This window comes from Mytilus edulis, chromosome 6, assembly GCF_963676685.1.
Source record: "Mytilus edulis chromosome 6, xbMytEdul2.2, whole genome shotgun sequence".
Classification (NCBI taxonomy): Eukaryota; Metazoa; Mollusca; class Bivalvia; order Mytilida; family Mytilidae; genus Mytilus; species Mytilus edulis.
Window position 1 is genome coordinate 32,773,833 of NC_092349.1, and position 72,089 is coordinate 32,845,921.

General features: G+C 32.1%; 2 protein-coding genes and 1 long non-coding RNA gene across 3 annotated transcripts; 1 reads left to right on the plus strand and 2 right to left on the minus strand.

Annotated features, from left to right (window-relative positions):
* Positions 1 to 15,610: 15,610 nt before the first annotated feature.
* LOC139527527 (uncharacterized) lies at positions 15,611 to 30,629 on the minus strand. Its single transcript, XM_071323032.1, has 7 exons — positions 28,800 to 30,629; positions 25,959 to 25,988; positions 25,322 to 25,390; positions 24,294 to 24,438; positions 23,284 to 23,383; positions 22,903 to 22,987; positions 15,611 to 16,755 (listed from the first exon to the last, which is right to left on the minus strand). The coding sequence occupies exons 1-7, from the start codon at positions 28,867 to 28,869 to the stop codon at positions 16,301 to 16,303; spliced, it is 954 nt and encodes a 317-aa protein (XP_071179133.1). The 5' UTR covers positions 28,870 to 30,629; the 3' UTR covers positions 15,611 to 16,300.
* A 510-nt stretch (positions 30,630 to 31,139) lies between these two features.
* Positions 31,140 to 53,626, minus strand: LOC139526065 (uncharacterized). Its single transcript, XR_011665113.1, has 3 exons — positions 53,550 to 53,626; positions 50,195 to 50,263; positions 31,140 to 31,532 (listed from the first exon to the last, which is right to left on the minus strand). It is a non-coding gene; the product is annotated as an uncharacterized lncRNA (long non-coding RNA).
* Positions 53,627 to 59,954: 6,328 nt separating this feature from the next.
* On the plus strand, positions 59,955 to 71,318 carry LOC139527541 (uncharacterized). Its single transcript, XM_071323047.1, has 12 exons — positions 59,955 to 60,049; positions 63,041 to 63,155; positions 63,362 to 63,460; positions 63,852 to 63,950; positions 64,835 to 65,034; positions 65,570 to 65,915; positions 67,083 to 67,274; positions 67,570 to 67,832; positions 68,523 to 68,772; positions 69,019 to 69,337; positions 69,937 to 69,978; positions 70,722 to 71,318. Exons 2-12 carry the CDS (start codon positions 63,066 to 63,068, stop codon positions 71,036 to 71,038), a joined length of 2,217 nt encoding a protein of 738 aa, XP_071179148.1. The 5' UTR covers positions 59,955 to 60,049; positions 63,041 to 63,065; the 3' UTR covers positions 71,039 to 71,318.
* Positions 71,319 to 72,089: the final 771 nt, after the last annotated feature.

Here is a 72,089-nt window from a genome sequence, read left to right on the forward strand (position 1 = left end):
TGAAGCACACCTCCAAGTGTTGGAATATATCGCTGATTTGAAGACCCATTGCTGATCGTTGGCTTTTGTCTGCTCTTTTGTCGGGTTGTGTCTCTTAGTCACATTCACCATTTCCATTTTCAATTTTAGCTTCAGGTCTATTGTAACATATCTCTTCAAATACCGTAGCGCATATGTGTAGGCTTTCAGTAGTCTTTACAAATGCTAAAGGTCTAGAACATATTCTTGGTAATAACTATATTGCTGTGTGTTTCTCTATTCAATGTTGGTTGAGGTATAGGGTGAGGGTTGAGGTCACACAAAATATGTTTAACACTGCCACATTTTGCACCTGTCCCAAGTAGGGAGATTGTAGCCTTTGATAGTCTTGCATTATTTTTTTAATTTTAGTATATATTTTGTAGTTGAGTAAAACGTAGACTTTTCTGAAATAAAACCCTCAATTAATGGACTAGCGGAGGGCGGGATTTTTTCGCTGTGTTGATGAATCATTTTACCATAAACCTGTTTTCTTCTCTTAGATAGAATTGTTTTTTCGTTGACTTATTCCCCATCTCTATTAACAATTTTATAAGAGATAAAATAAAAACTGAAGTAAAACGATGCCAAATTGAATATCTCCCGATTTTTAAAATTAATGGTACATTAGTCATGTTTGTTACAATTTGATTATGAAACAAAACACGAGAGAGTGGCCATTATTTTTATTTTGTAAAACGTAATGTTGAAATACATTTTGAAATGGCTGTGCATTATAGACACATTTGAAGCACCAAAACAATCAATAAAATTCATGTTATTATATTTTTTTCCGACAATTAATTCTTAAAAAAATACAGGGTTTACTATAACATTATATGTTGATATTGCGATGTGTACGAAGTAAGTCAAACAAATCATGCACCCTATATGCAAATTTGCACTTCAAGAGAAATGCAACGGTCTGCCCTTTGTGGAAGGTTATAAAAAAAACATCCCCATTGTATGCACTTCCTTTTATGTAGAAAGCACTCCTGTATTATAGAAAATTTAATAATGTTGGAAGAGTAAGTCACTTCTGTATCTATTTAGAAAACTGTCATTGTTTTAATTTGGATAAAAATCCCGCCATTGTTCTAACACCAGGTGTCTAGTTACATGATTTAAACCTGTAATCCTAAGGATAATCTGTATAAACGTAAGTACTTTCTACTTCAAATATAATGTAAACTCTGCTAATTATGCATTTTTATCCTGATAATGACATTTCTTAATTTCAAAATAAAAAGTTGTTTTAGTAGGTTTTTCTTTAACAATTCACGTATATCTTAACCATACACATTGTTTGGATCTATTTGGTGTTATTTTTTCATTATAACTGAAGGCACATTTAATGTCTAAATGTGCATCTGCTTTTGAAAATTGGTATACTTAGTCATGTAAGTGTTTATACTAGCACTGTGTCGATACTTTGTCTAGCGGACACTTGGCCCTCTCGAATTTAACCAGCCAAACTAGCTAACATTTTGGGAATGGCATAACATTTGAAATTTGATAATTGTTGTCGACAGTTACAGTTGTGCAAAGCAATTGATTCTGTGTGTGTTACATTTTAATGCTGTGTTTTTGTTCTCCTCTTATATCTAATGCGTTTCCCTCAGTTTTAGTTTTGTAACCCCGATTTTGTTTTTTGGTCATTGATTTATGAGTTTTGAACAACGGTATACTACTGTTGCCTTTATTTACATAAATGCCATTAAGGTACGAGTCAAAAATATGTGGGCACTTAACTTATTTCAAGTATTACAACAACGATCAGCGTTGACAAAAGGTAAAGAAACACATGCTTCTGCATGTTATAGATATTTCTATATTTTGATTAAATTCAATACATTGTAAGTCAACGGAAAAGTGCTATGAATAGACCACCTTCGAGTTGATTTATTCCGTATATCGTCTGTATTTAGTTTGTACCTAAGTTATGTGACACCGGGCATGTTCATTTCCGGTAAAACGAAAATGTGCTACAAAATTCAAAATGTCAACGATTTCAAAGGTTTTCTGGTAAAATGAAAATGTGCTTCAAATTTCAAAATGTCAACGATTGCAAAGGTTTTCTGTAACCTGTTACTTGAATAGAAAAGATCAACTAGTTGTGGGGCATTGGAACTTCAATTGCCTATTTTGATTGAGGAGAATGACTTAAAACCTGACAGCTCCATTTCAAGTTTGATAAGGCGTACACTGATTATTGGGGGGAAAGGAGGTCAAAGTTCCATAGATTTCTAATATTATGTGGTGCATTGAACTAAGATTTATTCCTTACATTGAAATTATTAACATATTGGTATATATGCTTTTTTTATGTTGTGATGTTATGCTATTGTTTCAGAAAAAGGGAGAAGGTTTGGATCCATTAAAACGTTTAGTCCCGCTGCAAATGTTTGCACATGTCCTAAATAATCTGATGTACAGTAGTTGTCGTTTGTTTATGTAATATATACGTGTTTCTTGTTTCTCGTTTCTCGTTTTGTTTATATAGATTGGACCGTTGGTTTTCCCGTTTGAATGGTTTTACACTAGTAATTTTGGGGCCTTGTATAGCTTGTTGTTCGGTGTGAGCCAAGACTCTGTGTTGAAGGCCGTACTTTAACCTATAATGGTTTACTTTTTAAATTGTTATTTGGATGGAGAGTTGTCTCATTGGCACTCACACCACATCTTCCTATATCTATATATTAGTGTGGTTGTTTCAGTGATAAACGTTAGAGTTATAAAAGGGACAAAGGGTTTCAACTATTCCAGGCCAACTATATGCATATTGATTCTGTGACGATTAATTCTTAATGTGATGTCAACTCTGTGTATGTTGGCGGTACATGTATACAGGAACAAGACAAAAAAAGAATCACCAAATGATGTATGGATTTTCGTAAGACCTTCTGGGGAAATTGTTTCTGGCGGTTTTTCTTGCGTTGCCGTTCAAATGCAGAGAAAAAAAGGACACAATACCTAAGTACACCAAGCTGTAGCGTTCAACTTGCAATTATATAAATGTTTTGATAAGTTACAATGTATGTTAAAAATGAAAATCACATTGCTGTACATCTTAGACTTAATAGCATTACTAGGACATTTCATACATGGTACACATATACATGTAATTTCTTTTTATGGTAACAGTATTTCGAATTGAAACTTTATTACAGCTTTAAGATAACTAGTCTTTGCTCTTTCCAAATCCTGGATGATGAGAAATTGTGCATACACAAATGATGTAAAATTATACATTTAATTAATAATATAAAAATTCAATCAGTGCCAAAAGTAATACCTTTGTCTCACCATTTACACTTTTCCTGGATTCAGGTCATTATGTGTTCATATAATTTTATTATAAGATGCTCTATTTTCCATTTTTCACAGACATTTATCTGATTAAACTTGTTTTGTTTGGTTGAATTCAAACTGTCTGCAAGTAACACTTTAAATTCCAGAGGCAATGGGGCATGCACGCATTGTATTGCTTCGCTTCGCTATTTTTCATTGAGAGTTAAATTGAAAAGCACAGAGACAGATTCACACAAGCATATACCGATGTAGTAAGCACATTGGATAAACCGAATTAAGGCGAGAGACTACCACTAAGCTGAGAAGAACACCCATGTTTATCATTTGAAAATCGTTGTATTCAAAAGGACATGTATTAATTGTTTTCAGACACAAACGCCCTTGTGTTACAAGTCCTCGATCTTCCAAAACTAGATTTTAAGAAAAGTATTAGGGCAGGAAAAAAGATATCATCATGTCCTTCAATTAACTTTGGTAAAATAGATGAACCTATGTCTAGACAACCTTACATTGAAATGTATAGGACAAAACACAAACACTGTACAAATTGACAATTGTGGTCTATATGTTTGTAAAGAATGTCCGCTCATAGGAGCCTCCCCTGATGGAGCAGTGTCATTCGGTTGGTGTGGAGAGGTGGTATTGGAAATTAAATATTGTTTTATGCATCATAAGGAAAAACCTATAAATGTATGCTTAGAAAGTCATTACCGTGTGTACAAAGATGAGAACAATTTTCGAAAGCCGAAGGAATCATCTTCATGGAAGAACCAAATACAAGGTCAGATGTTGAGTTGTAAAAGGTCATAGTGCATTTTTTTAATTGTACACCAAAAATGCTATTGCAGTTTTTTTTATAAATATTTTTAACAAGCTATACAATCTGACTAAATGACCATTCAATGACCATAATGTAAAAATTTAAAAAAAATCCAAGTAACTACTGCAGTCAATCTAAAAATATAATGTACTTTAAACATCTAAAAATAAATATTTTACAAAGTCCTACTTGACATTTGAAAAAAAAAAATCATGTTTTTTGTTTTACCTAACTCAATTTTTCAAAGCTTTAATCACAAGCAAAACTTTGCAAGTTGATAAAAATGAGGAAGAACATTAATATTTTACTCTTGATAGTACATCTAGACATACCAGAAACTCCTTCTTCGAGGGTATAATTAAATTTCCTTGAAACCATTTTCATGATTTGCAAAAAGTTTCAAGATTCTTTTTAGATTATTTGTTGAAAAAGTAAGAAATTTAACATCATTTAATGAAAAGGAACAGTACATTTAAGTGCAATACTAAATTGTTTTTTTTTTTTTTTTTCAATTTTAAACATGAAAATATAAACTATTCGTTTGTCCAACTGTAGCTGAATTCCCCCCCCCCCCCCCCCCCCCAAAAAAAAACAGTTTGAGATGTTTGTAGCTGAAAATGAGTTTTCAGTGCTGAACGAAAAGCTAGAAATTCATGTGTTACCAGTAAACACATGAATGTGATAAACCATATATCAACGAATGAAGATCTTTTATACATATGAAGAAGAAGAAACTGTAATAGAACAACTTGAATTGTAAATCTATGATGACTATTTTACTAAAAGTGTTTTTGAAGGTTACACAGAAAAACGGCAAACTTTTGTTATTTGATTTGACAATGACTTATGTATATATATATATATATAAAATGACTGAAAAAATAGTCAACGATCAATCTTACAGGGCGATGGATCATGTAATATGATTCTGTACACTACAAAATATAATATATAACAAGTCAGAAAGGGTACAACATCACCATAAAATAACTATAAAATATACAAATATTAGATATTTCGGATAACAGATATCCTTCTTCAATAATAGCACGATGTCAAATGAATCATGTCAATTCAAATTGAGACTCTATCAAAATCTTGATTTATACAATTTAAGCGAACGCTGGAACAATTTTAAAATTTCCAAACACACCGCAAAGACTACAGAAATATGCCAAAAATAAAAATAGTTATTTACGATGTGAAATGGCACAACTTAGGATTTCCCAAGGATGTTACAGTTGAGATGTAACAACTGCATTGAGGGCAGTCCTCAAACAAAAAAATCAAAATAATCAAAAATGTCCTTACCGATCCAGGATGGTATAAATTAGACAACGGTAGGGCAATTACAACGGAAACTACATATTAAAGCCTTCCAAACGAATAGCAGTCTAATAGTGATTGAAAAAAAAAAAAAATTTGTATATTGAGCTTAAATAATTGAACGTGGCAACGTACTTATACATCATCCCGAATCAATGAAAACCTGTAATTTAAACGGTAATTTTAAAAATAATTTCGAACTGTAAAGCCAGTACAAAATCCGGCGTTGTTTGAAACAGGTGGTCACAGGAAAATGAGGGACTCGTTCTATGTTTTTTCATTTATGCCCTCTGGGGAGACTGTCCGTAACTTTCTTATCCAAAATCTTTCCCGAGCGACTCTGTCGACCTTCGACCAACACTCGTTGTGGTCTATGATCGTGATGGTAAGGTTTTTGAGATCAGCTTGTGTGTGTCCAGGTGATCTCAAATGACGACTTACGGGTAAGTCGGGCTTGCAAGTGTAGTCACTTCGATGACCATTCATGCGTTTGTTAAATGGCTGCTCTGTCTCGCCAACATACTGCATGCCACATCGACACTGAAGGAGGTATACAACATTCTGGGTTTTGCAAGTTACATTGCAATATATAGTGTACACAGACCCAGTCGAGTGGCAAGTGAATGTTTGAGTATTCAGTATTTGTTGACAAGTCAGGCAACGTCTGTTACCACATGACTTGCACCATCCTGCAGTTGAACAGCTTTTTTTTGAGGAAACGTCAGCTCTAACAAATAAGTCTTTCAGACTTGCTGGTCTCCGAAAAGCTAAGACAGGAGGATTGGGAAAGATCTTGGATAATTTAGGGTGTTTGGCAATAGTTTGCCAATTGGCACGGATCAAACGTGAAAGGTTATTAAAGGCTGGGTTGTATGTAAGAACAAACGGGACTATTTTGCTGCGCCTCTTCTGTTTGTACTGTAAGAGGTCATTGCGGCTGTTATTGTTAGCGCGCGCAAACCCCTTATCTATGTCCAATTTCTTATAACCTCGTTTTGTCAAAAATCCGCGAAGTTCCTGTAACCGTTTCGTGACAGCCTCCTCAGAGGAGCAAATCCGCTTGACTCTGAGAGCTTGACTGTACGGGATACTTTTTGTACAGTGTTTTGGGTGACAGCTTTGGGGAGAAAGGTATTGATGTTTATCTGTGGGTTTACAGTAGAGGTCTGTTGATATGACACCGTCCTTTATAGATGTGGTTGTGTCTAAGAAAGATATCTTAGAGTCGGAAATTTCATACGTAAATTTAATTGAATGGTGGGCGTTGTTTGCATGTCTGATGAAATCATCCAGTTTTTGTTGAGATTCAATCCATTTCATGTCAACATCATCAATGAAACGGAACCAAGACAAAGGTTTGGATAAAGATGTTGCAATAATTTGTTTTTCTAATTTGCCCATGAAAATATTGGCGTAAGACGGTGCCATTTTCGTCCCCATCGCTGTCCCGTTAATTTGAAGGTAATGCTCACCATTAAAGGTGAAATTGTTGCATTTCAGGACCAGAGTAAGCAGCTGGACTAAACATTCAGTAGGTGGTTCTAAAATGTTGCGCGAGTCCCATATTTCCCTACAAGATTGTATGCCGTCATCATGAGGTATGTTGGTATACAATGAGGTGACATCTAAAGTGACAAGGAGGGTTTCCGGAGGAAGAGGGTTCATGGATTCCATTTTACGAAGATAATCTGTAGTGTCTTGAATGTGGGAAGGAAGATTTTCTACATGAGATCTTAAATGAAAATCGACGAATTCCGAGATTTTCTCAGTCGGATGGCCGTTTGCGGATACAATGGGTCTACCAGGGTTGTTAACCTTGTGTATTTTGGGAAGAAGATACAATCGACCAGGCTTGGCATTCTCTGGCTTTAAATAACCAATTGTATCCTCATCTATGTGACCGTCATTGTACATGGTTTGTAACGCAGTGATAATTTTGGAGCTAAACTCGGATATATATATATATATAAGTACGTCTGAGTCAGTGACAACTATACAACAGATGTATCCATCGGATCGCCATCAATGATGGTGATACATGGCTGTGTACATAACAATAACATCTTCATGCCTTATATATCATGTACTGTAGTACGCTGCCAGATTAAAACTGACGTGGAAAGGTAACACATGCCCACCGAAAGCTCTTTTTTTGAGATCCCAGGTGGTCGTGTGGTCTAGCGGGACGGCTGCAGTGCAGGCGATTTGGTGTCACGATATCACAGTAGCATGGGTTCGAATCCCAGCGAGGGAAGAACCAAAAATTTGCGCAAGCAAATTTACAGATCAAACATTGTTGGGTTGATGTTTAGACGAGTTGTATATATATATATATATACAACTCGTCTAAACATCAACCCAACAATATATACAACTCGTCTAAACATCAACCCAACAATGTTTGATCTGTAAATTTGCTTGCGCAAATTTTTGGTTCTTCCCTCGCTGGACCACACGACCACCTGGGCTCTCAAAAAAAGAGCTTTCGGTATATGTATGACGGCCGACTAACAAAATCCAGCCTTATGGCAAAAATTATGTATTCTCAGATTGTTTTTATTAATTAAACAGATAATACTTCTGCCATCTCAATTTAACAAAAAAATGACAACTACCTATGAAAAAAATAGTTGAGAAATTTTAATTTTGATTACACATGAAAATGTGTACTAACCTTATAAATTCAATATGAAGTTGGAATCATATTTTTTGACATCGATTCAAGGTGAGAGGTTCGTAAACGAACGCATCTAGCGGAAAACAAGAAGATTGACGTGTGTTGCTGTGGGAGTTATCTCCGGTACACCAGAAAAAATATTTTCAAGATCATAGAATATACAAATGTATTCCGCTTCGTCGGAATAATGGTCAATTAGGTGGAAGAGTATTGAATGTACCTTATCAAAATGTAGAAAGAATTGAAGAATGTAAAATAGATTATCTTGTACCAGTTAATCAGTGCCTCCCTTCCATGAAAATAAAAGAAACCTGGCATGTCGTGATGGCCGGAGAGCGATTGAGTTAGGTTTACTAGCTGACCAACTTAACGCTTGCAAACACTTCTATCCAACATAATGTTTCTACAAAACCCTTTTTAGAAAGTACAAAGAATAGGTCTCGGAAGTATTTTGTATATAGCTTGGGGTAACTGTCCATACATTAACTTACTATATACGTTGGTAATCGCCACAGATCAGAGATTAAACTTGAAAATCTGGACTGTTGATATGTGACGTGAAAATGAAATGTAGTATAAAAATATCATAAGCATATGCACGCATGCATTACATACATAAACTCCCACAATAGCAAATAAAAGCTTACACAATTATATATATTGTCATCTTATATCTTGAAATTCCATTGGAAATTTTGTCACAGACTACCATTCAGTCATTTGCTTCAAAGAAATAAGTTTTCCAAAAACACAGTGAAAACGGCTAGGACGTTATAGATCCTACAAAAAAGTGGTAAATACTAATATTTTTTTGTATTTGATATTCCTATTATGACTGTTATACATGTACTACCATTTTCTCATTTAAAATAAAACATAAACCTTTCTTTGCAGTGCTTTCTTTCACGTCCGCAATATGGTCTAAAAAAAGAACTTGAAAATGAAAGTACTAGTCCTAGTTTAAAACAAAACAATTATAGTAACAAAACATAGAAATGCAAAAGCAGTTAGGAGGTAAACGCCTGAATCTGACAGATAGAGGTCAATTTGTCGACAAAAAAGGAACCCGTATGTAAAGTGTTTACGCCCACAAACAGTGCCACCTATAATTTTTTCTACGGCATCTTTGAGAACGATGTCCCATTCTGTAGTAAATTAAAACGCTAAATAAACTAAAACATAGAAAAGTAAGTGTAAAACACAAATTGGAAGATAAATTTGCAGATGACTGTTTCTGCATGATACGCTGGCAATGTGCGCAATGTCCTTTAATCCAAGACTGAGAATTGTTTTTTTTTCCTACGTCAAGATGGCGGATTTCAATGTTTACATTTGTTCACCTATTTATAATCTGACACAAATTCGTATCCAATCATTTAGTAGCAATTTTATTATTGATCTTTGAAGATTATTCAATTACATTTGCCGTTAAAACAATGTAGAAAGTGGCTACACGTTACCAGCCGTCGTTACAAAGTAGCAATGTGTTTTGTGCATGGGGATACCTTGGAAATGTTGTGCATTCAAAAGTTACGGTAAAAATCAATGTTATCTTCCTTGTATGTCCATGCATACACAATTTATAACAGCAAATCCATTCTTAACAGACCCCATTAGGTAAACGGACATATGTAATTGTCTGCTTGAGCAAAAATTCGTGTAAATAAGCCTGATGGGTCGTTTGAATTCAAGCACAGCAGACAAACACGTGGTAGATTATTTATGTTTGGAAGTTTGTCTACCTGAATTGCACGTTGATGTTACTTAATTTTCCGTGTTATATAATAACCTTACCCAAGAAATACTTCTTGGTAGGTGCAGGGACTTCCTTTACTTAAATCCTTAACTAATGAGGGTGTAATGATACATTACAGCATTTTTTGCATTTGATATATTTCATGTACATGTAAATGTTATGTACACAAAGAACAATAAAGTAAACGAATGTACATGTGTTCAATTCCCACCCTAGATATACATTTTGACTCTCATAACAGGTTGGAACAAATAGAGCAGATAACAATTGACAATAATGTAATGCTAAAATGGCGATTGGTGGGCCGGGTCAAATCATCAACATCATATTTTCTAGTTTCAGCAGCTGCTCTAAGGATTAGTAAGGGCATACTTCACTAAAATTCCAGTGGCCAAGTCCTGTCTTTTTTGCCTCCGATATTTACTTATATATTATAATTTCTAATATTCTCTTGTGCATGTAGTAACTTGTAAGGCAAAAGCAATTGTTACTCTTATTTTCCTCATTTGCCTTAAAACAATGGAATGTATTGCTTGTTGATGTATGTAAAAACACTTGTAAATACTGTCACTGCTAACAGAGACTTGGACTCTGGTGATAAGTTTCTAGACTGTTATCTCACTGGCACTATACCATAAATGTCAGTTTCCCCTTTATAAATTTTTAGAAAAGAATTTAATGATAATATAATAATAAGTTGTCAAAATTTTGAAAAGTTAAGCACAAGAAAACTTAGAGGCATTTAAAAGTGTTGCAATTTAGAATAAATGTTTTGAACTCAGAAAACTATCAATATATGAACGTCGTTATGGGGAACACATTATGTGTTCCCCATAACGACGTTCATAACGACGTGCATAGTCTTGAAAAATCCCAAGATGGATGAAAGCGCTAGACAATGCTGCTTTTAAAACTCTTTTCGTGTATTTAATTTTTAATATATAATTCTGTACACCGCTTGAAAAGAATTTTTGTTTGTATATATATATGTGACTGTATCTTACATTAATTTGTAGGATCCTTTACTATAGATAATTTAGCTGATATGTAACAATAACATCTTCATGCCTTATATATCATGTACTGTAGTACGCCGCTAGATTAAAACTGACGTGGAAAGGTAACATATGGCCACCGAAAGCTCTTTTTTTGAGAGCCCAGGTGGTCATGTGGTCTAGCGGGACGGCTGCAGTGCAGGCGATTTGGTGTCACGATATCACAGTAGCATGGGTTCGAATCCCGGCGAGGGAAGAACCAAAAATTTGCGAATGTATGTGTTATGTTTATGTGCCATTATGCTAATTTTATATATTTTAAATGCATGACCTCCTGCAACTATCGGGGAAATGAAAGCGGTTTACTGTTGTGTTTTGTATACAACCGCTGTATCGGAGGTGGTATTGAGTTTAACACATGTCCGTCTGTCCGTCCGTCGTACCGTTCAAATTGATTTCCGTTCTCTAACTTTAGTTTGCTTCAACCAAATTTTAGAAGACAAAACGGCTGATTACAACAACAAAAAAACACACAGTTCTTGTTTTAATTTACGTAATTTTTACCGTTCTGGGGGTAATAAGCTCTATAACAAATTAAAAAAGTTGAACCATTTTTAGTTTCCGTTCACTAAGTTTAATTCATATCGTATAATCACCTAAAAAGCAATAAGAGTGATATAGCCTTAACGTTGTGTAATCCTTTTTATTTACTCTCTTTTCCCGTCTGCGACACCCTTTCAACAGCTGATATAGCAACAGGGAGTTCGGTGACGAAAATTTGTAGGTTGGTTAAAACTGCAGATTAACTAAGCTTGAAATTACTTATTTTTGGTTTAAAATTGACTTTATGTCTATGTACATTGTAGTGTTTCATTTTCATTTTCAAATGTCTGGAACTCGGAAATTATATCAATGACCAACTTAATTTTTTTTTCGATTTTTCATTATCTAATAAGTTCTACAGTAAAACGAATCGAACTGTTTTTAAAGTTAGATGAAGAATATCTATGCTAGGCCAACCCATTTTCTTTGTAAGAGTTATCTCCCTATTCACTGTTTATGATATGTGTAAATCTTCTTCGTAACAAAAAAAAACGATATCGACAAAAATTCTTTTACAAATTGTTCGTTACATCATCAGATAAAAATGGGATTCGATAAAATTTGATATGAGCTATCTATATTTACGAAATAAATTAGTCAGTATGTGTTATTAACTTATCATCCGTTAATCGTATAACCCTGGAATGTTTTTACTTGAGGCACCTTGGTCTTAACTTAGAAAATTTGGTTAAAGTCAAAGGTCAAGTTCTAAATTTTGACTACTGCTTTTTTGCATTTCCGCAAACACTTTTGAAGATACATATATAAATGAACTAGTGCAAAATATTTGCTTTATTGTAATGACCACATGTAACTTTCGATCAAGTAAAAGTGGTCAATTATCTCCTGTTATAAATTTTAACTTATATAGAAACTATTTTTTCAGTGTGAACGAAGCTATCTGATGAGACCGGAATTAACATTTATTTGACCAAAAATAGCATAGTATCTCCCATATTTCACTCAAACGTATACAGCAACTACATATCTTGAATCAGTATATGAAGATACGTATGATTAGAAGCCAATTTCAACTTTGAGTACACAGGAACTAGGTTCTTTTTTAATAACTTTGAACATTGATGTGAAAAGACCTTTTAGTGTTCAACAATTGAGTTTTAATTTTGGTAGGATTACATTTTTTTTTTAGGGTTATCTTTAATATAACAAAAAAAAACTTACGTATGAACTCCTGATTTTCCAGAGCACTAGCTGTTGAATGGGCTTTGTGTTGTTCTATTGTTTTTAATTTCTGTGTTATTTTTTTTTCACTCGTTTGTTTTTAAGACATGGTCATTTTTCTTTCTTTCTGATTTATGAATTGACTCCTGAAGTTTGTTAGTATTCATTTGATATTAAAGATCACCTTGACTAAATTTTCACTCTTATTTGATGTTTTTCAGTCTCAGATTGAATCAATACTTTGCCAGTTGAAACTGGTTAGCCATTTAAAATCAAATTAACAATAAAATTCGAAATGAAACATAGATAACAGGAGCTCATTTAGGGATTTTGCGGTGGAAGGTCAGTTTTTTAAACATTTGATCTAAAGGAGTGAAGTTTATTTTATTAATAAGGCGATTGATTTAATTGTTTCATATTTTTCAAATTTGGGTCGTTTATAGCCGACGATACGATACGTTTTGTCTCCTTTTTGAAGGCATATACATGCTTTACTACATCCACCTCATTTTAACTTTGGTGTAAATTATCTCACTAGCAATCCTACCACATACCCTTATTTTGACATTGGTAACAATTTATTATTAAAAGCCCCCAATTCGCAGAAATAACAGTGAAAATAGCTTAATAGGATAATTGCATTTAGCCTCCATCAGACCATAACACTTATATCAATAGTATGATCAAACAAAATTTCGTGTGTACCCTTTATATCGGCACAATTGTTCAAATAATTCATTACTTCAATTTTCATATACCAACTATGTTTATGTTTTCCGTTTTACGTCCATACATGCGCAAAAGAAAACTTTAACCTTTCTACTAGATAAATAATGATATAATCAAACTTGATCGGCATGATGCGACTAAATTTAATTTGGGAAAATTCAAGTGTAAAGCTACCATATAAAAACATCTGTATTGATTATAATTATCTTTTTTCGCGCGATTTTCACAACCATTCAATTTAAACCATACCCAATCATTGTATATCTGCATCAAGTGCCATTTGCCTGAAATGGTTATACATATGTGTCAAAACACGACTGACGTTTCTGTCGTCGAAAGTACATGTACATAGTATTCGCATTCGCTCCCGTATCAAGACCTGGATTTATCTACGCCTTTTGATTGTAATTTACCCAGTAAAATACTATACGTTACACAGTGTGCAATTGTCCTTATACGAAGCCAAACCCGATATGAATTGTATTGACCCAATAAATTCTGTATTGGGACAATTGAACACTGTGTTACGAATTTATCCTGATCATTTCATATTACATATTATTATATTCAAGTTCAATATATGGACAATATCAACCAAATATATTTTAGAAAGATAATCTAAAACTGAAAATTAAAAATATTAGGACTATAAACATGATAAAGCTTCTTTTTTTTTTATTTCATTAGGTCAATGTTATAAGGGAGATAATTCCAATTGACGTTTTAAATAAGGGAGATGGTTCCTATTGACGTAAAAAAAATTGTACATAAATTTATTATAGGACTATATCAGTCAGTCAAATTGCGAGAAGCTACTTTTAATCAGGATAAATAGCTTTACCTTTGTTTGGTAATTTACGCTAAGAGAGTATAAATATGACTTTTTATTTTTTGTGTCGTATGAGTCGAGTTAAATCCAATCCCTTTTCACTTGAAAGATGAGTGTTTTTAACCTCTTAAGGCGATTTAAGTAGGAGATTAAAAAGAAAACTTCAAAGGCGTGTACACCAAGTGAGACTGTGAGCTTCTGCTCACTAACGATACCCCCTCCGAAATATTTCGATACACAGGAAGTTGTTGAGTGATGAATCTGAAAACGCATCATACGGGATACTTGACTTGTATAAACTCTGAAACTAATTTTCAGAAATCCTTGTAATGTAGTTCCTGAGATAGACGAACTGACGAATGAATGGACAACCGGATGAACGTACAGAAATACAGTGGGAAAACATGCAAGCGTATGAATGTTTCTAAGTTATTGTGGATTCAACATTCCCGACAAAACGTAATAGAAAAAAGGAAAGCATGCACCATGTGCAGTACAATGAAACTCCTACTTGGGTGATCTGGTAGGAGTGATCCGGCTAAGATTACCCTCGGTTGAACAATGGAGCTGTGATGTAAAAATTGAAATCATAACAAATAATTTTAAACTGTATGCTTTTTCCGATATCAGCGTACGATTTTCACTAGTTGCTGTCTTTATCATACTCTCAAATTTTTCATAAAAAGTTTAAATCTTTATATTTTGATTGATAGATTGTTTCACAATTACGTTGCTTTCGTTTGAAATGTTGAATAACATTGTCCTCAGGCTCAGATACAAATCAATTGTTATGAATCACAATGTCTACAGTGACTTTACGCCACAATATACAATAAACCTATTATATATATCAATATTATTTGCATCTACAGTATCTGTAATTGATTGAGAACTTGTTTTAACTTTTGATTGTCCAGTTATCTGCCTTCAGTTATAATTATTTGTTTTTAAAGTATACGTTTAATCTTTTATTGTGCGGAATGTGCTCCTTGTGGTTAAAAAAAACATCATTGGAATAACTTTATCACAGTAGAGTAGAAATAACTACTGGTCTTTACCAGGATAGAGTAACGTAACTATATAAACCCATATATTTCATACATACTGTGTGCATGATAATGTTTACTTGGTAAGTATTGGAAGCTATACAGTACAGTTATGATTTGGTTCTTTTAAAATATGTGATAATCATATTTTGTTTTCAAATTAATCTGTATTTTTTTTATCTATGCATCAAATATGTCAATAGACAGTTACAGAAAATGCCGATAAATGAGCTCGATATTCAATACATGGTGTATTACTTTCTCCGTTAATAGGCGAAACAATAGAACAAATGTAGCAGTTTCAATTCCAAACAAAAAAGTAGATATAAATATAAAATCCACCATATATAGATATAGGAAGATGTGGTGTGAGTGCCAATGAGACAACTCTCCATCCAAATAACAATTTAAAAATTAAACCATTATAGGTTAAAGTACGGCCTTCAACACGGAGCCTTGGCTCACACCGAACAACAAGCTATAAAGGGCCCCAAAATTACTAGTGTAAAACCATTCAAACGGGAAAACCAACGGTCTAATCTATATAAACAAAACGAGAAACGAGAAACACGTATATATTACATAAACAAACGACAACTACTGTACATCAGATTCCTGACTTAGGACAGGTGCAAACATTTGCAGCGGGATTAAACGTTTTAATGGGCCCAAACCTTCTCCCTTTTTCTGAAACAATAGCATAACATCACAACATATAAAACATACGATAAAATATCAATTAGCAGACTTAACTCAATCAACAAACGTATGATTACACAAAGAACGAATAAATTTGATCTGCGATATCTGAATACAAATGCACAGTTAATTAAATATTAGAGACAAACAGTCATGACCAAAAGGCTATCAAACAAATTCAAACACACTGAGAAATATTTAACCAATCAATGTTCACTTTAGAAAAAAAACGGTTTTTTATAATCTTGAAGTTTATACAAATGTTGTAAGAATAAGTGAAAAATTGAAGATATTACAAATAATCAAGGCTAGTATACAGCCAAGATCCATATAAATAAAAATATATGAATTGTTAATATTACTATTACAGCCGTAATGATTTGCCAATAATAGCTTGTGTGTCTATAACACGGGCAATATTCTGAGCCTCTGTGATCATTTTTACACAGTCTACACGGCCAGGTAAAAGCACATGATAAGTCGGTATCATTATCGACATATTTGACAATCAATAACGTAAACAAAGTACCAATGAAATATGATACAAACATGAGTATGAATATGAGATATACAACAATAACTAAAGGAAACAGTAGACATAGAATAAAGAACTTAATCTTGCAGTCGTAGTACAACGGACAGCATATTGTGTCTTCTATCTTACTGGATACGTAAGATACGAAACTACTTGATTCTTTCTGGTGAAATGATAGAACTTCACACAGTATGAAGATCTTTTGCAGTGTTGGAATATGCTTTAGGTCTGAAAAAAAGACATATTTTCACATATTTTTTATAAATAATGTAATTTTTTTTTTATACTAAAAGAAGTAAACTATGGTCAATCATTTTTTTTTAAATATATGTGTGTGTTGTATTGTTTCTATCGACAGCACTCCCGCTTATTCTATTTTCTTGAACTTGCATTAATTTCAAACTTTTATAAAATACATGTTATGTTTAACGTTGATATGATCGAAATTTTGAAAAGAATGGAAATGGTTTTATTTCTTTAAGTTCACTACCCTCACACATAAAAACCTAGAAGATGAAACGCTCATGTATGTATCTATCTTATCTCAAAGTCTCACTAAGGTCGTTATTATAAAGCAAAACAGTCACATAATCCATTAAGCGAAAATGTCCCAAGCCACGGGCTTATCTGAAATGTTTACTAGACGTCCAGCAAGGATTTCGCATAAAACATGGTCTTAGTAGCCTGTAAACTATAATGTTCCTAAACAGAACTTCTTTCGTAGGAGGTGTGCTTAAATTTATATTAGTAAACAAACGATTGCAATATTTCTTGGTGGATGTCTTTGGTAACTCTAGTTTCCTTCGACAACAGAGATACCATTCAGATAGCATTCAAATACAGACAAGGGAGTTGAGAGAACTCCAATTGATTTAACCAATGAAACCAACATGCAACTCGAAAATATCTGTATTTATTTTATTTTCATCTACGTGTATACAATGATAATTCTGTCATTCATTAACTAATGGTCAACCTTCCACTGCAATACATCGTCTAGTCTGTTGCTAAGGTAGCGGCAACCATTTATCATGAAGGGCATGGTTTATTTCATGATGTGTTTGAACTGGGTGTCCTTTCGCGCACTTTCCACCCAATAGTATCCCATATATACTCGATATGGTTCAAATCCAGGCTATGATCGGAGCAGGGAAGATGAACCGAATTCTATTGAAACAATGGATCTTCCTCCACGATGCTAATTTTCCATTATGCGAGCTCTGCACTATATTTGACACGGACAACTGTGTGTCTTTTCGTAGGCAAAGATCTCTGAAATGGTCTTATCGCACGATAACTAGTAGCGATGAGTCAATCTCGAACAGTTCTTGTAAAAGGCTCCAGTACACCCACCACTCTCTTTTTACGATTTTCCAGAGCAAATGGTATAGGGGGTCTTCGTTATATCGGAATGTCTTCAACATCGTTTATGGCCTGAATTTTATTCTCAAAACGACTTACAGTGAAATGGTGATGACTAAAAATACGTGCAGTTGTTACAGTGACATCCCTGCTTCTCTCATGCTGATAATCTGCCATCTTGTTGCAGTTAAGAGTTGTCGAGGATCCATTACAAGGTGTCAATCACATAACTTTAAAAACTTGGTCATTTAAAGTGTTGAAAACAATGAGGATAAAAACATATGTTTTGCTGTTTACAGGTACAGTAGCTGCATGTACAGATAAGAACTTGTCGAGTCGATATGTATTGATTAAACTCAGATACTTGAATAACGTTTAACTTATTATATTTTACTAAAGTATATCACAAAAAAATAAGGAGTGTGTTGTTAATTTCAATTTCAATTTGGTGTTGCAATACTTTTTTCCATATGTATGTATATATGAAGCCCAGGTGGTCGTGTAGTCTAGAAGGACTGTTGCATTGCAGGCGATTTGGTGTCACGATATCTCAGTAGCATGGGTACGAACACGGCGAGGGAAGAACAAAAAAATTACGAAAGCAAATTTACAGATTTAACATCGTTGGGTTGATGTTTAAACGACTTGTAAATATATATATATATATATATATATACAACTCGTCTAAACATCAACCCAACAATGTTAGATTTGTAAATTTGCTTTTGCATTTTTTTGGTTTTTCCCTCGCCGGGATTCGAACCCATGCTACTGTGATATCAAAACACCAAATCGTCTGCACTTCAGCCGTCCCTCTAGACCACACGACCACCTGGGCTATATATATATATAACAATAAAATAACTGTAACAATAACATCTTCATGCCTGATATATTATGTACTGTACTACGCCGCTAGATTAAAACTGACGAGGAAAGGTAACTTATGGCCAGCGAAAGATCTATTTTAGAGCCCAGATGGTCGTTCAGTGCAGGCGATTTGGTGTCACGATATCACAGTAGCATGGGTTCGAATCCTGGCGAAGGAAGAACCAAAAATTTGCGAAAGCAAATTTACATATCTAACATTAATATTGTTGGGTTGATGTTTAGTAAATAAAGGCAACAGTAGTTGACCGCTGTTCAAAACTCATAAATCCATGGACGAAAAACAAAATCGGGGTAACAAACTAAAATCGAGGGAAACGCATTAAATATAAGAGGAGAACTACGACACAACACCGAAACGCAACACACACAGAAACAGACCAAGCATCAGACAAAATACCATGAGAATAACAAAATAACATCAAAACCGAATGGTTTTTACATGAATTTGGGATAGACAAGTACCGTGCCACGTCTTATCTTAATATCTCAAAAATAAGAGAAAAACAAACGACACAACATTAAAATACAACACACACAGAAACGAACATTAATATAACAATGGCCATCTTCCTGACTTGGTACAGGACATTTTTAAAGGGGAATAAAAATGGTGGTTTGAACCTGGTTTTGTGGCATGCCAAAACTCGCACTTTAACGGTAAAGTTAAATATAGCATTGAAATGATAACATAATATTGCAGGACTACAATTCAAATAAATACATATTAGACAAAGAAAAAACATGATTGATAGATAACAAAAAGCATCAGTTTAAAATTCAATACGCCAAAAAACGCACCTCATCCACACAAGACTCGCCAGTGACGCCCAGATATAAAAGATCTACAGTGAAAAAAGTTCAAAGTTGTACAGCACTGAAGATCAAAAGTTGAAAAGTTGAAAAGTGTTTGCCAAATACTGCATTTTTCTTAATGTTCGGGATAAAAATATCATTATTATATAGAACAATTCATGCTATTGCAAACAGTAAATTTTATCAAATGAATATGAAAGAGGTTTACATAATAATACTGAAGTATTAACTAATAACAGAAAACTAAACCCGAATATATAATACTAAGTCCAACACAGAATAGACACACCCGAATCAGTCCAGGCGTCAACGCAATTAAATAAAATGACGTCACATACGATGGCCAAAAGGCACAAACGTTATGCCACATATGAATACGATAACCGAATTGTATTAACATTATGTACACAGTCATGTATCACCATCATTGATGGACATCCAATGGATACATCTGTTGTAGAGTTGTCACTGACTCAGACGTACTTATATATTCATATATATATATTTTCGTTGAAAATTTTATTAAAAACTGTTTTAGACTTCTTTTCGATCTTCTTTGCAACCTTCGAAGGAAACTCTCTGTTTTTAAATTAACAAAGATGGGGGAAGAAAACAAGAGATGCCGTTTTCGGAGTGGCGACTGTCTGTTAAATAAAAGTTCAAACCAACCAAATATGTGTGTTGTCAATAACAACACAGCTATATCAAGAAAGCTGTACCTGTATTGATTATTCATACTTCTTTGATATATTCCTTAACATAGACTATTGCAATGTTAAAAGCCTCCGTTTTTTATTTCGTCTTTAAAATCGGTGCAAATTACACAGAGCACTCGTGTTGCCTTGTCCAGTGAGATTTTTTTTAACAACAATAACAACACAAAAAAAGCGTTGCCTAGTCATATATTTTAGAATATTAAAAAGACATTATATATAGACGAATTCTTTTTTTTTTCCAGCGTCATAGAAAAACTTCCTTCCTTCACACTTAATACACTTCAATTTGTAAGAGTGCATCCCTTTATTACTTTTTTAAAAAATGTATTCGACTGAAAAAGAACGTTTAATTATCGATACGCAGAAAGAATTACCCTTTACTAGTATTGACCAAAAAATAAAAAAGGTAATTTAAGAGCTAAAACAATTCAAATCTTTAACTGTTCATTTCTGTGAATATTAATTCCAATATCACCTGGCTTTTTAATGTATGAGTTTATGGGTTTCTGATAACAATGGATAAGAAGTTATCGTCCAAATTGATTAGGACTCACTTGACGCATATTGTCCTTTCCATTCACACTTTACCATGGTGCAGATTGAATAATTTGAATGTTTTGGTAGTCTATTAGTTTGTAAGTGTTTAATTAGTTATTATGTGTAAACTATTGTTTGTTTCTTACATAATTGTGAACTGTATTTGTCTTCTGCCGGCAACTAATTGTTGTGATTTTTGATATTTGGTAGATAGATTTCACATGAGCAATGATACCTTTTCTAATATATTACCATATGTTTTTATTTTGCCATTAATACATGTATTGATAAACCACTAATATTTTTAGTATTTTGTCGTCAATATACTTAGGTATCTACGTTCATATCCGTATATATGGATATTTTAACACCCTGAAGTACCCCAGTACACCTTGATGTGTAGCAGGGTACTGAAGGGTGTTAAAATAATCATATCTACGGATATGAACGTATATGACGAATTTACCCCCAGTCTTATTCCGAATCGGGCGATTTTTTTTGGAAATTCGGGTACAAATTGTAACGTAGAAACAACGTTTTTTTCATTATCTAAAAAAGTTTTATTGAAATTTGGAAAAATTACATATTTTTACGGGGTGTAGGGTACCTTTGGTAGAACGGTGTAGGGTACTACCTTTGGTAAAACGGTGTAGGGTACTACCTTTGTTAGAACCCTACCGGTAGTCAAATATAAGACGTTTTTTGTACGGAAACCGAGAAACTGGATTGGGCGCTCAATATTGTGAGAGTTACGTCATAGATGCTTGGACGTGGACGTGGGTCATTTGCATAGCTAGGTCAGTAGTTCCATTCCTTGAAAATGTGGCAGTCAAGTGATGCATTTAATGAAATGAATGTAAATGATCGGCGTAATAGGACAAAATCGTTAATGAATTAAATATTCAATTACAAACATCATGGATGATCTACGGAGTTCAATATTTCACAAGGAGCAATCATGGAACTAAGAAAAACTTGCGTGAAGTTCTCCGGGATAATGGTTAGCAACGTCGGGGGATATGGGTTAGCAACATACAGGTGCTATGGGTTTTGTAACGACGTGCGTTAACCAATCAAAATCCTAGATATATACTAAGCCGGGGATACGTTATTAATACAATAATAAATGCCTATGCGTTCTTTTTTTCACATGAAGCACATTGGTAGAATTTTTTTGGTCATTTTGTTTCTCTACTAGTCGACATGTATGTTTTAAAGGTATTGGAATTATTCTGAATAAGGGTCTTTCGTTATATGGATCTTAGCTTTACGTTCTTGGTCATTTGTTGGTGTTTTTTGTCTTCCGTCGTTTCCGGCATACATGTTTTGATCACACTTGTGTTTTGTTTTAGCTTTGTTGTTTTGCTTCAATCTGTCAGAAAAAAAGGTAACACGTTACCTTTGACACATGTAATCGAATTATAAAAAAAAATAATACATCTTTCAAAACTCCATTCTGAATAAATCAGGTATATGTCGTCAAACATTAGTGTAAGTATCCATTTTACAGTGGGTCTTCCAAATATGCTTTATGTCTAGATCTGACCATGAACATTGATATATGATCAGAGGCAACGGAAACAACAATGTATTGCTCGACACGCCAAATACTTGTCTTGTATTGGCTTTAATTTTGATAAAGCAATTGTTTAAATGACTATTTTATTTTAAACATTAAAACTTCATTATGATTTGACGTTATACTGACATTTATATGTGTGTGTGTAGATAATGTTATCATTATCATTATTTGAGCTTTCACAAAAAAAAATTGAAAGATATAAAGATTTAAATAAAATGACTACGTTCGAACTTTCATGGGCTTGAGATTGGATCTTGTCATATCTCAGTGGTTTAGAGTTCGGTATTTTGATATTTTTCTTTTTACAGAAACGGTAAAAAAAGCGCAGATAGATTAATAAAAACCCGGTGCAAGAAATTTACTTGTGTAAACATTTTTATATCTACCATACGTAACCATTAATTTTCTTTTTTTTTCAAAATCATTGTTTTGTTTGCTGATTCTCGCTTATGATTAAATGTCAGATATACTTACAAGTTATAGTGTACCAGATGTGTCCAGGTGAAGAGGGTGACTTTGTCATCTTAGCTATTAATTCCTTATCAGCCTTCTGTGTAAACTTTAAAAATTAATGAGCAAATGAAAGTATGTGTCTAGTCTTACATATAAACAGGCGAACTCTGTTTGTATAAATACAGTTGTATACTTCATGAAGAATATCAATTTCATATGTGGTGTGATATGCATGGTATATTATATCGGAGCTCGTACAAAATATATAAGGGTTCTAGGACTATTAAGAAATATTTTTCCTCACATGTATATGTCTTTATTCGTCATATTGGAACTTGGTAATCTCAAAAACAAGTTTCTTAAAAATTTAAGAAATATTAATGTGAAAAAGATTTAATTTACCTTGATACTGTAGTCGTTGGTGTTTTTCTCTTGTCTTGCATAAAAAAGGATCTTCTGATTGGCTGCAAGAATATCATAGTCTGCAGACCATTTGAAATATCTAGATGATGACAAAAAATCAGGAACAAAAGAAATAGAATAAATAATAAGTACATGTAACTATACAGCATACTATGAAAAGGTTATATATCAGGTAGATTATGCAAAATTATTTTAACTAATCTATATATCTCTTGGAAAAAATACTCGATTGCTTGTCAAAACGTAAACTTAATATGTTAACTGTCTCATGTATCTGCAGGACAATTGTATTGTAGGATTTGTTTTAGTTTAGGTCCAGACAGCATTTCAATAATTACAAAGTAAATGTATTTTTTACAATCAGTCTCAAAATCATAAATGTTTGCAATTAGATAGCTTTCACATTAACGGGATGTTGGATATTTTCGTACATATCCATTTCGCAACCCATCGTGTACATACAACGTTATGTTTTAATAATGTTTTTTTATGCTTTTGATATCTAATGGACCCCGTTGTAATTTCCTTATTTTATGTCAAGTAGATAAATGAATACAGTTATCAAAGGTACCAGGATTATAATTTAGTACGCCAGACGCGCGTTTCGTCTACATAAAACTCATCAGTGACGATCATATCAAAATAGTTATAAACCAAAAAAAAAAAAAAGTTGAAAAGTATTTAGGATCCCAAATTCCAAAATGTTGTGCCAAATACGGTTAAGGTAATCTATGCATGGGATATGAAAATCCTTAGTTTTTCGAAAATTTCAGTTTTGTAAACAGGAAATTTATAAAAATGACCACATAATTGATATTCAGGTCAACACTGAAGTGCTGACTACTGGGCTGGTGATACTTCCGGGTACAAAACGTCCACCAGCAGAGGTATCGACCCAGTGTTGTTCCTGTTCATCTTTTTGTAGAGTTGTAATGAATCATTTTGTATTGATTTAATTTCATAAATTTTAATACTAAAATAGAACATACCTTTCTTTTACGGTTCCTAGAAGAAATCCAGTAGGACTGTAAATATTCAAAGCCTTCCTGAGGCATTTTCGTTTGAAATATACACCTTCTAGTAATATTTTGTCTTTATCATCCATAATGATAAGATTCCTAGACTGATGTTTATCTGAGTAATTTATATGTACATGTAACAATATAGTATATAGAAAAATCAAAATTACATCATTCTTTAAAAAAAAGTTCATGACAACTGATACACTTTTGTGTGTGTATGTTGAATGTGTTTCTGGAATTATGCAACGACATCAAACCTTGGGCGTGTTGAATCGCCTTTGAAATCATGTAAACAGGATTTTTATAGTTGAAATTTCGATCAATATTCTTTAGTTATGCTTTTGATTACGAATAATGGTCTTCTTGTACTTTTATGTTTATTGTTTTTTTAAATACATTTTTGTGTAACCATGTGTATGTATGTTACAAAGTAACAGATTTCTCAAAATATATATATTAGACTCAAATTGACGTCCGGTCTTTAATCGACGTCTGTTCTCTAATAGATGTCCGTTCCTCAATTCGACGTCGATTTTCTCAAATAAATGACATGCATGTAAATCTAAGTCAGTTAGAAAGCAACCACACGACAAAGAAAACAACTTAAAGAAGAATTATTCAGTCTTCAACAATAGACAAACAAAGGAGAATTACTTTTACGAGTATTATAGTTCGGAATCTTTAAGATATGTTTCAACATATTTCTGAGTTGTACACCTGTTGTGAAACATATTAGCAAAAAATTGACATTATTTTTTTATTTTGTTATTTGAATTGCTTAAACTATTCATGTCCTGGCCTTTAATAGCCTTTGCGGTATGTTTGTTTTTCATTTTTGAAAGCAAAACGATTGCCTATAATTGTTCCAATTCACTTTTTATGAACCCTTTTGGAGTGATGTCCAATTGGAAATAATAACACATCTCCTTATTTTCATGTAATCTTTAAAATTTAAAAAATGTTAAATAAGTAAAAGAGAAATACTTGTTACATACCTTCAAATATTGGTATAATCCTTGCTATTTTTCTATCGTCAACAATTGTATCACTAATTTTATATGCCCCTTCAAATCAAGTTTTTGAAACAATAAAAAAGTAAACGAATTAGCTAACATACAATGTGTACAAGAATGAACAAGACGGAACAATATTATAGATAGTCGTATATCCCAAACATCAAAAGACGCAAGCAACAAACACTTAACATTAAAGTTGTCTGGTTATGCTTTTACAGTTAAATAACTTCTCTCAAATCCTTGTCCAACAAGAACATGAAGAAATGATCCCCGAGTTTCTATAAGCGTATACGAATATAAGGTAAATTATCATTGTGTGTATACCTACAACGTATGTATTAAGATTATCACGCTAAAAATATTTTGTTTATCAATAGGAATCAAATATAATAACACAAGTGTTTATAACGGACTACATTGACGCTAATACATTGTATAAATGAGTTCGTTAGTTTTGAATATTATAGTTTTATAGTACCGGCTCTTTGTGTATGAAATGTATTGCAGATATATAGCGAAGTCGTCAAGAAACTGTTTACCTATTGTATATGTTGAATTGTTTCAAACGAATTCAATTTTAATATAAGCAATCAGAAAGTAAATTGATTATACAAACCTGTTGACTTTATGCGGCCATTACGTAGCACTGAAAGCATTTAACACATCCTTAAACAATTTTCAACATGTTACTCATTTTTAAACAATTTTTATGGTCCTTCAACTTAAATTTCTCAATTGTATTAATACTACTGAAATATGAACAGCTGATGAAGATATGAAGATAATGACATATAAAATGGAATGTTAATAATTTTGCAATGTGTTTTAGATGAAACATGTCTTGATTAAATAACACTCAAACATTTTTATTAACATATTCCAATCTTAATAAAAAGAAACACATATTGATAAACATAGTTGGGGGAAAATTAAGCTAAATATCAATAAACCAATAAATATTCCTATGTTTGGCATTGTTTTATTTGTATCAAAAAAAGTTTGAGCACATTTGAGACGGTATATAAGTCTAATGTTCTTGAATACTAGAAGTCTGTTTTATTGCTCACAGATTCAATTTGAAGATAAAGAATTGAAATTTTAAAAAAATTGAAAAATCAATATATCAACAAATCAACTATTCGTGCCAAAATAGAATTTGAAAATAATTGGCGACTTTGTCAAGTTTTTACAAAAATTTAATTTCACTCCAACATAAAAAATAAAATTAACAGCATGCATGTGTTGTATTCCCCAACTTACTTTTAATAGGAACATCTGGCATTTAATATCAAAATCAAAAATCAGAAAGGAGGGAAAACAAGTAAATGACCGGCCAGGCGAAAGTGAATTACTTCGATTTACCCATTTTATCAGTTATGTGTTCACACATTGTATACGTTCATATAGAAGTAGGCCTTGAAAATTTCAATGATATGTCAATGGAAATATTATTAGGATAAGTAACTTAAGACCAACACATGGAAAATATATCCTATGATGTTGTCTTTATGTGTTGCAGTACACGCATTCATATCTATTGTTTTGTAATGTTACTTTGTTAAGTTAGTTGTTTATAGTTTTATTGTTGAATATTGCTATATTTTGAATAAACCCTGAATGTGCAAATGAAGTTTAAGCTGGTGATGCCTTTTATTTTTCTTTTTGATATTGTCTTGTGTGGATGCTTTATGCTCTCGTTACGATATATTTGTATTTGGTTCATTAAACAAAGACGCAAATCATATTACGATAATTTGTAAAATAATATTATTTTGATTGTCTAACTAAGGTACTTGGAAACTATATCAACACATGGAATCCAAATGTATATCGCTATGTTATTCAATACAAAGGAGTCATTTTATTTTTGACAATCGAAATTTTGTATATGGTGTATCACTATAAATACAAAAGAACGAAGGAAATGAACATTGAAAAATATCATCTTGCATTTTGTTCAATAACAGATGCGTTGTATAAACATGTAAATACTATTATCTTCCTATTTTCTACCTCAGGCATATATCACCTTAGCTGTATTTGGCAAAACTTTTAGGAATTTTGGTTCTCAATGCTCTTTAACTTCGTACTTTATTTGGCCTTTTTAACTTTTTTTTTATTCGAGAGTCACTGATGAGTCTTTTGTAGACAAAACGCGCGTCTGGCGTATATACTAAATTTAGTCCTGGTATTTTCAAAAACTTGGATTTTCTTATCCAATAAGGACTCAGACTTAGTTTTTTTTTTATCTGTTGATACTTTGTGGGAAGATATGTTCCAATGAACATTACTTTATCTCTTTATTACGCCTTAGCTTTAAAGGGGCACTAGCTGCCAAATTAATTGTCACCGATTTGACTCAAATTTTCATATTTGATTTATAACAATGTAAATGATTTATCAAAACTATCAAAAGTCAAGAATAAACAGTTTACAGAGCATAAGGTAGATAATATATAGTCTCGTTTCGTGTGTATTTAGTCCAGACGCCATATAATTAACTATCGATTTGACCTCAGATGACCATATGAGTCTAAGATTCTGAAGTTCTGAATGTAATGACGACATTTTTTGTTCTTATTGACATCACTATTTGCCTCAAAACAGTTTTAGCACTTGTTTCTTATTAATAGGACATATCTGTCATTTATCAATAAGGTTCAGCATGGATGCTTTATGTCCTTGTATCCGTAAAAAATAAAATAAAAATCAGCAAACTTGGAAACCGAATTTTCGCTGTATATTAGAAGATTGATGGTCCCATACATGTAGGAATATATGGTAATATACTATCATGGATTTTGAGAATTCGTATGAAGTTAGATTCGCATGACAGGTTAATCAGATATAGCTTACCCTGTATAAACATCTTTTCCCTAACCATCTAACGATTTGAATTTCATGCGTTTCACTCAGTTTTTTTAATCGATTATAAAATTTGAACATCAGGAACATTTTGCTGTTTGAATATATACAGATTTATACAACTTTTCAAATCGTACACCTTTACTACGATTAACGATTGTCAAAAATAAAATGATTCCTTTGTATTGAATAATATAGCGATATACATTTGGATTCCATGTGTTGATATAGTTTCCAAGTACCTAAGTTAGACAATCTATTTACCGGATTTGTAATCACATAAGCAACACGACGGGTGCCGCATGTGGAGCTTGATCTGCTTACCCTTCCAGAGCAACTGAAATCACCCCTAGTTTTTGGTGGGGTTCGTGTTGTTTATTCTTTAGTTTTCTATGTTGTGTCATGTGTACTATTGTTTTTCTGTTTGTCTTTTTCATTTTTAGACATGGCGTTGTCAGTTTGTTTTAGATTTACGAGTTTGACTGTCCCTTTGGTATCTTTCGTCCCTCTTTCATTTACATACAACCTTTCAAAATGATCAATTGGTTATTTAGCTGGAAATAATATCTTTCTTAAACTGCATTGAACCTACGTTCTTGTTCAAGTATGATAGTGTCCGCTTCGTCAAGGAAACTGATATTCTTGTTGTGCAATCTTGGCATCTTGTATTCCTAAGAAAAAAACTCTAGCAAAGAATTTTAAAACTTCGGAAGGAAAATACAATACTATTTCTAAAAAAATCAACCTGTAATCTCTAACAAAAAATAGAATCAGGAAAACAATAGTAATTGACCTCTTCACCTTTAAAACTTATACTCTCTCATTAGCTCTATTAAAAGTAAACCTTCACGGTTGTCACATGTGGAGCAAAATTTGCTTACAATTCCGGAGAACATCAGATCACACCTAGTTTTGGTAGGGTTTGCGTTGCTTAGTTTTTAATTTTTACATATTGTGTCATGTGTACTATTATTTGTCTGTTTGTCTTTTTCGTTTTTAGCAATGGTGTGGTCAGTTTATTTGTAATTTATGAGTTTGACTATCCCTGTGGTAAATTTTGCTCCTGTTTTGCTAGTGAAAAGTAATGATCAATGTAGGCACACCCACACTATCATAACAACAACTTGCTATCTATTGTTCCTTATTAAAGATTTTTATCAATACATCGCTTAAAATTGCAATAAAATATACAATGAAACATTTCATATCTTCGTAAATTTTATGGACGCCATCATGAGTTCGTTGACCACTATGGAATAACCGTTTCACAAATGATATCGGATATGTTCCTTACGTCGTAACTTCAATCCCCTTCCTTTTAATGATTGTGACCTACCGAATCAGACCATTTACCGCATTTGTTTTAACACAAGCTACACGAAGGGTGCCACATGTGGAACAGGATATGTTTACCTTTCCGGAGCACCTTGTTGTTATTTCTTTTGTTTTCTATGTTGTGTCATGTGAACTATTGTTTGTCTGATTGTCCTTTTCATTTATAGCCATGGCATTGTCAGTTTATTTTCGGCACATAATTGAATATTAATAAATGAAAACATTGTATATGATGTGAGTTGCATTGTATTGAATAGTGTTACCTATAAGATTATTTGTTACATTCACCAAGGTCGTTTCAAAAGGGAAATTATCCTTAATGTATCCCTTCTTTTTTTTCAAAGTCTTTCTTTGAAAACAAAAATTTCATTGTATTTATTCTGGTCACAGTTTAAAGTCGTTGTGGATTTTGTTCTAATTATCATACATATTTATTTCTTGATACTCATGATACGAATACAGGAAGTATAAGTCATGTCCAGCCAAGCAAAACATATATATCTAAATTGTTAAGTCACTGTCCTGGCTTACTCCAGACTGACCAAAATGTTTGGAACTTGATAAATTTGATATTCTGTTTGATTTATTTTGAAAGGTTGGCATCTCAAACTTTTTAATTTCTTATGAATGCGGAAGCGATATAGATGTTCTTTTATTTATTCGTGATATAATTTCTACTACATATATAGCACAGCATATTGGTTTTGTTAACGGTACACCATACATTATTCTTCGGATTTTTACAGAAATTTTATACAAAAGGGAGCAAGAATAAGGTTTTCAGTTCACCAATGACCAAAGAGTATGATTTTAGTATATATGGTTGTTCATCTTCAAACAATGTAAGGGAATATTTCTGAACGTGCATTGTTGTCGACCAATTTAGCTCCACATCAATGTTCCCTTATCAAAGAATCTTACAAATGTGTCTTAAAAATGCACTGTTAATAAGCAATTGAATGTCCAAGTTACCGGGGGACAGGTCAAATCATTTGATAATTAATTTCATTTCTTTCATTTATTTTTTTGAAATATTACGAAATGTATACTGAAAAATACCATAATTTACTTACCAGTACTGATAAAATAGAATAGTCGTAATAATCATAAGGTGTGTTGCAGAACGGAATATTTAAATCATACTAATGTTTTTGTATTGTAACGGTCTTTTGTAAATTGAAATCCATTCATCTATTCAATTGATCAGAAGCAGTATTGATCACTCGTTTATCTATTTGTTGCCAATGTACACCTATTGTTTAAAATTCGGTGATTTGTATTTATGGTATGGTGTGTGAAGTTGACATAAATATACCTTAATATTAAATGACTTCATTTAAATATTCTTGTTTGTTGCAACGTTCGCGTTACATTTAAATTTGAAGTAAATTTATAGTATTTTCTTATATTTATATTTACAACACTATAATGACTATGTATAGTCCTTATATATTGTGTTTTCATGTGTTACTATATTGCTATGTTCTTGCGATTTTAAGTAAACTGGAGCTTTTTTTATATCCCCTTTTATCTAGGATGTTCGCTATTTTTTCTCATATTCAGAATCATATAGTTTTTTGTCAATGTAGTCCTTGTTAATTATTTATGTTTTTTTTGGTGAAATGGATACTTATTATTTAAAATATGAAAATCTAGAGACAATCCATCCCCTTCGAATTTCATTTAATTATATCTGAAAAACAAGGACATGAGCCTATCGTTTTTGTTCTTCTTTTTATCACCTTAATTTGTACGCAATGCATTTATAACAACAGTCTTTTGAACATTTTTTATTTTCAAAAATATGTTGTCGTGTACTGATGTATGTCCTATTTTGTTTTTGTTGTATTCTTTCCGCAAATAACATGATGTTACATTTTACGTTAGCTTTACATATCTTGCCTTGTTAAAGCTTACTCCACAATATTGGATTTGCTTAAATGCGCGGCCCTGTAATGGCTCAATTTTGCTTGCGTCAATGTCATGTAATCTAAAAGTAAGAAAGTAATTGGTGTCATATGCAATCATATACATGTATATACATATTTTTATATCCTGGTGTATAATCAATTTGGTCAATGTGCACAATGCATTTTACATGAACAGTATTACGTATATGTGTATTATATCATAACGTAGGCTACGTATGATGACTTGTTTTGGAGCTAGATTTAAGATATTTTAACATATGTTGTTCAATTTCCGGGACAGTATTATTTTTTGGTATCTGTACCGATCCCAACAACCGTTTTGTGATGACTTTTTACCAATTGACCAACTTTTGTTTTTACTTACTTTTTTTTACGTACTCTGAATAACGTTTTCTGTGGAAAGACCTATTGTATGTATCCTGATTATTATTAATATTATTTTTCTTTCCACACATTCTGAAATTTTTGTTTCGCAATATGTCGCTTAGATATTTCTTATTAAATATATGCTTTTTAATTTCATCCTCTTAAGACGAACAATTTTCTTTATAAGTGTTATCTCCCTATTCACTGTTGATCAAGTATGTGCATCTCTTTCGTCACAAAAAAAGATATCGACAAAACAAAATTTCAAATTGTCCGTTACATCCTCAGGAATATTTGGCTAATTTGGATCGAAGCGATTCGATAAAATTGTATAGGAGTTATCTACCTTTTCCAAATGAAGTTGTCGTATGTTTTTATCAATGATCAACTTTTGAACGTGTAGCCCTGGAACCTTTGTATTTCAGGTCCCTAGGTCCTTTTTTTAGAAAATGAGGTCAAGGTCAAAGGTCAATGTCAAATTTTGAATTTTGAATTTTGTTTTTTTGTTGCATTTTATCAAACACTTTGAATATATAAGGTATATAAAAAAGAACTAGTGCAAAATGTTTGATTTGTTGTAATAAAGATATGTTACATTTGGTCTGAAACAATGGTCCAATGGCATCTTATAAGAGTTAATATTCCTGAAATGTTCAATTATAAGGTTATTTGATTATAACTTCAACTCAGTTCATAATAATGACATATGACATTGTTAAAACAAATTAGGTGACATATGACCTTGAAAAATGACAGACGGAAGTAGCTATTTTAGCATTTTTTTTCATATAAAGTAATCAGAATTGATATATTTTGTAATTCATATACATTTTCTTATCACTAAAGACTAGAAATGACTTTCTGAAAACTGGAAGTGGTCAATTATATCCGGGTTTACAGGTAAAAGTATATCAAACGATATATTTTTGAAATCAGTGAGAAAGGTATCATATAAGACCGAAAGTAACATTTCCTTATGGTGCTATAAACAGTTTCATCCTAAAAAATTCCCCGTCTAAAATAAACCATGGAGGGAAACCCCTGTTTATTTACTTACTTGGTGAAAAAGTATCATGTTTTTTGTATTTGATTGTAAAAATTAGTTAAATAGCTTTCAATTAAAACAGGTTGAATGATTGAAATAATTTTAAAAATTATATTAAATATACATGTTTCGAGGGGAGACAACACTGTAAACAATCTGGGTTTTTTTAGCAGTGAAAATTTAAAACTTATTTGCAGCCACTGTAGCTCTTTTCGGAACAGTAGATCGTACCCTGAAACAAGATTTGTTTGAAAGATCAGGTAAAAAACTACAAAATTCATACAGTTTTGGTAATGAAAAATGTGCATGGATCATGTCTTCATTGGTGTGAACATGACCTGATTTCAAGTTTTTTTATAATAAAATTGTACCTTATTTCCCCCATGTTCACGATGTTCATTGGTGAAATTTTTATAATATATTTAAAGTACACATTTTTTTTTTTATTTCATCATAAACTAGAGAACATTCTGATTCCAGTGAAATCTAGTTTTATACAAGTATCTTTATTAATCAGTCAACCAGTAAGGGTCACATATGCATGGTCCCTCAAAACATGACGTCATAGAAACTGTTGATTGCACCCTTAACAGGAAGTAGAACATTATATCAATCAGTTCACTTAAAAGCATATCAAAAGCATGTGTTTATTGCATCAGAATAAGAAACTTGCTTCTTTTCAAAATTTCTATGAACAATTGTTTTTTAAATATTTTATGGTTGTTTATAACTGTACTTGAACACACCCGCGAAATCGCGGGCATTCAGAGCGTAGTTTAAAGTATGTAAAGCGTTGTTGGAAGAAATTTGGTAAAATATTAAATGACGAGAATTTCAGCAAAAGTATCATAAGTCATAGGTTATTGGGGACAGGAAAATGTTTTTTGTTATCCCTCCTCCTTTATTTCCAATATTCCCATTTTTGGGGTTTTCTATCAATTTCAATATGAACACACATTTAGTATGTTATGAACGTTCAAGTAAGGAGCTTGTAATTCAGTAGTTGTTGTTTGTTTATTTGTTCCATATTTGTTTTTCGTTCATTATTTTGTACACAAATAAGGCCGCTAGTTTTCTGGTTTGAATTGTTTTACGTTGTCAGTTCGGGGCCTTTTAAATCTGAGTATGCGGTATGGACTTTGCTCGTTAATGAAGGTCGTACGGTAACCTATAGTTTTTAATATCTGTGTCATATTGGTCTCTTGTGGAGAGTTGTCTCAACATATGGCTATCATACCACATCTTTTTTTTGTTTTGTAATCAATGAATTTTGTAAAAGATTTAATGACTGGAGAATTTCGAAAAAGGTATCAAAGTTCACATGAATATTTTTATCGCTTATCTGTATATTATGAACATTTATTACTATATAAATATAGTGTATTTACTTTCAATTCGAAGTTTACTAATCGATCCATAGTGGTCATTGATATAATATACAGACCCTCTCTATTCAATAAACTCTGTGACTGCCGTGGATAGTAAACTTGAAAATGATAGCAGATAGAATTCTAAAAACACCCGTTATTCTTTGTATATGTATGTTCAAAGTATACAGAAAAACGCAAACCGGACGACTAATATGACTTAAAATTTCTTCCAATGACGGGACAATATCCGGATGCTTTTTTTCTCTTTTTTCGTCAGAAATAACTCAATCTGAATATTCATATGAATGGATGAGAAATGGCACTGTACCAAAAGGACACAGAGGCGTGTTGATTAATATATTGTGGAAGGAAAAGAAGCGACACATAAAATGAGGTCTTATCGTTTAATAGTATAGATATCATAATTACAATTATCTAATACAGGACGACCTTGCTTTTAATTGTAAGTGTCCAGGCGATAAATGATAGATGGTGAAGCAACCTCTAAATTTAATAGATTATGATATATACCAACACATTTTTGCAAGATCGAAGTTTATATAGTGTTATCACAAATAAGGGAATATCTTGCTCTTTACATTCACATTACACTGGGTTTTTTTTCAAATTATCAAAGCAAACAGGGAAATGTTTCAAAATATGTTAAAGAATGCTAAGGATATATGGCAGATATAAAAAGATCAGCCAATTCTCCATCCAAGTAACAATTTGTAAAAGTAAACTATACATGACTAGACTTAGTGTAAAACCATTCAAACGGGAAACCAAACCGTCTAATATAATAACAAAAACTAGAAACGAGAATCCCTTATGAACCACATCAACAAACGACAACTACTCAACCTCAGGTTTTTGACTTAGGACAGGTGCAACCAAACGCACCAACTTTCAGCTTTACCTGAAACAATAGTTTAACATTTAGATAGTTCACATTTCACAAGCAGCATTGGTGGACAGAGTTATTATGTAAGGAAGCTGATTGACAATACTTTTTTCTGAAAGATTATTTTTTTAATGTAAAATTGAGAATGGAAACGGGGAATGTGTCAAAAAGACAACAACCCGACCAAATAAAAAAACAACAGCAGAAGGTCACCAACAGGTCTTCAATGTAGCGAGAAATTCCCGCACCCGGAGGCGTCCTTCAGCTGGCCCCTAAACAAATATATAATAGTTCAGTGATAAAGAACGCCACACTAATTTCCAAATTATACACAAGAAACAAAAATTTAAATAATACAAGACTAACAAAGATCAGCGGCCTCTGACTTGGGACAGGCGCAAAAATGTGGCGGGGTTAAACATGTTTGTGAGATCTCAACCCTCCCCCTATACCTCTAACCAATGTAGAAAAGTAAAGCATAACAATACGCACATTAACATTCAGTTCAAGAGAAGTCCGAGTCTGATGTCAGAAGATGTAACCAAAGAAAATAAACAAAATGACAATAATACATAAATAACAACAGACAACTAGCAGTTAACTGACATGCCAGCTCCATACTTCAATCAAACTGACTGAAATATTATGATTTCATCATATGGACATCAGGCACAATCCTTTCCGTAAGGGGTTTAGTAACATACCATCATAACATATATGAGAAGAACATAACCCGTGTCATGCCAACAACTGTTTTTAGAATAAATGTGTTTAGTTCCGACGCAAAGTATCTTTATCGATCCCAACAAGCTTAATGGCTCTTGACGAAACTATTGCATTTCCCTCGAACTGCAAGAAAACCCACTCTCAAAAGTTGACGTCCTTTTGACTGTTTGACTGTTTGAATATTCATGATGTACACGTACATAGTCATGTTAAATTGGATGACTCGGATAAATATATTGCCAACCTTTTCCAACGATCAGAACTTTTGTTACAATTTGTGTATGACTTTCAGTTCTTGTGGATGATCAAACGCACTTGTCTCAGAACAAAAAAATCACATCTGTATACTAGTTATTGAATCTGAGGTAAATATACTGAGACACATTTATTGTCTTTGAAACAAGTTCGAGCTAAAACATCTGAGAAAGAACTGATTGTGTTCATAGAGATATCGAGTTACTAACGAGAAAGTCTTTGATATCCCATAAGAACAGTTTCCTTCTCAATATTTTTCATATACGTGTATATGTTAATAATAATTATAGATTATCGTTGGTCATCTCAACGAAATTGATTTTCTCGCTTGAGCTGGTACAGCGAAAGTGAGAAAAGCAATCGAGTTGAGATGACCAATGATAATCTGTGTATCGCTATTTTAACTATTGTTGTCGATTTCATGTCAATTTCGCTAGCAACGCCACGTGTCCTCCTTAGTTTTTAGCGATATTTTTTTCCATCTCAAGCGAGAAGCATGATATGAAAATTATCACAAAAAAAAAAACAAAGGAAAAATGCACAAAATAGCGATTAATACAGTTATCCTCTGTTTGACAACATTTTTCATTCGTGGTATCTGTTAAATTTACAGTCTGATGCCACTCAGTTGGAATTTCATTACTTAGTTTTTTTTTATGACTAATGTATCTTCAAAGTCGAAACAACAGTAGTTGTAAACTTTTCTTTGTTTGGAATATTGGTTTCTGCATTTGAATATTCATAATCAGGTGTAATTGGGAACCTTTTGAAGGAAATATTTGTAGGAATGTTTTGTTTTCTTATAATATAAAACAAGAAGATGTGGTATGATTGTCAATGAAACAACTGTCAACAAGATACCAAAATGACACAGACATTGAAAATTAAATTATAAAACCTGTGATATACTAATTACTGATACCCACTTTCAAAGTAATTTAACCACCAAAAATTACAATACACATAGCCATGAGGATTTGATTTTCACTGCTTCCAATATTGTTTAGGGTATTGAATGTAACTAACCATTCTATTGTTGCAATGAAAGTCCGGATTATAGAGTACATATTTCATCCAACAAATGACACCATATTGAGTATACCATATCGTTTACAAAGAGAAGACTTGGATAAGGGAGATGGGGACAGCCATTCCCTATGGATGCTATGACAAAATTGATGGTGTAGGTATTTTATCTAGCCCCATTTGTAGAACTGTCAATACATTAAAATTATTTAATACTTCTTCTCTACGAAATAGAAGTCATGGTCACAGAAAATATATACCACCTGCTGTACACACTGTGACAATTGGTAGTCTATTAACGTCTGTTCAAAAACCTTTAGGAATTCATCATATTAGAACTAAATTATACTCCATTCCATTGTCAAAACTTTCTTTACTATTTCAAGATGCCAAAAATACTTCCGTTACTGATTCTCGTTCTGTTTTGTATATATTAGTTACAATTATCATGGACATTGCTGACCATAGACTATTCAAACCCGTATTTACAACATCCAATAGTGAGGAAAAACGTTACTTGTTTAAGGTAGAATTCGCCAATAAAGGTTTAGATGCTGTAAATATTGGTAATATTTTCCATCAAAAATCTGTACAAAAAACTATACCTGATCATTTCAAAAATAAAGCTACACCTGTTATTTCTTATACTTACACCAAGTCTCCTGCATCAAAGATTTTCAACCACAAGAGAGTTTTAGAGGCTTTTTACCTCAAAGATACACAATCCAAGCCTCCGGATTGCTCATGTGCATCGTCACAATACAATTATAGTCCAGCTGGTCGTAGTATTACTGATAACCTTGGCATTGTTACCAATGAACAAATCAGAGAGTTGCTAGCCACGGGACCAAAATATAGAATCCCCCAGCCCATCAACTGGAAAAAGAACTTCACGTTACTAATGGATACAGTTGAGGACTATGCAAGAACATTGGTAAAGCGCGATCCAGACGAACCCGAACTGGACACTTTGTCTGAATGGATCAAAGCTATTCGATCATGCATTCAGAGGCGCATACAAAAATTACGATGTAATATGAGTACTAGAGTTTCTAACCCTTTTAAGAATCGGGAGGTTGTGGATGCTTTATCCTCTTTGCATGACAAATATGTCGTTGTTCCGGCAGATAAAGCCTCCAATAATATTGTCTTCATATGTAGAAAACATTATTTGCAATGTCTCACTTCAGAGCTTGGAATTGATAAAACTACTGATAATCCTACATATTCTTTAACATCATTTACCAATGATGAAATTTTACAAAATCATAAATCTGACTTTCTTTTGGTATCAACATCAAAGAAAACGAAGGAAACTTGCCCTCATTATACTGGATACCTAAATTACACAAAACTCCATATAAAGAACGATACATAGCCGGGTCTTCAAAATGTTCGACTAAACATCGTTCTAAAGTACTGACTACTATTCTTTCTACAGTTAAAGATGGGCTTCAAAAATATTGTGAGGAGATATATTCTACCAGTGGTGCTAACCAGATGTGGATTCTCAAAAATTCGAAAGATCTACTGCTTAACCTGCGAACAGAATCTTTGCAATTTTGCAGCAACATAAAAACTTTTGATTTGTCTACGCTATATACTACTATTCCCCATGCTCAGTTGAAAGATCGACTTTACCAACTCATGAAACAGAGCTTTCTATAAAAATGGGAATCGTAGATACAGATTTCTTGTTTTGGGATACAATAATTCATATCTTGTGAAGAATCACACTGAATCTTCCAGAAAATATACTGACGATGATATTATTAAAATGCTGGACTTTTTGATCGACAATATATTTGTTGAGTTTGGAGGATTCATATTTCAACAAACAGTCGGTATTCCAATGGGTACTTATATTGCACCCCTGCTGGCTGGTTTGTTTTTGTACTCGTGTGAAGCAGAATTTATTCAGAACCTTCTAAAAGACAAAAAGAAAAAGCACCTTGCGAAATTCTTTCATTTTACTTTCCGATATATTGACGATGATCTATCATTGAATAACCCATACTTCAGCCAATACTTACATCTCATATATCCCAGTGAACTTGAAATTAGGGATACTACTGAAACTAGAAGGACTACTTCATACCTTGATATTTTCCTCAATATTGACGTAGATGGACAACTTCACACGAAAATCTATGATAAACGGGACGATTTCAACTTCCCAATTAGCAATTTCCCATTTCTCAGTAGTAACATACCCTCTGCCCCTTCGTATGGTGTTTACATATCACAATTGATACGTTATTTACGTGCTTGTTCACACTATACGGACTTCATATACAGGAGTGTTCTCCTTACGCAGAAACTGCTCTAACAAAGTTATGAGGAGGACAGACTTAAAATGACACTCCGTAAATTGTATGGACTCCATCACGAATTGATGGATCTATACGATGTGTCTTTAACCAAACTAGCCAAGGACATTTTTACCACATGGTAGATTGTGGTTTATCATTATGTCGTCTAATCTTTTAATTACCAAACGTGACTTATTCCCGATTGTGACTGTTTTGCTGAATGTGAAATCGCATTACTATAAAACGTGTTACGGTACTTGTCTATCTCAAATTCATGTATTTAGTTTAAATGTTTAATGTTATATTTGTAACTCTCATCGGGTTTTGTCAAATGTGTTGACGTCTTTTTTATTATAGTTAGGAGTTACGGAAAGAAAAATTCATCACCGCCATTTATTAATTATATTAAATTATTTTGTACAATAATTTCCGTTTGAAGTTGGATTCATAACAAACTGGACATATATATATATTATAGTTAATTGCTATTAATAAGTATTGCAATATGCATTGTTTAAATGTAATACGGAAAGGATTGTGCCTGATGTTCATATGATGAAATCATAATCTTTCAGTCAGTTTAATTGAAGTATGGAGCTGGCATGTCAGTTAACTGCTAGTAGTCTGTTGTTATGTATGTATTATTGTCATTTTGTTTATTTTCTTTGGTTACATCTTCTGACATCAGACTCGGACTTCTCTTGAACTGAATGTTAATGTACGTATTGTTATGCTTTTACTTTTCTACACTGGTTAGAGGTATAGGGGGAGGGTTGAGATCTCACAAACATGTTTAACCCCGCCGCATTTTTGCGCCTGTCCCAAGTCAGGAGCCTCTGGCCTTTGTTAGTCTTGTATTATTTAAATTTTAGTTTACTGTGTACAATTTGGAAATTAGTATGGCGTTCATTATCACTGAACTAGTTAATATTTGTTTAGAGGCCAGCTGAAGGACGCCTCCGGGTGCGGGATTTTCTCGCTACATTGAAGACCTGTTGGTGACCTTCTGCTGTTGTGTTTTTTTTTATTTTGGTCGGGTTGTTGTCTCTTTGACACATTCCCCATTTCCATTCTAAATTTTAATATCAGTATTTAGTTCTAATATAATCTTAAATCAATCCTAATTCTATCTTACTTTTCATTATAGTTTTTCATACGTGATGCCATGCTGTTTCTAAATTTCATAAATTCAAATGTGGCGTAATGTTTGTGCCTTTTCGCCATGGTTTGTGACGTCATTTTAAAATTTATGATTTACTGCGTTTAGGCCTGAACTGATTCGGGTGTGTCTATTCTGTGTTGGTCTTAGCATTAAGTATTCGGGTTTAATTTTCAGTAATTCGTTAATACTTCAGTTTCATTATGTATATCTCTTTCATATTCATTTGATAAAATTTACTGTTTACAATAGCATTAATTGTTCTAAATAATAAGGATGTTCTTATTACAAGCATAAAAACTACGCCGTATTTGGCACAACTTTTTTCAACTTTTGATCTTCAGTGCTGTACTTTTTTTTTTCACTTTCAATCTTTTATATCTGGGCGTCCCTAGTGAGTCTTGTGTTGACGAGGCGCGTTTTTGACGTATTGAATTTTACACCCGATTCTTTTTGTTATCTATTAATCAAGTGTTTCTTTGTCTAATATATTCTCCTATGTATTTGTTTTGGCATGCCACAAAACCAGGTTCAACCCACCATTTTTATTCCCCTTTAAAAATGTCCTGTACCAAGTCAGGAAAATGACCATTGTTATATTATTGTTCGTTTCTGTGTGTGTTGCATTTTAATGTTGTGTCGTTTGTTTTCTCTTATTTTTGAGATATTAAGAAAAGACGTGGCACGGTACTTGTTTATCCTAAATTCATGTATTTGGTTTAGATATTATATGTGTTATTTTCGAGGGATTTTGTCTGATGCTTGGTCTGTTTCTGTGTGTGTTGCGTTTCAGTGTTGTGTCGTTGTTCTCCTCTTATATTTAATGCGTTTCCCTCGGTTTTAGTTTGTTACCCCGGTTTTGTTTTTTGTCCATGGGTTAATGAGTTTTGAACAGCGGTATACTACTGTTGCCTTTATCTTTAACAACGAGCAACGGCCTAGGATATTTTATGTGTCTTTTTTTATATTAACCATGTAAACAGGCTATTACAGCGTGATCTTTAATAGAATCAAATAGGTTACAGAAGCCACGCTAAAATATCGCCATAACATTCTCACTGCAAATATAATTATTTTGGTATAACCATGTAATCGAAAACAATGGACTTTGCAGGTTGTTAACACTGTCAACTCACGATAGGTTCAAACAACATTTTTGACATGATTTGTTGATCTAAGCGTTAATATTCCTCCAGGTAAAACATTTAAATGATATTTGGCTTCTTACATTAAACATATTGTATATGACCTATGATTGGGTATCGCATTGATATAAAAAAAAATATAGCAGTATCATTGATATAAGGGTAATTTTGGCTTAGAAAACAACTTAAGTCATCGAAATTGCATTCCAATAAATGTTTTCTACATGATAATAATTGAATGTGTACATCTACAAAAGATAAATCGTGCATTTATGTTTCATTCAATCAACTACTCTTTGTTTTCGTATTAATACAACTTGTTTGTGATTATATTACATCATTTTTTAATATCATACAGCACACGCTTGTCATGTTAAATGTAATCCTGTTTTAAGAAGAATAGTCACTTCGAATTCTTTATACAGAGAAATTTTCCATTATTCATACAAATATTAAAATTCCAACAATGCAACTCGTCGATCAAGGACAATACCGCAGTTTCATACAAGAAACGTGTTTATCGATTTGTTTCTTCCATACACTGTGTATAGTGTTTATCAAGCTTTTAAACAATTACCCCAATACTATGTTTTGGCAAAGAAGATTCTTTCTTTTACTTAATAGCAATTCATTGAAACACGGCCGGCACTTGGCTAACCGAGAGCTTGGTCTGTTAATCTATGTTGAGTATGTGGCTATATCGGCGGTTGGTCTGTAAATAGGGTTGGCTAAAGTCTGTTAATCAGGTGTTATCGAGAAAAGCATTGCAAGTTCAGTATGTTTCATTGTATAACTTTTTAAATATATTTTTGTCATTAAAATGATTCATGTCTGACAAAACAATTCAATGTACTGATTCCAGTGGTGAAATTATTTTCTGTCTAGCTTCGATAAACGATGTATCAAATGAAAAGGCGGGATTATCATCAATAAATTTATACACATTTTTACACACACAAAATATACACAAAATGACACGTTGGTTGAATTTACTTGCATGCCATATTTTGAACATCGAAAAAGACAGGCATTATGTTTATTAACCATATTATTATCATTGTGTGAAAAATCTACACGAAAATCTGGTTTCTTTTTGGTGACATTAATCAAGTTTTATTTAAAACCTGGTATGTTAATGGGTCGGATGTACAAAATTGGTCTGTTAAGAGTTATGAATGACAATAATAGTATATAACTCTATTGCTATATGGGGTGTTTTCGGATCAAATGAGTAGGCACAAGAAAGAGTCTAAAATATACGGAAATAACATATGAACAATGAACAATTTAGACAATGGAAATTGAAAATGGTTTCCAAAAAATGTAATATTAAAGTAATATCCATCCAATAATAGTCGCATATCATGTGGATTCTGTTCAATTGTCATGAATATCCAACATTTGTCATTTACATCGGTAGCCAGTATATAAATTAGAGATAAACGTCGTAATGTAACTGACCATCAGAAGGTAAAATATATTGAGATGCTAAAATATAAAGAATAGAGATAGAATAATGAGTAAAATAAATAAAAAGTGAAATACAAAAATGAACAACACCCCAATCCTGACCCTAATGGTATACACAAGAATCTGGATGGAGACCCAGAATATAAAATAATAGATAAGAACAGAAGAGAGTGATCCATTAATAGAAAGAGAAAAAAAAATAATTGTTTAAGAATACAGACATGAAACACCCCTGGGTATTGAAAAAGTAACGGATTGCGATGTACTCAAATGCTACATTATAAAAAGAAGATGTGGTATGATTGCCAATAAGACAACTGTTAAAAAGAGAAAAAAATTACATAGACAGTATTAACTATAGGTCACCGTATGGCCTTCAACAATAATCAAAGCCCATACCGCATAGTCAACTATAAAAGGTCAAGATATGACAATGTAAAACAATTCAAACGTGAAAACTAACGGTCTTATGTATATAACAAATGAACGAAAAACAAATATGTAACACATAAAGCCTCGGTCACACCTTACCAGATAGCTCGAACGGACGCCTAACGGATAAAAAAAAAAGTTATCCGTTGACAAAATTTTTGTCCGTTGGGAGTCCGTTGGTGTTCTAACGGACATGTAACGAATGCCTAACGGACACACAACGGACATTGAACGTACGTGAAACGGATACGTACCGGACAGAACGGACATAAAACGTACATCCAACGGACTAGTGCCGGATAAAACGGACACCTAACGGAAGCGTAACGGATAAAACGGATGAACTAAATAATCTGAAAATTAAAGGCAATAAACCATCTAAAACTTAAAGGCAATAAACCACCTGAAAATTAAAGGCACTAAACCATATGAAAATTAAAGGTAGAAGCAGTGTGGGAACTCAGTCTAATAGAGTTTAAGTTGATTTTCTCAATGTGTATATATTATGTACCTCTGGTATGAAAACGGAAACTCTCCATCCGTTCTGCATGCTACGATAGTTTGCTCCAGAAGCAAAGTGTCTAAGTGTAATTGCTAACTTGAGACCCGGGTCCAGCGGATTTTTGTAGAAGGTATTCTGCTTGGCTATGCGAGGTCATTTCCGCTGTAAAATCTCGTCGAACATCTCTGTTGGCATTCGAAGGAAGTGTTCAAAGGACTGCCGATCCTCCCGCCTAAGTTCGATCATGAGTGGTCATATAGACCAAAACTGCGTCGTCTTTCGGGACTAAGCCATGGTCGTGTCCACCATCTCCTTTGTCTTCTAGCTCATTCTTCTCCTTTCGACAGCTATAAGGTTTATATTTGGTACATTTAAGTTGAGTCTGGCCTGAATAAGTCTGCTTGGTAGCGAATACGTGCTCTTACTCCAAGATCCATTTGAATAATAAACACTCATGACACTCAAGAAAATCTAACATACCAATTATTGACATTTCTACGCGACATTTAAATTTGCATATGTCCGTTTTACATCTGGTAGGCATCCGCTTTATCCGTTATACTTTCGTTAATGTCCATTTCACATCCGTTTTAACCATTAGGCGTTCGTTAGTCGACCGTTAGGCGTCCGGTAGACGTCCGTTGGTGAATTGGTCTACCGGATCTCCAACGGATGCATAACGGACACGTAACGTATGCAAAACGGATGAGTACCGTACATAACGGACGCCTAACGGACGTTCAACGGACATTTTATCCGTTGGACGTCCGTTCAAAAATTTGAACATGCTCAAAATTTTCCGCCGGACAGAACGGACGTCAACGGATAAAACGGACGCCTAACGGATATGGACGGACGCCTAACGGATAAGAACTGACGTCTAACGGACACGAACGGATTGAAAAAAAGTGATGCGTTAGGCGTCCGTTCGAGCTATCCGGTAAGGTGTGACCAAGGCTTAAGCAAACGACAACCACTGAATTACAGGCTCCTGAAACCCCCCCCGGGTATTGGAACAGTAACGACATGAAATCTGTTTCAATACCCAGTTACATAACGACGTGAAATCTGTTTCAATACCCAGTTACAATACGACGTAAAATGTTTTTCAATACCCAGTTACATTACGACGTTTATAGACGCTTACATTCGGACAACTGCAGTTCTCCTCTACACGTATGTAGAAAGAAACTAAACGGAATAAAATGAATTTAAACTTAAAATACTGTGAAAGTACTTTTATTCGTTGGGTACCATTTTTCATGGTTTTCGTGGATGACTTTATCCACGAATTTAAGTGTCCAACGAAATAAAACAACCATTTTCCATATCAAGACATGGAATGATCCCCATCGGTAGGTATGACTACTGATATGATCTAGAGAATATATTGAATAAAGCTAAATCTGAGAATACTTTAATAGCAGTCACAGAACTACAGCATGCAGGATTATAAACATTTAATCTTTAATAACCTTATTATATATATATATATATATACATATATATAACATGTATAACCTGTACAACTTTAAATCTTTAAATTCTCATAAAAATATTTTTTATGATGAAAGTCAGATTTCCGATATTGATATGCTAGTATGATAAAGTGTTTATCTTATATCCTCATAGTTCTCGTACATATGAGAAATTATAATTTCATTCTGGGTTTGATTTTGATTTTGACAAATTCAAGATACGTTTATAGCATTTGTTTATGTAACTGTTTACTTAAGGCAACATGTTTCTGGCCTAATTAACACCTGTGATGGTCTTTAATCTGTTGATCACTTTATCATAGGTTAATTAAAGTTATCACTACGATTTACAAGGGTAAATGTTTACTTTGTAATTTCCTTCAATCCAGACTATTTGTAGCCTTTGTAAATTTTTTTTAGAAAACTAAAATCCACGAATTTAAAAATCCACGAACATATATATACGTAAATATTGCTTAAACCACGAAAATTGATACCAAAGAATTAAAGTACTTTCACGGTAACTAAATGTATCTGCATTCTCTCCTTTTCATTTACTGCTTTAGAATGATTTGTAAACAACATAAAAATTGTTGATTAATTAATAGAACAAAAGAACCAATTGGATGATGCTGAATAATTAGGGTTTAACGTCCAGTGACAAATGACATGTGTATATGAGAACGAGAACACGTTAAATGTACCCTGTGTTGTATTAGAAAGACAATTTCAATCGGATTTTAGAACGTGCTACTTTGAAAGTACTAGAATACACGCGCGAAATTTCGGGAAAATAGAGCGTATGTAAACTGTAAAAAAAATTATAACTGGAGAATTCCAGGAGAGGTATCAAAAGTCAAAGGTAATTTGGGACTGGGCACATTTTTGTTTGCCCTCCCCCTTTTTTCCAAATACCGATTTTAATTCTTTCTGTTTTTCTGTAAACTATGAACATACATATATATATATATATACTATAGTTACTATATAAAACGGTCACTGATATATTAAAAGTCATTCCAGTAATCTATTGGAATTTATAGTAAATTATAGCAAATTTATACAATTTATTCATAGTATGTAGTGAAGTCTTTTATATTTCTCTCAAAAAGTCAGTCCGATGACGGAAACACTATATGGACGCGTTTATTTTCGTTTTCCTCCCAATATAACCCAAACTGAAATACTTTAAGCAAGGATGATAATGCTAGAACACAACCGCGAAATCGCGGGCATCAAAGGGTGGTTGAAAGTATGTAAAGTGTTGTAAGATGTTTTTTGGTAAAAAAAAATTATGACTGGAGAATATTTCAGGAAAGCTGATAACGAATTATAGGTACTTGGGGACAGGACAATTCTTTTTCAACCCCTTTTCCTTTTTTTCCCCAAATTTACATTTTTTGTTTTCTATTTATTTCAATATGAACATACGTTCAGTATGTTATGAACATACGTCTAAAAAATTCATCGGAAGGTACCAATACCTTGTTGATAAATATTCCATATCAACTTCTCAAAAAAATACACGATGGTCTTGATGTATAGATTATGCGTACTGATGTTGATTATTATCTTTTTTTATAGTTCTTCCATTTGTCTTTGTTCTATTATTAACCTTACTATTATTGTTGAATGGTTTTATTTGATATCCGTGTGACGTGGCTCGGTACTTATACATCTCGTCAATGTGTTTGTATTGGCTTTAATTTTTTGGTGGTTTGTTTTGTATATGCGACTTTTTGTATTTCTTTTGTTCTTATAACGTGACTCTGTACTTTAAAAGATCCCGTCGGTATGAAAGTTCTATTATATGTCATTATGATATATTTCTATTATTAATTATAATATACGTTTAACCACAAACGTCAAAATCATTCAATCGCGTGGTGGAATTAACTATTTGTAGATTCCTATAAATTCTATATATAACTTTTGGACTAGTTTGAATCTCGGTCAATTTCTTAAATTTATTCTTACATACTTTTGTTTTTTTTAACCCTATTTGCTAACATTGCCTATGAAAAATCTAAAATCGTTTGTATGCACATTGAACGACAAATTAATGTGACGTATAAAATTTTCTGACGTCAGACACTCAAATCAATGAATGTGTTAGTAGATAGTAGATGTTTTTGTGTTCTGTTAAATTGTTCTTTTTAAAATTGTTATACGATGATGACTGATGCACCCATATTTTGACTATTTTATTTATTGTGTCTGTTTATTTAACGCATCAATGTAAATATAACGGAATTTGATGAAATTGTCATTACAGTTAGAGGGTTAGCGTAGCGCTATAGAACCAGGTTTAATCCACCATTTTCTACGTTTGAAAATGCCTGTCAGGAATATGACAGTTCTTGCCTATTTGTTTTTGATACGTTTTGTTAATTGATTTTGTCATGTGATTATGGACTTTTCGAATTGACTTTCCTCTAAGTTCAGTATTTTTGTGATTTTACTTTTCAGTATGTTTAGAACATACATTACTATAAATAAAGTGTGTTTGCTTTTAAATATCAATTCTCAGTTAACTAATCAATCCACGGCGGACATTGATATATTTTATAGACCCTCTCTAGTGACCCGATGATTTTTTGTAAGGGATTTTACAACTGAAGAATTTCTGAAAAGGTATCAAATGATATAGGTACTTTGGGACATGACAATTGTTTTTCTAGCCCGGCTTCTATTTTTTTCCTCAGACACTCCTATAATTACTCTTCTATTGATTTCAATAATGTAAGCGTTTATCTGTATAACATGAACATACATTACTATAAATAAAGTGTATTTGCTTTTTACTATAAACTCTCCATTTACTAATCGATCCACGGCGGACATTGACATATTATATAGAACCTCTCTATTTGATAAACTCAGTGACCGCCGTGGAGAGTTAACTTGAAAATGATAGCAGATAGCAAATACACGTTCTTCATAGTCTTTGGTTTGTACAAAGTACAGAAAAAACGCAAACCGGATGTCTAGTCTGACTTAAAATTTCGTCCAATGACGGAAAAATATCCGGACGCAGTTTTTTCCTTTTAGTTCCAAACAAACCCAAACTGAATAGTCAAAAGAATTGATGACAATGCGACAATATATGGTACCTATAGGACACAGAAGCATGATAATGAATTTATTGAATAAGGAAGAAAAGCGACACACAAAATGAATTAATCTCGTTTAATAGTATAGATGATGTTTTTGATATGCCTAGTTATCAAAGGTACAATGCATATAATTTGGTGCGCAAGACGCGCGTTTCGTCTGCATAACACTCATTCGCAACGTTTAGATCAAACTGTAAAAAAGCTTAACAAGCGAAAGTCTCTTAGGCATAAACATTGACCCTTCCCTCAGATGGACACACCAAATTGATGTCATCTGCTCAAAAGTTTCATCTAGGCTGTATCTACTTTAATTATAGAAAATTAAGAAATCTTTTAATCTAATCTTAAATGGGATATTAAAATTACAAAAAAGCTGCTAGATTATTACTAGAAACATACCTTTTCGCTTATTCCAAGCCATTATGCAAACACTTAAACTGGATGACAGTTGAACAGAGAACAAAATATCACAAGTTTGTAATGACATTTAAGAGCAATAAAAATGATGCCTAATCATCATGATCATATCTTACTAAAATGATTAATGAGGTTTCACATAGAAATCCGTACCCCTTGACACATGCTGTTTAAGGAAACCTCATACTCCCTTAACCAAACCAAAAATAGTTCAAACAACCTTTTATGTATTCTTAACCATTCTTGTGTAACAATTTGTCAATACCGTGAAGATATATTACAAATGTTAAATCTTTCAAATACAAAATAACAGATCATTTATTGAAATAAACCTAGCTGTTTAAATAATATTGAAAACAGATTATGTCATCATGTTTAATCTATTCATAACATGTTATGAAGTTGTATTGAATTTTATTATCATACTTGAATGTCTGTACTCATGATGGATAGTGAGTATATTTTATTTTATCCCATTGCACTTTCACATTTTGACTGAACAGTTAGTCCAAATTTTGACCAGTTGAACAGTTTGATTTTATAAAACAAATTGCAATTTGGTTAGAATTTTTAATGAGTTGCAATAGTCAAATAGCAACACTAACAGTCAAGTCACTGTAATCACATTGTATTGTTAAGGACATATTTAGCTTCTAAGTTCTAAAAATTGGTGTTTGTCAACTGCTATATATTCAACAAATGGTTTTCCAATAATGCGTCTGGCGTACTTAATTATAATCCTAGTATTTTTGATAACTATTTTATTCAAATTTTATGTTTTTGTTAAAGGGTCAAAGTAACTATTTTGCCAAAGTTTTTTGAAAATTAAACGAGCCAATTTAAGTTTAGTCAAGGTGTTTGGTACCACCTTGATGACATATGTTTGAGGTATGGAATTACTATTTAGTATTTAACAATTTGCTTATTGTATGATAATTTGATACTTTTAATAGTAATTGATATCTGTGATTGTACTGAAAAATGAGATATAAACATACCTTCATCTTTTGGTGAAATCTTTACTATTCTGTTATCACAAATAAGGCCATCACTAATTATAAATTCACCTATAAATTGAACAAAATAATAAAAGGATATTTACAAACACCATTTGAAGGAACAACGTAAAATTGCACTAAAACAGAAAGACAAATAATTACAAAACTTAAATACTGGCCAAAATTATATCCTGTCTTCAGAAAATGTATAATATATACCTATTAATATGTTTTAGCCTTATTTGTAAAAAGTATATTCTGAGCAATTTGAACAGATACATGCATGTCAGCCTTTATTTGTTCTGAGAGCACGGACAACACGGAATTCGTCATATTGACAAAAGAACATCAAGTACTATTTCGCTAGCATTTCCCAAACTAACTCACCACAGATTCAAAAACAAATAATTCAAGTTAAATATCTAACAATCACCATAACACAATGCCTGCAAAGTCAGGAATAAGACTTGGTTATAATACGTGTCATGTGTTTGGGCTTTTAATTTTGCCATTTGATTAGAGACTTTCTAGTTTGAATTTTCTCGGAGTTAAGAATATTTCTAGTTTACCCTTTGACATTGTATATAAGTGTTGCGGTAAAACAGAATAAATACACACTCTACAACAAGGTGTTTTGAACTCAATTAGATAATGTAAATGGTCAAAACGCCAATTCTTATATTTGACCAGAAACTTTCAACTTAACAAACATGCACAAACCTGATGACGAAGTTCTTCCATTACCTGCTTTTGTAAATAAAGACAACACTTAAGAAATAAGTTTATGCGTTCTAATATTTGAACAGCATAGTATTAGTTGAATATTGTGCTAGAGACGATATTTTTATATACCATATACATTGGGTCAGTACATTTCATATTGGATGAGATGAAACTGTGTAACGAATTGATCTTATCGACTATATTAACATGTGAAATTAAGGAGAGTAGTCTATCAAAGTATTGAAGTCTTCAATACTAAATTTCACAAACGAGTACAAAAACAAGCGCCAAACTAATAAACGTGTAATCTTTAAATTTATTTAATTGAATATCAGAATTTATTTTGCTTGATGCATATATTTTAATCATGCATCGTCATTTTTTTTGTCTATGAAAACCTTTAAGATTTTCCTTAATACCGTTTTTTTTTTTTTTTTTTAAATGGACGTAATATCACGGCTTACCATAGAGTTAAAGAGTTCCGTGTATCAAAATATAAATGAATATATACTCGAAGTAAATTCAATGAATATAAAAACATCCAAACAAAGGTAACTTATAAGCAATTGAAATTTGTGGCAATGATATTATACTTAATAATTCAGATATTTTGTTTTATCTTTAACATGTTTAATGCAAAAACCTTGTTAACCTTTTTATTTTAGATTTTTGTTTTTGCAGTCCTCGCACCAAAAGAACAAACATGTATAATTTCATTTTCACATTTATTGACAATTTTCTTCGCGTTAACAATCCAAACTATTTTTGAGTTTGTTCCATTTATATATCCTAAAGATATATACATAGATATAGGAAGATGTGGTGTGAGTGCCAATGAGACAACTCTCCATCCAAATAACAATTTAAAAATTAAACCATTATAGGTTAAAGTACGGCCTTCAACACGGAGCCTTGGCTCACACCGAACAACAAGCTATAAAGGGCCCCAAAATTATTAGTGTAAAACCATTCAAACGGGAAAACCAACGGTCCAATCTATATAAACAAAACGAGAAACGAGAAACACGAATATATTACATAAACAAACGACAACTACTGTACATCAGATTCCTGACTTAGGACAGGTGCAAACATTTGCAGCTGGATTAAACGTTTTAATGGGCCCAAACCTTCTCCCTTTTCTGAAACAATAGCATAACATCACAACATATATGTATATATATATAGAACTATAATTAACGAAACAACAGTCACGGCCCCCTCTACCTCATTTATAGACTTTTCCTTTCAATTCAACATCAGCGGTAATCTCCTTACGGTAAACTTTAGCACAAGACTTTATCTTAATTTTGAAATCATCAATTTCCCGTACCTGATATAAGTAGCAATATACATGTACATATATTTTAATATTGTGCTATGTCTAATTTTTTAATGTTTCTTTTTATCATGGTGGTTCAAACGCAATGTTGACTGCTGTACCCTTATTTTGACATTTTTAACTAGACTTTCTGTTTAATTGGTTCACATATCATTACACAACGTTTAACCAACCATTTTCTACATCAGAATATGCCTATACCAAGTAGGGAATATGACAGTGTTCATCCATTTGATTGATGTTTTATCCCAGGCATAAATTACCTTGTCGTATTTGGCACAACTTTTTGGAATTTTGAATCCTCAATGCTCTTCAACTTTGTATTTGTTTGGTTTATAACTATTTCGATATGAGCGTCACTGATGAGTCTTATGTAAACAAAACGCGCGTCTGGCGTACTAAATTATAATCCTGGTACCTTTGATAACTATTTACACCACTGGGTCGATGCCTCTGCTGGTGTACGTTTCGTCCCCGAGGGTATCACCAGCCCAGTAGTCAGCACTTCGGTGTTGACATGAATATCCATTATGCGGTCATTTTTATAAATTTCCTGTTTACAAAACTTTGAATTTTTCGAAAAACTAAGGATTTTCTTATCCCAGGCATAGATTACCGTAGCCGTATTTGGCACAACTTTTTGGAATTTTGGATCCTCAATTCTCTTCAACTTTGTATTTGTTTGGTTTATAACTATTTCGATATGAGCGTCACTGATGAGTCTTATGTAGACGAAACGCGCGTCTGGCGTACTAAATTATAATCCTGGTACCTTTGATAACTAATTATTTCTGTTGATTTTGACATTTACATAGGAAATTTTTGTTTACAACTTTCTTTGGAGATCGTATGTTCAGCTTTTTTTACTTTTTAGAGGATTAAAATCATAATTATTCGAAAAAAAACAATATTCATGTTTAGGGAGTCCTTTTAAAATTAATTAAAAAAAATGATAACGCCAACTTTCGTTTTGTCATATTACTTTTTTATTTTTTTTGTACATTTTTTTTTAATTATTTGGTATTTGCGATGTAATAATGTCTTGTTATCATTTTTTGTTATGATTTTACTATGAATGGATGAGTTTGATTGTTTTGGAACAATTTTTGTGTATAATTTGACTAGATAAAGCTATGTGACATATTAGGGTTATTTGTACTTTGTTTGTGTGTACGTCGTATAGACGTGTATATGCCATATTTTTGGTCTTCTAAATGTTAGATTTTTACTCATTGTTTTATCCAGTTATTCTGAGGGATATTTATTTTGCACATTTTGTATTAAATTTACCTGTCTGATCAATGATTATTGTATCCACTTCATCATCAAGATTTATTATCTGTGGAAGCTTTCTCTGCAATATTGACATCTTTTTTTACGCAATACAGAGGGACGAAAGATACCAAAGGGACAGTCAAACTCATAAATCTAAAACAAACTGACAACGCCAGGTGTGTAATCAAATAAACACTTATCTTAAACATAGTTGAATAAATGATTAATTACAACTTTGATAATAAAGACATGTAAAATCCAAATGTATTTAAGATAATCTTGAACAAAAGAAAGCAACATTACTTTATTCGAAAGAAATATACTTCCAGAATTTTCAAGAATACATATATGTACATTTGAAAAAAAAAGATTGAAGATTGAAATAGTATTTCAACTAGAAAGAAAATTCGAACAAAATGTTAACCATATGTACCATTTCAGTCATAGTGGCTATGTGTCTTGGTGTACAAAATGTACACGGAAAAACAATACAAAATGTTAAACTACATTCCTTTGAGAATATTTTGTAGAGTTAGAAAACAAGCAAACAAATTGTGTAAAATTGTCCGTAAAGAGCCATTACTACTCATGGGTCAATTGACAATTTTGGTCATGTTTGACTTCTTTGTAGATCTTACTTAGCTGAACAATTTTGTTGTTAAAAGTTTATCTTTATCTATTATAATTTTCAAGGTAATAACCAAAAACTGCAAAATTTCTTTTCACATGGGAAATGTATGTATACAGGGTTGAAAAAATGTTGATAAAATTAATTTCAGAGAAAGACCCCTCATTAAAAAAATTCTCCAGATGTTCTTTATAGATTAGAGGAATACATAAATTTTTAATACCACGATGCAAGTACATGAAGATGAGCCGGCAGTAAACCATTGTGTGTACGAAATTTTGTGAGGCTTAGATATCCAATTCAAATAAAGTAAGTCCTAAAATTGTATGTACAATGAGATGTTCATTGAAGCCCTGAAGAACTTATAATTAGCAAAAATCTCATCATTTTCAAATGATATGTTTTTGTATGTGGACATACCAAAGTGCTTATGTTTCCTATTTTCTTTTTACAAGACAGTCGTAGTAGTAAGATTTAATACTAAGACCATATTACTGTCCGTCTTATCCACATAACCAGCAACATAAATATCGTGAAGAAATGATAGGCATTTCAAAACTTATTCGTCTACGGAACGGACTTTGGTCGATCATTCACACAGTTTTCCAACTTATAAAATTGACGTTTTGATCAGACAGCTGATTGTTTTGACCCATTCTGACAAAGTGTGTAGTTCATTACTGTCAACTAACTCGTAATGGCGCACGTAAATTTAACGAAAATGACATCAACTTCACCACATAGACATGGTAAGTTCACAACTGAGGAACTGAAAACATCTTGTTTGTTGTACAGTTTTGATTTCAACCAATTCTCATTGTCAATTTCTAGAAGTCAAGATATGAGGCAGAAAAAACTTGAGACATATCCGGCAGTATTAATTTTGTTGCACATTTAGAAAGCTACTGTTTTGTAATTGATATACATTAAAACGGGCATTACAAAACATCATCACCGTGAAATTAAGGATAGGAAGTCTCGTTTTGATTAGAAATTCATAGATACAGCTACAATTCCAAACCAAATATATTACGTTCATTGAACACGTTGCTACAGAGACGGGCATAGCGGACATGTTGTGAAATTTACTCATCGTAAAAAAAGGTGGATATACAATGTTTTCATATTCAAAACGAGTTTACCTGTTTGTTTGAAAACTTCTCCTACTTGTCCTACTTATAGAAAAACAGCATCTTGTTTAAATGCACAATAAACGATATATGATTCTTTTTGTTTTTCAATTGATGTCATATGAAGATGAGACAGAAAAAAAATCATCGGTTAACTTATGAACAATTTGCCTTTGTCAGTGTACGGGAATATTGTTGCACATCTATTGTTCCTGAAAAATATATCTGCAGCTCTTTGTCACACAATGGTGAAAACAATTTGTTGTGTGATAGTTGAATTCAAGTTTGGAATATCTTTTTAATTTAAAAACTAGGATATTTGAATAGTGAAGAGGTTATTTTCTAAATTTTTCCGTTTCTGAATTACATTATTCATTTTTTTATTAGTAAAAGAGACCAAAATACACAGCATTACATAGTTAGCTGTGTTTCTTTAATTTAAACTTTTTAAACGTTACAAAATATTTACATGATACTGTATATGTGTAAATGCTCTAATTTTCTTACCAGTACTGGTAAATAATTCAAGTCGTTAAACTCATTCAGTGTGTTGCTGAATACTAACAACTTACATGTACTTTATATTTCTAAAGTGTTTTTGTAAAATGCAGTCTTCCGTTTAATTGAAAAGAGGCAATATTGATATTTCGTTTATTAATGTTTCTGCAGTGCACACATGCACACATGGTCGATTTAAATTTGTTGGTGTACTTTAACTTGTACTTGAATGTAGAAAAGTTGACAGTTAATTTGTATATTCGTGTTTGCTGAAACGTATCAGTTACATCTTAATTCAAAGCGAGTTGATGATATTTTCTTTTATTTGCTTTTTAACATCACAATGTGTAGTCATGCTAACTTGTTATAATATATTACTTACCGTAAACAAAATTATTCACGTGTTTCTGTATTTAGCTGTGTAATTGCAATATAAATAGTACTTGACTTTTTGTATAATATCTTACATTTTAAAGTTTGCATTTTCACTACTTTTGTTTTGACTTTTGTCATATATTCGGCATCAGAAATTGATCCATGTAGCGTCATTTAATATTTGCTTACTAACCCCTGCTTTTCTTTTTATAGTTTTATTAAATATGGTATAACAAGCTATTTTTTCTAGATTCTATGAATCTTTTTATATATCGTCAATTTGTTTTCATTTCTATAGAGGTAAGCATACCTTAAGAGTTGTGTATTTGTGTTTTCTTGTTTCATTGACATGTATACCGCATCTTTATATCTTTCTTATTCAGAATATTTCAATGCATTGTCTAACTTTGTCTTTTTATTAGTGCACAATTCATGGAAGGCGGTATTGGGAGCATATTGTAAAGGTGGATATGCATGATAAGTCGTTTTCAAGCTTAGGATTTCTAGCATGTGGGTTTTTTTTCGGGGTACGAAGTGAGATTCATATTTTGTAATTTCACCAATCCCGAAATCCTTTTCTGATGCGTCTTCTTGATCAACAATCGCCAAATCATTAAAGTATGTCCAGTGCACGATGTTTTGTCAATATTGTCAACATCGCAATGTCAACTTTATAGTGTCGTTATTGTGTTTACATTGTATCCTATCTATATGTTCTGTACATTTGTGTTTACATTGTATCCTTTCTTTATGTTCTGTACCTTTGTGTTTACATTGTATCCTATCTATATGTTCTGTACATTTGTGTTTACATTGTATCCTATCTATATGTTCTGTACATTGATGTTTACATTGTATCCTATCTTTATGTTCTGTACCTTTGTGTTTACATTGTTCACATCGTATATTCGTGATGTTAACAATGTCGTGTCAACATAGTGTTTATGTTGTTTATCGACTCTATAACTTTCTGTTTACATCGTTGGCATAGTATGCATCATGATGTTGACAATATCGTTTTTACATTATCAACATTGTACAGATGGTGTGAACCAAGTCTTTACTTTTGTGTTTTTATCGTTTACATTGTTTACATCGTGTTGTTGACAATATCGTTTTTAAATTGTCAACATTGAATAAATGTTGTGAACCAAGTCTTAATCTTTGTGTTTACATCGTTCACATCGTAAACATCGTGATGTTAACACTATCGTGTCAACATCGTGTTTATGTTGAATATAGAGTCCATACCTTTCTGTTTACATCGATCATATCTTATACATCGTGATGTTGACAATATCGTTTTTACATCGTCAACATCGTATAGATGTTGTGAACCAAGTCTTTACCTTTGTGTTTTATCTTTCACATTGTTGACATCGTGATGTTGACAATATTGTTTTTACATTGTCAACATTGTATAAATGTTGTGAACCAAGTCTTAATCTTTGTGTTTACATCGTTCACATCGTATACATCGTGATGTTAACATTATCGTGTCAACATCGTGTTTATTTTGAATAAAGAGTTCATAATTTTCTGTTGACATCGTTAACATCGTATAAATTGTGATGTTGAGAATATCGTTTATATATCATTTACATCAACGATGTAAACAATACATAAGGATTCAAACAATGTATACGCTGTTGGCATAGCATCGTGTTAACATTGTATATATACATCGCGATGTTAACGATTTCAACGATGTTAACAATATATAAGAGTTGAAACAATGTATTCGATGTTGACACAACATCGTGTTAACATTGTATACATCGCTATGTAAACAATGTAAACACAAATATATTTTCTAGATTGTATACATCGCGATGTTAACAATGTCAATAATGTAAACAATGTTGACACAATATCGTGTTAACATTGTAGATGTTGCTATTTCTACAATATTGATTTAACATCGTGCACTGGACATGAATGAAATCATTTACCTTAAATTGCAACATGTCAAATACCATTGCACAAAGATTTGTTCCTGTGATTTCATACTATATATCAGTATCTCATATCAGTATCTCAATTTGAAGCGTATCAGAGATACATGTGATAACCTAATTTAAGAAAAACGGAACTTACACAATACTGGTACTTGTTGTATTTTCTGATGTGTGACCAATGAACCGTATTCCACCAATTATCAACCATTCAACAATCAGACATCCCAATCACGTTTGGAAAATTGGTCCATTAAATGGCATAATTACACATAGTTTTTCTTGCAATCGTTTTTTCTTCAGTTTCATAATGTCTTCATTGTCAACCTCTAGGCTTGTTTAATAGAATTGCATTATATTCCAGGTGCAGTGTAATAGTTAATATAAAATGACTGCACATAATGCATATTCATCTAATGCAACTGTTTGGGATACTGCTAAAGCATGTAAATAAAAACGAAAAAAATGTATCAGTGTAGCATGTGTAGCTTGTATATTAACTATGAATTTTGTAAAGTTGATGGAAAGTCATTTGAAACTTAATACTTTAGAATAGCAAACACATCCATAGTTTTTGAATTTATCACTTTTTGCATTACGTCTTACAGGTGTTTTGGACTCCTGCGTTTGAATTTTCTTTGGTATCTTTCAAAACTAAGATATTGTTTAGACAAATGTGCCGAGAAATGTGGTACGATTTTGAGGGCCACTGTAACATGCCATGATTTAGTTTAAATAATGCTGCACTTTACAAGATAGCTTCGTGGTCATTTGTTCCTAATTGTACCAACAATGATTGAGGATTATATATTTGGACCCTTTTGATTCTTTCTGACTGGCAGTAAAACTCTCATATAAGATTGAGGTCACTGCGACTATGCGTTCTGTACAAGTACGTAGTCACGTTTTGTCAGACTGTTAACGGTAAACTAGATGTTTCGAATGAATGGAACGCCATGCTCATTGCAGGTTTTAAACTTTTTTAACAACTTGTTTTTGTGTAAATTTTAAAGATATTTATATAAAAGCCAATTTCTTAATTCGTCTGTTAATGTTGAGATGATTGGTGCAACTTGTTTTACTTTGGACCACAATGATATAACTAAAGGCAACGTTAACAGTAGTATATCGCTGTTCGAAATTAATAAATAGATTTAGAAAAAAACTAATCCGGTTACAAACTAAAACTGAGGGAAGCACTTCAAATATAGGAGTTGAACAACGACACAACAGAAACACTAAAATGCAACACACACAGAAACGCACTATAATATAACAATGGCCATTTTTCTGACTTGGTATACAATTTGATATTTTTTTATTGTGTCGGTTTCTTGTACTGTATAAATGATGAGCCTTCTGATTATATATTGTAGAGAATATGACACACTTATTCACAATTACCACCAGACAATGATTCAGAAAACACGATTGCCTCCATCGCGAGTTTGAGACAAACAAAAAGTTTTCAGAAGAGATTCTATAGAAAACTTTAAAAGATAAATCACAATCAATTAACTAGAAGAAAAACATTCATCCCGAGATAAATACATGATTTTGTAGGAATACTTTGTGAATGTTAGAATAGGCATTCTAACGTGTAGCTTTCATATTTGTCTTAGTGTTTTTAGTATGTTACAAAATCAATGTAAAATCATACATGTATACGGTAAATTTATACTCTCTGTATTTATTACCTTCAAAACTAAATAAGTATCTTATATTCCGTCGTATATTTTGTCGTATAATTATTATTGCTTTTCTATGTATACATGCTGCTTCGTGATCACTGAGGTCTTTCAACTTCCTTAACAACAATTTTGTATAACTATCTGTCAATTTAAACATGTTAAAATAACTTAAAGTCTACAGATTATGACTTGTATAGTAGGTGATTACAACTTAAAATATCTACGTGTATTTACACAGGTGAGTAAGATGTACATTTAAATCCAAATGATTTCAAATTAAAACCTTAAAGATAGTATGAAATAAATTCATTTAAAATATACGCTCTTACCGGCAAAACAGACTAATTTCTGTCTTTAACATATTCACAATTTCGTTTTATTCTATACAAGTTTGTAATTTGAATTAATGTATCTAATATTTCCTAAATTATGTAGATTTCGTTCAATAGTAGAACATTTGTATTTTCAAATTCAGTTATTACAGTTGTGAATCACATAAGCATGCGTTTTTTACGTCACAAGATACAATAAACCGATGGTCTATAATAGTTGTAAATATTAGGATGACACAGTATCTATAATTTGCTGAGCAGTTTGTCTGCCTTTGAATCTTCAATAAGTCTGCCTTCAGATACAATTTCTTATATATGCAGTCTTTGATTTTCTATGTTGTGTTTAGTATACAGTTTTTTGTCCTTTTTGAAGTTTTCGTTGTTTGCCATGTCGTTGTCAATTCGTCGTCGACTTCTATGTTTAAATATTGATTAATTATCAGTCGTCTATCTTTCGCAATAAAGATCTAGAAATCTTAATTAAAAAATGACTTCATTATAAACAAGAATAGGTGCAGATTTTGGTTAATTATAGTAAACACGTAACACCCTTGCTGTTCAATTTTTATATTTGGTATTTTTTTTTTATTTCAATAATTGGCTTGTTTACATTTTGAAAATTTTTATATAAGTGGATTTATAAATACATTACATACTTGTTCTATAAGGTCTTGATTGATTCACGACGTTGCTAACATCAATTTACTTCTGAGTACTATTGGCATCACCAGAGTCCTTGACGCAGGACGCAATAAGTAAAATTACTACGTCTGACTTGATTCTTTTTTTTCGATACGGTATATATAATTGTTTTTTCTCATGGTTTGATTTCATTTTCGTGACGGTATCATGAGATGTCACATATCAGTGCTTCTTATTCTATATGTATCTTAACAACATAGATATAAATATTTTCATATCATTCCTAATATTGTATTATTTCAAGTCGATATTCAAAGTTTGATATCCAAAGATTTGAAATGTCTCTTAAGTGTGTATACCTACCAATTACTATTTGACAAGCTGAACAACTCACATACAATGTGTATACTGAGAATTTCAGAATCATGCATGAATCATAAAAATGCATTATATCTGTTCTAATGTGAATGGCAACTGGAAATGAAGTAAGCGCTTAAGTGGACGTATGACATCGAAACGCTACTCTTCCGAAAACCTGTCCAATTTGCCGTAGTTTTGTCCTCTGGTTTAGTTAAACAATCATTGCATAGATATACAATTTTTAAATTTAACCTAGGGCCACCTTCGCTTACCTTATTAATTGTATCTTCACATTACTTAAACAAATTTTAATCAGGCAAACCTTGTCAAGGTGATACAAAACACTACAGAGAGATAACTCTGTAAAATCATCTAAACGTTATAATCACGTTGTGTTGTTAAGGAAATAATAAGCTGCTCAATGATCATCCTTAGTGTTTTTCAAACTGTCATGTATACCATGAAACTTATCCGTGAAAGTAATTGGTTCAAATTTTTAAAATGTTTTATATTTTTTTCAAATGGTCAAAGTAAATATTTTGTCAACATTTTATGAACATTAAACATGCCAAATTGATGTTGGTCCACTCATTCAATCACTTCTCTAAACGATCTAAAATATCACTTACATGTACATGATAAAGGATGTCTAAATCCAAAGAATGATTTTGTTTTGATTTGCGGCGTATTTGAAAATGTACTTTGTCCTAATATTTAGATATAAGAAGATGTGGTATGAATGCCAAGGAGACCAATCTCTATCCAATTTACAATTTGAAAAGTCAGCAATTATAGGTCCAAGTACGGTCTTTAACACGGGGCCTTGGCTCACATCGAGCAGCACATGTTCGTTGTACATTTTATCTCGTCTGTAGGATGTATGTGGAAATACTAATACCAACAGATACAAATTTGGTTAGTAAAATCGCACCCCTTTATATTATTCCTTTTATAAGGTAAGACCATTATCACTAGTTGAAATTATTGAATATTATTCATTAAATTAAGGTATGTATATATAAACAATAATAGTGCAATGACTTGACATATCAACGATATAAGGATGAGGCTTAGAAACGGGGAAATGCGAAGCTCTGAAGAGCTTTTCCCCCGTTTCTGGCCGAATCCATGTAGTGTTGATATGTCAAGTCAATGCACTATTATTGTCTTCTATACTGCAATCTAGAAAAAAAAACATTTTTAAATTGTTGTTCGATGTGTAAATTTATTTGACTTAAATATTGGGAAATATCACCCTTTAAAAAGGCCTCATATTAGACAGAGAAATATACAAAGATATGAAACCCGCAATCGATGGTGAACGATCTCGTTAGAGTGTGACTAAAATATCAACAAACAGCATAATTTATAGGTTTCAAACAACAACAAAAAATAACAAACGAAATAGGGTTTTCGTTATATACATTGAAAAAAGAACAAATTGATTAGGTGGTATGAATAATTAAATATAGTTTAGGCAACTATTATTTGAATATTCATGAGGAAAAGTGATATCGGGTTAATGACTGTATTTGACATAGAAATATGCAGCCAACGCATTATGACTGCTCAAACACAACGAGTGCAGTATAAATGAGCTTACATTGACATTTCTCACCAATGAAAAACATGAAAAATGTAAGCTGAATGCTATGAAAATTTTGCCAAATAATCGTTTTACATTTGTAAAGATGCTTTTATTTGAAGAACACGGCCCGTACATAATGTATAATTATGAGATATTTTAGCGGTTGACACGTTTGATGTCAATATCAGATACAGTGCAAAAGTTGAGTTTTAAAGTATGTGTCCTCTGCAACGTGAAGTTGATGCTTAACTGTTTTATAAAAGTATGAATGTATATTCAGTTGTTATACCTTTGGATTTTATTACAGATAACAAATGCAACTGTATTAGAACATGGAGCTGATATCACTAGTTAAGAATAAAAAGAGCAAAGAGGCAATAGAGCTGATCAAAGAGAGACCTAACTTAGACTATGGGGATGAGGTATAAAACGTATAGCAATACATAAAGTGTGTTTTTTAATGAGGTCATAAAAATCCGCAATTACACCAATTTTGCTGATTGATATGTTGTAATTGATAAGATTCAATAGTAAAATAATAAGACAATTTAAGTATCGCTGCAATTATCTGAATTGAGACAATAAACATTTTAAGACTGACTGTAATGAAGTGTTTGCTCTTATCTAGAATGGTTATACATGCCTACATTATGCTAGTGCTGTGGGATTGTTAGAGGTTATCATCGCAGCAGCTCAGCATGGAGTGTACGTTAATCAAAGAGATAAGGTAAATAAAAATTTGTCAGAACAAAAAGATGAAAATTCTATCAAGATTAAATGTGAAAATCAAATATATTGTAGGAGAATAGTACAAGTCAATATAAAGAAACGATTTACAAACTCTACAATTTTCGAAAGGAGCATAGACAGAGCCAATACATGATATAAGAGTAAACAATATTTTTTGTAAACCGGAAGTAGCACGTTTCGTTCAAATTTCACATAAAAGTATGAAAGAAAACCCGAAGAGACATTATCCTTGTTACATGAAGAAATGTACATATGTTTTATTAAAGATAAAAGAACATTGAAATATGTTTTGAATAATTTGTTATGTTAAAAATGTACTATCTTTTCCTTTGTTTTTGAATTGCGTTCATTTAATTCAATTTGCATAGGATGGTGAAACTGCGTTATTGAAGGCTGTGAAAAATTCAAATATTGAGTCAATGGTGGCACTTGTAGCCTTTAAATCAACAGTAAATATTATAAACAATGTGAGTAGCTCTTAATGTGTCTATATAATACCTAAACACCTCAAATTATAAATATCTACAAAAAGAAATAACGAAGTAACTAGTTACCACATGTAAATAGTTCCATAAATGTTAACGTTTCATCCAGATATCACGTTAAAAATACTACAAACATATACACAGCAATACTTTAACATGTCATTATATGATCATCACATGTACTCATAACATTATCTGTAATTTAGCAACATTTGAACAACTCGTTGAACGTTTAAACATTACTAGATTTGTTGATATTAACATATAAGATATCTTTGGTTATGCATTATTACACACAACACTTTTTAAAATGATAGGATGTTTATTAAAATTTTTGAAATACGGCTGTAATAATTAATTTAGATATTATTTTAATTAAATGATAAAATATGAAGATGAAACGAGAGAAATTTAAGTATATCATTGTTACTGTATTGAACAGTTATAGTGGGTTTTTTTTATGTTTTCTGTGTAATAAATGATTTAATTTCCTATCCTATAAAACACGGTTTTTCTGTTAGATATTTAAAACTGCATTTTGGGTTCTCAGATAGTAATGAATCGTTGATAGATGCAAGTAAAAGAACATAAAAAATTACTCATAACAGCCTGAATAAATGAATGATTAATAACAAGAATTGCATTTAACGGTATAAGGAAGTAGTTAAGATTAATTGCAAAGTTTATTTTGGATTTTCTGACCGTCACTTGTTTGTTTATTTTTTATACATTCTTGCTAATGCAAACCCATATTTTTAAATGTTTACAGTGTTTTCAAAATATCATTTGTTATCAAATCTCCGTGGTTTATTAAATTTGTTTGTGCATTTATTAATCTATTGTATATATATATTTTTCAAATACAGAGTTATAAAACTCCTTTGGATATAGCGGTTGCAAAGAAGGACGCTGTGGTTATGGATTTACTTTGTAGTTTTGGATCATCAGTTACATTTGGTGGTTGGGCACTTGAAGGTTTTGATGTTGATACTCTGAACAAAAATGACCAGAAAATTATGAAAACATTGATAAACCAACTCGAACGGGAAGCCGATATTAATTACGGGTATTTTTAAAAAGCAACACTTTGCAAGTGAATAAAGCTATTTTTTTTAATTGAAAGATATAATTATCAAGTTTTAACTTGTATATGAACAACACACATAATTTTGATGAATAAAACAAAGATAAACAAAAATTCAAAAAAAATAAAATATACAGACCGACTATTTTATCTTTTAAATTCAAAATATAAATTATCAATTGTTATTGTTATAACAAACAAGTACACACAACATTAAGCGGTCGAGTGTTTTGTAAGTTTTATGTTATGCGAACTGATATAACGTACAAGTCTTTGTTTTGTCTATATTTTATTTTGCAAAAAAAAAGCAAACCATTATACATGTATCAACATCTTCTTTGTTAAGTATCTTAAATGCGGCGGAAGTTTTTTGGCACTTTACATCATGGGATCTGTTCAGTATAAACATTCAAAGATTTATAATATCAAATATGGTAATGTTGTCAATCATATTAAAATATGCTTGTATAGGTGTTGTTTCGCAATTGAAATAGAATATATCTTTTTTTTCTTGTAGAAATTATGCTTTTGAAGTCTGCTACGTGAATCCTACTGAAGATATTTCAATATGTACAGACATCACACTAGATACGGACAATATAATTAACGGCTTTTTCTTATATTGTTCGAAAGTTATTCCAGAACACACTGATTTCGCGATGCATCTTGGTTCTGAAGACCGAATTTTTAGCGATGTTTATGAAATCAAAACATGGGGTGATACTCCAAATAATTTAGATTTGCAGATTTCTGTGTTAGGATTTGTTCAAGAAAATCAATTGGTGGTAATTATGCCCTTAGAAGGTTCCGTAGAAGGCACTATTACTGGCCAGGCATTTACAGAAGGAAATTATAGAGAAGAGGTCAGTTTGTTTGATGACCAATTGTACAATGTACGACTGATAGGTTCACCCTTTCTTTTGTCATTAGGATTAAATAGGTATACTACTTTCAAAATAAAAGTTGATTGTACGGTGAAGTATTCTAAATAAGGTTCGATATGAAGTTTGTTAACGGTTTTAGCTATCTTTAATGTGTCGTCACGTGCCTCCTCTAAATTAAATCGCTTATGGACTAAAGACCTCTTTTGCTATAATAATATCGAAACAATGCAACAATGTTTATGTTATCTGGATAGAATTAATGGTTATATAAATTGACTCCCTAGATGTATAAAACTTAATATGATACAATAACTTATTAATCAATGTAAAATAATTACTTTAAAAACATCATAGACATATCCTTATTTCATATATTAACACGAGAAAGTTGGACAATATACGAAATTCATTTCTCATATGGGGAAATGTTAACTTTTTCTTCTGTAGCTCAGTCCATACCTAAAACTTGGATACAAATGTATGTATTGTTTAACTCAGTCGATTGTTAAAAACAAGAAACATGTCCAATATTACAAAACATCTATTTTTTTGTTCGTGTTCAACTTTTGAATTCCTCACTTTAAGGTACATTAGGGATATTAAACCAATTATCAAATAGCATAATACGTAAAACATGAATGAAATGATATTTCAGATCATATATACCATGTATAGCTTACTATTTCTTTATATTTAATTGAAACATGTTAAAAGTTAATGGCAAGCACAGTAGAAAATGTCTATTGTCTTTTGCAAACATTCTTACTTATTTAGTTCTTTGAAATCTGTCAGTACTGATCACTTTTTTTTCTGAGGGGGGAGGGGGGTTTCTCATTGTCTCTATTGTCTTGGACTGTTCTTTTCTTCTTGCGCCTAATTGGTAAGTGTCCAGGGGCACCTACATATAACATGGAAAACATTGTTTTACAACATGTCTATAATCAAATATATTTTAATATTGAGAACTGAACAAAACCATTGTTTCCTATACAATATATACAATGTAGGCCTGATTCAGGTCTCAACTCGATGTATCGTAAATTGTCTGGTTGAATACAATTGATTTACACAAATATATTCGTTTATTTTAAATCTTTTATTGTAAAATCATGCATTTAAATGTGAATAATTTCTTTTTTTTTTCAGTATACGAAGTTCGATATCAAAATTGATATAACAAAAATGAAGACGGCCAAGTTCGTTATTTTATCACAAATTCGGCAAGAAGAGTTTGACGTTACGCAAGACGCGGTCAAAATTATTCCGCAATCAGAAAGTAGTGCAGAAATAAACATACCTGAGGGAGCATTTAAGTCACCAGGAAAATTAATGCTTAATGTAGGACATCTATACAAATATATAAAACATATTTTTATTGTACCATTTGATTTTTCGTATCATTCAAAATTGTAAACTAGCAGATCCCCTGCATATGTGTATCCTTCATCTATTCATTATCTAAATTGTTTATTTCTTCATTTTTTGGGAAGTACTGATTGGTCAGAACATGATGTTAATGCACAATGTTATTTGAAGATTTCAGGAGTACAAATATATAACAAAACAATTTTGATATGATTCTCAAAAATATCCAATTAATTAAAAGATGGCAATGCATCAATTTTTGTTTAAGGTAGCTGATACCAATGACTGGAATGGTGAGGAAACGGTCTTATTTACCAATGTCTTAGATTTAACTATGCAGAATAATGTTCAGCCAAGCAAACCGGTAAATCTGAAACTTCTACTGCATTCACTGACTGAATCAGTTGATGATTTCATAATAATAGCCTCACATAAAGATATTCCAGAATCAGAGAAAGATTGGGAAATATGTTCAACAAATATCAAAATTGAAGGGAATACAGTTTCTTTCTCGGCAGAACATTTTACAAGGTAGGGTTTTTTTAAATATAAGGGTGAATTGCATTTTTGTAATGTAAAAAACAAGTTAATGTAAACATGACTGAAATATCATTTAACTTAAATAGCTTTAAACTACAGACTAGTCAAAACAACAGTCAGTGTAAATGTTATCTTAGGGGTGGATTAATCGTACTTTGACATTTTTTATCTGCATGATGACGATTTCTGATTTCGTCTTTGGCAACATATGTGGTACGTGGGAAAGACTTTTTTGCAGGAGCCAGTCTTGTATTTATCAGACGTTTTAAGTTCTGTTGGCATATCATTGTCGATATAAATATGGAATGTGGACACGTCTCCACATGAGACCAAATAACAGAGGAATTGACAACTATAGGTCACCATACGGCCTTCAACAGTGAGCGAATCCGGGACACATAGTAAACTGTTAAAAGTTTTGTTCATGTAAGTAGCTGCGTTGGACGCGTTAATTCGATATTCAAACCTCTTTTCCAGTTGTTTTCAGTAAGTACCTTTCAGGTGTTGCTGTATTTCTGATGCCAAGCTCAATCTCTTTGTATTCATAGACTTAACTAATAAATGTATATATTCCGAAGTCCTAATTTGCAACCAAAGAATTCAACAATAGATAACAAACAAAATGTACCAACGATTATGCATGTTCTTTTTTAATATTGAATCATTATCAATTGGAATTAGCTTTGCTGTTGGACTAAAGAAAAATTTCACGAAAAGTGCAGAATCGGCAACAATGGCTGTTCTTCATTACAGACCAACAGAGATATTTGCATGTCTCAAAAATGAGACGGATAATAAATTAACCTTAATAGTCGAAATTGCCAAGAGAAGTTGTGGAAAGAAAAGAAGGAAATACTGGAGACAAAATGGATTTAGGTTACAAACAATAGAATACAGAGACGGTATAGTCCAAGATGGTGAAAAGCTAAAGGTATTATTTGTTGTATTGAATATTTTATTGAACTGCGTATGGCCTGTTTGATACAGTCTAACGTATTTCAAAGTTGCATGTTCAAACGTTTTGAAATGAAGTTATATTATGTTATTATTTAATAACACAATGTACATGTTTCTTTTCTTCCTATCAGGAGTCTTCATTTTTATCTATATACAGACTAGACGAAGGAAATAAAGATAAAGTTGAAACTCATTTTTTGTGTATTTTCTTTCTTTTTAGATTTCTTTAGAAGGAAATTTTCAGATAGACACTATACGAAGTTCAAAGGAACACATCATTTTCAACAAAAAAAGAAACTATCGTACATTTCACATAATTTCCGACCAGCATGAACCACCAATAGGTGACGTCATATTATTCCGGACTACGAATAAAATAGTCGAACAATCAGCTGTTGATACATTACAAAATAAACCGAAAACTAGCTTTTGGCAGGGTTTATGTAACAACGCTGTTGAAGTGGCAACATCTAGAAAAGTAGTCATTGAAAATGGTATAGAGGAGCTAGTCAGATTACCAATCGATGGACAACTGTTCGGTAATATTTTATTAGTATTTTATATTTATGTGAGTGTATGTGTGTTAATATTAAATAAACATATACATACACAGACAGGTGAATAAAGAACATAACTTCATTCAAATACTATTATCCTTTATGTACACTTCTATTCGAAAAGTTTGATACACATAAAACAATTTAATAACAAAATGATAACGTTTGGATTGTTAGTTTTATTGACTTATAATGAATGCTTTGACTTTTAACCACAATAGCAAATGATTGAAAAAAAAGTAGTAAAAAAACAATATACTCACTTTGCCTTTATCAAATGATATAATAGATTGCATTATTCGTGCTTCTTCGAAAGAAAAATTTGCTTGTTATCATACTCAGCAGTTAAGTGCATTCGATATTATATATTCAAACTATCAAAACAAAAATATTCAATGCTGTAGACCATTAGGAGATGCATATATGGTATAAGTGATTGTGTGAGCAAAGTATAGTTTGTCGAAACTGTATATGATAAAACTTCGCAATTTATTTTCGTAATTTGAACATTTAAACGTATTGGTGATACACAAAAATTATTTCATATAATTTTTACAATTATAGCACATGATATATTTTAGATGAAAATCAAGATGTTGGTGTGGATATAGATGATCCTCAATGTAAGTTTATCTGAAGAGTATCTTGTTGTAAAAGAACTCGACTGTAATTATTCGTCTCTGTGTGTGTAATAGGCGATATGTTATTTGTTAAAATAAGTCTCTCTAAAGTTGAAAATATGAATTTTTACAAAACGTAAACATGTATTTGACATCAAAAGTTTGTTATGGTTTATTAATAAAGGTGCTATTATTTTCTTGAAATCCACCGATAAAAATATACAAAATGAAGGTATCTTTTATCTGACAAACTGTTTTTAGTGTGAGACTAAGTACAAAAACATTTATATGATCAAAGAATATTGTGATGGATCTGTTATCAAAATGTTATCCATCAACAAACACTTATTCAGTTTTGAATCAAGACTTTTTAAAGTAAGAGACTGACGCTTACTTTTAATGGCTATCATTCAAAACACCTTTTCTGAAACTATGCAAAAGTTAAAAAAAAAAAAGGATGTTCACTGTTTACAAAGATATCTAAACTATTTTGAAATTGTATGGATATTTTGCTAGCATGTGATTTTTTATTTTATTGTATTTTGAACATTAATTCATTCACATTTCCTTCTTTTTCTTCATTAAATATTAAATGCAATACATGTTTGAGTGGTTATTTATCTTAATTTTGAAATTTGATATCAAATGAAGGAAATACGGTTGGTTTTTTGTAAATGCGAATATGTGTAGTTTCAAACCTATCTTGACATTGATCTTTATCAATTGAGATTTTTTTTATCTTTAAGGTACAATTCCTGTTCTTCGAAAATCATCATTATTTAGACTCGCAAAACAGCTCAGTGAAGATGAGTGCTGCAAACTTGGAGTACAGTTAAATATTTCAGAGAAAAAACTAGCGAGCATAGAGTCAAAACCAGAATTTAAAACTGCGATGTTTGATATATGGAGACCGACACGGCCAAATGAAACCTTAGTTTTTAATTTAGTTAAAGCACTGAAAATTATTGATAAAGACAATGAGGCCGATGTCGTACACAAAGCGTTTGCAGACTATGTAGAATTGAAATCTGTAGTCCTAGACAATTCAAAGACATACAATTGAAAATATATAAGGCTTCTATCCTATTTGGGTTGTATTTCTAGAAGCTTTATTTAGATACAATACGTTTTATCCAGCTATAACCATTTGGATAGATATAGCTCAACGTAACGTCACATATGTCTTTGCTGTACGAGTTGGAGTGATGTTGATGTGATTCAATATCAAAGACAATGGTTTTGAAGTAAAGCAATGTCCATTTAAGCGTAAATGTCAATCCACAGGGTAAAATAGTATTTGAAAATTTTAGATATATTTGTACCCGCTACGAAACAAAAGAAAATCTCTCTGTGTTTTTAAAGCTTCGACAAATTGATTTTTTAATTGTCCTACACATTGCTTATTTGTACATATTCTTGATTAAAAATTTTATAGCTCCAGAAAAATGATTTACTTGCTTCATTCTGTTTGTGCCTGTCCCAAGTCAGGGGCATATAATCCATCGTTTCTCGTTTGTGTGTGGCTGTGCACTATATAAGTTTTTCGTTTATTGTTTTGTAAATTATCCGGTCGCCTTTTTTCTTGGTATAATATATAGTTTCTCATTTTTATTTTTTGGGGCCTTTCATAACAGAAAATATAAAATTGAAATATCAGATAGCAAGAAAGAAAAGATGAGATTGCCAATATTCATAGTGTAGGATGCTGAAAGGTTTTCAGCTACGAATTGATATCGTAACTATGGTTAACTCAACCTCAACAGAAGTATTTCAAATTGGCAAAATTAAACATGCATTGCTACATGTGGGATTGAATTGTCATAATACTTTCATATAAATCCTGAACTCTGATGCCTTGTCCATCAAAACACAATGAACATATACGATTTACGCACAGAAATGCAAGAGAGTGCTGTAATAACTTTGACACCTGTAACAATGACGCACACATGGATAAAACATCTCTATTTTTACCGTCTTTAACGACAACATAAATATTGAACAAAGTCTTCATTTGACTAAAGCCGAAATGATATAATAATTTTTTTATCACTGGTTATATATAAATTACATGCAAGCATCTCGTATTTTGAAATAGAATATATATATCAGGT

Excerpts from the sequence above, each read along its gene's own strand:
- LOC139527527 (XM_071323032.1), bottom strand. The coding sequence starts at position 28,869 with ATGCCAAGATTGCACAACAAGAATATCAGTTTCCTTGACGAAGCGGAC. Across the intron at positions 22,988-23,283 it reads CCAACGACTACAGTATCAAG|TTTACACAGAAGGCTGATAA; the intron begins GTAAATTAAATC and ends TAATTTTTAAAG. Across the intron at positions 16,756-22,902 it reads CATCTGGTACACTATAACTT|ACCTAAAGCATATTCCAACA; the intron begins GTAAGTATATCT and ends TCTTTTTTTCAG.
- LOC139527541 (XM_071323047.1), top strand. The coding sequence starts at position 63,066 with ATGGAGCTGATATCACTAGTTAAGAATAAAAAGAGCAAAGAGGCAATA. Across the intron at positions 65,035-65,569 it reads GAAGCCGATATTAATTACGG|AAATTATGCTTTTGAAGTCT; the intron begins GTATTTTTAAAA and ends TTTTTCTTGTAG. Across the intron at positions 67,833-68,522 it reads TCGGCAGAACATTTTACAAG|CTTTGCTGTTGGACTAAAGA; the intron begins GTAGGGTTTTTT and ends AATTGGAATTAG.